The sequence below is a fragment of the Notothenia rossii genome (genome assembly GCF_949606895.1).
Source record: "Notothenia rossii genome assembly, chromosome: 10".
Classification (NCBI taxonomy): Eukaryota; Metazoa; Chordata; class Actinopteri; order Perciformes; family Nototheniidae; genus Notothenia; species Notothenia rossii.
In genome coordinates this window covers 13,795,729-13,864,634 of record NC_136908.1, presented here as the reverse complement: position 1 = coordinate 13,864,634, position 68,906 = coordinate 13,795,729, and the positions used below count along the sequence as shown (strand labels likewise).

General features: G+C 41.5%; 7 protein-coding genes across 17 annotated transcripts in view; 2 read left to right on the top strand and 5 right to left on the bottom strand.

Annotated features, from left to right (window-relative positions):
• otud6b (OTU deubiquitinase 6B) overlaps positions 1–6,610 on the bottom strand; it is a 7,989-nt gene extending 1,379 nt beyond the window's left edge. The window contains exons 1-5 of one of the 2 annotated variants that reach the window (XM_079655770.1): positions 6,349–6,610; positions 5,496–5,644; positions 5,137–5,289; positions 631–831; positions 370–490 (exon numbers count right to left, since the gene is read on the bottom strand). In XM_079655770.1, the coding sequence (XP_079511896.1) occupies positions 370–490; positions 631–831; positions 5,137–5,289; positions 5,496–5,644; positions 6,349–6,421 (697 nt within the window). In that variant the 5' untranslated portion in view covers positions 6,422–6,610. Of the gene's footprint in view, positions 1–369; positions 491–630; positions 832–5,136; positions 5,290–5,412; positions 5,445–5,495; positions 5,645–6,348 lie in introns of those variants that run through there. The other variant, XM_079655771.1, reaches the window with a different exon arrangement.
• Positions 6,611–8,742: 2,132 nt separating this feature from the next.
• LOC307021406 (ras-related protein Rab-5A-like) lies at positions 8,743–15,421 on the top strand. 4 transcript variants are annotated; one of them, XM_079653511.1, is made up of 6 exons: positions 8,743–8,881; positions 11,014–11,232; positions 11,633–11,784; positions 12,029–12,151; positions 12,805–12,898; positions 13,032–15,421. In XM_079653511.1, the coding sequence occupies exons 2-6, from the start codon at positions 11,067–11,069 to the stop codon at positions 13,142–13,144; spliced, it is 648 nt and encodes a 215-aa protein (XP_079509637.1). In that variant the 5' UTR covers positions 8,743–8,881; positions 11,014–11,066; the 3' UTR covers positions 13,145–15,421. The 4 variants fall into 4 exon arrangements, with proteins under 4 accessions (XP_079509637.1, XP_079509636.1, XP_079509635.1 ...); XM_079653510.1 differs by having other exon boundaries at positions 8,748–8,915; positions 11,011–11,232; XM_079653509.1 differs by having other exon boundaries at positions 8,749–8,915.
• Positions 15,422–15,811: 390 nt separating this feature from the next.
• On the top strand, positions 15,812–25,065 carry kat2b (K(lysine) acetyltransferase 2B). Its single transcript, XM_079653500.1, has 18 exons — positions 15,812–16,127; positions 17,009–17,135; positions 17,240–17,385; positions 17,484–17,570; positions 18,839–19,020; positions 19,108–19,299; positions 19,509–19,612; positions 19,727–19,852; positions 20,394–20,527; positions 20,846–21,054; positions 21,146–21,272; positions 21,359–21,469; positions 21,898–22,041; positions 22,139–22,253; positions 22,367–22,397; positions 22,490–22,553; positions 22,980–23,064; positions 23,555–25,065. Exons 1-18 carry the CDS (start codon positions 15,933–15,935, stop codon positions 23,746–23,748), a joined length of 2,373 nt encoding a protein of 790 aa, XP_079509626.1. The 5' UTR covers positions 15,812–15,932; the 3' UTR covers positions 23,749–25,065.
• A 385-nt stretch (positions 25,066–25,450) lies between these two features.
• On the bottom strand, positions 25,451–34,433 carry sgo1 (shugoshin 1). 7 transcript variants are annotated; one of them, XM_079653505.1, is made up of 10 exons: positions 34,214–34,433; positions 33,940–34,086; positions 33,609–33,808; positions 33,454–33,497; positions 33,292–33,356; positions 29,125–29,952; positions 28,051–28,137; positions 27,515–27,676; positions 27,129–27,315; positions 25,451–25,857 (listed from the first exon to the last, which is right to left on the bottom strand). In XM_079653505.1, exons 2-10 carry the CDS (start codon positions 34,082–34,084, stop codon positions 25,710–25,712), a joined length of 1,866 nt encoding a protein of 621 aa, XP_079509631.1. In that variant the 5' UTR covers positions 34,085–34,086; positions 34,214–34,433; the 3' UTR covers positions 25,451–25,709. The 7 variants fall into 7 exon arrangements, with proteins under 7 accessions (XP_079509631.1, XP_079509630.1, XP_079509627.1 ...); XM_079653504.1 differs by having other exon boundaries at positions 34,266–34,432; XM_079653501.1 differs by having other exon boundaries at positions 33,940–34,433.
• A 4,599-nt stretch (positions 34,434–39,032) lies between these two features.
• LOC307022670 (zinc finger protein 385D-like) lies at positions 39,033–52,458 on the bottom strand. Its single transcript, XM_079655518.1, has 8 exons — positions 52,323–52,458; positions 49,699–49,817; positions 44,209–44,313; positions 43,712–43,874; positions 41,950–42,189; positions 41,686–41,867; positions 40,171–40,272; positions 39,033–39,796 (listed from the first exon to the last, which is right to left on the bottom strand). The coding sequence occupies exons 1-8, from the start codon at positions 52,330–52,332 to the stop codon at positions 39,554–39,556; spliced, it is 1,164 nt and encodes a 387-aa protein (XP_079511644.1). The 5' UTR covers positions 52,333–52,458; the 3' UTR covers positions 39,033–39,553.
• A 6,151-nt stretch (positions 52,459–58,609) lies between these two features.
• LOC307021926 (ras-related protein Rab-25-like) lies at positions 58,610–60,956 on the bottom strand. The gene is made up of 5 exons (XM_079654459.1): positions 60,639–60,956; positions 59,909–60,104; positions 59,414–59,607; positions 59,188–59,268; positions 58,610–59,102 (listed from the first exon to the last, which is right to left on the bottom strand). The coding sequence occupies exons 1-5, from the start codon at positions 60,673–60,675 to the stop codon at positions 58,975–58,977; spliced, it is 636 nt and encodes a 211-aa protein (XP_079510585.1). The 5' UTR covers positions 60,676–60,956; the 3' UTR covers positions 58,610–58,974.
• A 681-nt stretch (positions 60,957–61,637) lies between these two features.
• Positions 61,638–68,612, bottom strand: LOC307021788 (ubiquilin-4-like). Its single transcript, XM_079654223.1, has 11 exons — positions 68,403–68,612; positions 66,685–66,836; positions 66,380–66,528; positions 66,041–66,303; positions 65,721–65,879; positions 65,339–65,561; positions 65,092–65,231; positions 64,456–64,539; positions 63,722–63,837; positions 63,258–63,636; positions 61,638–63,119 (listed from the first exon to the last, which is right to left on the bottom strand). Exons 1-11 carry the CDS (start codon positions 68,595–68,597, stop codon positions 62,967–62,969), a joined length of 2,013 nt encoding a protein of 670 aa, XP_079510349.1. The 5' UTR covers positions 68,598–68,612; the 3' UTR covers positions 61,638–62,966.
• Between the last annotated feature and the right edge of the window lie 294 nt (positions 68,613–68,906).

The window sequence follows — 68,906 nt, the reverse complement described above, 5'->3', positions numbered from 1 at the left end:
AAAAAAGTTGATAAACGCTGTAAGAAATGGGTCTGCAGAGAGAATTTCGCCGCGATCCCAACCACGGACGTAACGGCTCCACGGCTCGGTCCATTTCGTTCCGGGTACGGTTGACATCATGCGTACCCGGAAGAATCAAATGGACAATGACGTATCTCCAACGAGGCGTTTTGGGGAGGTATTTTCTGTGTTAGAGTTTTACTCGCTACAGGGTGTACTTTGAGGGTTTGTGACTCTGCAGACCGTTTACATGCATAAAAACCTTCATAACACACAAGGGGACGGGTAATAACCGGAAAAGCATGACATGGGACCTTTTAAAATACAAGAGATAGTTCCTGATTACTAATACAAAGATAAGAGTGTTACCTGTTGTGTACATGTCCCCCGTGTTGGAGTTGGTGAGGAAAGGCAGGAAGTCATCAGCATGGCCCCTCATGAACTCAGCAGTGCGAGACCGCAGTTCTTTCATACTCATGGTTATCTCAGGCTAAAATTAAACAGAACAAACTATGTACTTTGTGTATGAGCTTTGGTAATAACACATGCATAAACTTTTGTCAAAGTCACGTTTCTGATTAGGTATTCAAACTTCAGCCACAGCAGTAATATTCCTATAACAATGAGTACCTTTGTTCGCTGGGCCAGCTGATCCTCGATGGCACGGTACATGCAGTGGCCATCAGAGGAGATCTCCTTGATCTGAAGCTGTTTGGTGGCGAGTTTCTGAGCCAGCTTCAGCCCCTCCTGGTGCCTCACACCCTGCAGGTTCAGCACCTCGGCCTCTGCTATCCTGCTCTCTCTCTCCTTCTCCTGCGCTGCCTTCTTGTCCTGGAGGGGATCATTTTTAGATAAAATGCATTTAATTAGTACTCAAACATTTTTAATAGGAAAGCAAACAGACTGCTTAGAAAATGACCAATTATAAAGGAAATGCTTAGGAATAACGTGCTATATAACATTTGTTGACTATTCAAAGTGTTGTGTTTTGTGGATTTTAGTAATAAGGATGATGGATTGCAAGCCTGAGGATTTCTTCAACAGCACACTATGGCGCATGTCCACTACAGCGCGGAGCGCGGTTTTAGTGGCGCATTTCCAATACAGCGCAAAGCTCGCTTTAAGCCATTTTTGGTTGCGTTTCCACTTAGTGTAGTTCCGGCTAGCGGGTACTATTTCACAGTTTTTCTGGCCCCATAAAATTGAGGTTCTTTCCGGGCCAACAACCAGGCTGAGTCGGGCTGAGTATGCTAAACTAGAGAGAGAATCGCTGGCAAGGGGGCTACAACCAAATGAACATATTTGACCGTGATTTAAATTGTAATACACGTTTCAAAAATGATGCCGAAGTAACAACATACTGATACCGGTTAGTAAAAACCATGAATTAATGCTTTGACAAGTCTGCAGACAGACGGCAGGCAAAAAACCTTTTAAAATGCGTGTTTTCTAAAAGGAGATCGGCTAAGCTAACGCAGTATATGCTCAACCTCCGACCGTCCACACTCACAACAACGGCCTATACAGACATAAATAAACCAGCGACTGTGTTCGCCATGACACAGACAGTCTGTGGTTTGTACTTGTTAAACTTTTGTCTAGTTTCTGAACAGATATGAGGAGCTGTGAGCTTGAGTGCTAACAGCTAAAGGCTGATGTTGTTTGTCTGTGTTTCTCATTGAAGATTACGTCACGGCTCCGCCTACACTGCGTTACTATAGTTACTGCCCCAGCTACTAAACTGTAATGGAAACCCAGCATAAAGTGAGCCAGTCCCAACAAGGCCTAACTATACCATACTAAGCCGAGCGAGGCCCTGCAATGGAAATGTGCCATAAATGACAGTTAAAGGTCTGTAGACATTAGCAAACAACACTTAAAGAGCCTGTGACACGAGTTTCCCCCATCATCCAAACCCATCAATTTGAGTAAATATTGTCCCCTTGAAAACCGTTACTGAACTGATTTTGGATATTTGTACTTTGATAACCATTAATCTGCCCTTCAATGTTGACAATTTTCTAGATCTTCTCGGGGATTCTTCAAGTCCCGCCAAATTATGGGTGACGTCAATGCGGGCACAGCGCTCCAGCTGCACCGTTCAGGATCCCAGCATCTGCATGTAAACGCACGATGGGGCACACAGCAGCAAGCTCAGACAGCGATGCCAGTTTAATTTTGAACGTGTCTGAGAGCTCATATGAGGCTGAAGGATCGGTTTATTTTGTATCTGTTAGAAGTTTAGGAATTAGGTGCGTCAATATGGGCGATCATACGGTCATGTAGCCAGTGGTGGACTGGGACTAAAAATCAGCCCAGGACTCACGACCGGCCCACTTCGGTACCACTAGTAAATTGTCAACGGGGGGAGTGGGGGATGTGCGAGTGACTTATCCGACCGGCCCACTTCGGTACCGGCCCATCGGGATTCGTCCCGATGGCCAGTCCGCCACTGCACCCAGCCCGGCCCACGTAAACTGTCAACGGGGGGAGCCTCGCTGCGGGGAAACGGTGGACCTAGTGTCCCAATCGGAGTGGGAATAATAATAATAATAATAATAATAATAATAATAATAATAATCCGTGCATTTTATCCATTAATTTCCCCAACATTGTGGTAAAAAAAAACACACGTTTAATCCATGTTGGTGTACTACTACAACCAGTGGTGTAGTGGGGATGTTTTTACTGGGTGGACGGGGTGGTGGGTGGACGGGAGACAATATGGACGCGCTCGTGAACTGTCAACGGGGGGGGCTTGGGGACCTCTGTGTCGCCTGTCAGCGCAATTTACATGATGCCGTTTAGACAATATAATAATAAAGGGCGGTGCCGGCTGTCAGCGAACCGATCCGGCTTTTCTGCGCGACTATCACTCAAATGCGGGACATAGTCTCAATGTGTGGGACGCGGGACAAATAATAAAAATGCTGTGTGTGCAGTCCCGCACAGTGCGGGACACCTGGTCACCCTACAAACACAGTTCTGCCCCTCACACACACACGCTTCAAATCAAGTTGCATAAATGCTTGAGCTAAATTTTTATTATAATTACTGTGAAATCTGCCTATTATGTTTTCGTCATTAATACAACAAACACACACGTGCAACTGATAACACTGGCAATGATTTTAGATGTATTAGACTATTAAAAAAAGAAATCATGCTTCAAATAAGTGGGGGTACGGTGTACAACGCCCACTACACCACTGACTGCAACTACAAAAAACTAAGGTTTGTTTTCTCATCAGGAAATGCAGACCGGCTCAAACAAAAGATTTTTAAATCATCATCCTCACGATCATTTAATGTATCATATGTTCGCCGAATTGACATGAAAGCACTAATAAATGTAGTTTCATCCACTTGAGTTTACAACTACAAAAATAATCGATTTGTTTTTATATCACATCCGACGGGAGGAAATTCAGCAGCTCTCACCACGATCATTTATGTATGTTCGCCGAATTCACATGAAAGCACTGACAAATATGAATAAACTGTAGTCAACTTCATTAAAACCTTATTAACGTGCCTAAACTCAGTAATTCACCATTTCTACGCATGACAACACACTTTGTCCGTGTTTGGCTCTCTCGCCGCACAGTGAAGCGTTCCCGCATTGACGTCACTTCCGGCTTCCCCCAAAACCTCAAAATGAGTCGAAGGAATTTTCCCGCGATGTTCGAAATTATTGATATTTATCGGAACGGTATCGCTTTTTCTTTTTTAAACTGACGGTTCGAGATTACTAGTAGCCCACTATTTCATTGCACAACAGTTGTTGGGTTCGTGTCACAGGCTCTTTAACAATGTCTTAAAGTGCACCTATCATGCTATTGTTAGGCATATATTATGTGTCTCAGATATAAATATATAAAAACATGTGTATGATGTGTTTTTCTCAAAATACAAACAGATCATGCATTTTAGACATCCCTCATACCTAGGGTTGGGAACCGAAACTCGGTTCCAGATGAGAACCGATAAGAAAATGATGGGAACCGGGTACCCCTACAAAATACACAATTGTGGTTCTGCTTAACGGTAGACCCTGTATTCCACCGGGTCCGTCTGTGCCGCGGCGACCCGGTGGAATGGGGCGGACTGGCCATCTGTGTGTTCTGGAGAATCACAGAACGGCGGGTCGTCAGCGGGCTGTTGACGGCCGGCTCGGTTCGCTGACGGCCGCCACCGCCCTTAATCTTTTTAACGGCATCATGTAAGTTGCGCTGAGAGGCGACAGAGGTCCACAGGCTCCCCCCGCCCTCCCGTAGACAGTTCACGAGCTCAGTCACTTCATAACACCAAAGATGGATCGCGGTAAACGCTCTAAAGTGTGGCTCCACTACACTAAAAAATAAAAAGACAAGGCACAGTGTAATGCCTGTGGCAAGTTAATAGCTTGCCACAGGCATAGCTCAGTTAAAATAAAGCACAGGTATTGTGTAATACATTTGTATTGCATGTATTTTTTTAATTTGTAAAAATGTGAGTTAAAGCTTAAAAGAATAAAGATATTTTTGTTATCTTTTTGTTTCGTTTTACCTCTTTCTTTTATAATTTTGGAATCGAAACGGGGAATCGTTAGCTTGAAAAACATAAAGAGGAGGCGGAGCTAATGCCTGATCAGAATACTACCGGAGGTAAAGTTATATTCTGCTGTGATAAAGCGCCGTCCTGTTCTAAACCACATCAAGGATTATTTCTGGAACAGTATGGAGCTCAAATGCTTTTTCTCTTGCGGGTTTACCACAAGGTGAGTACCTTTTTTTATTTCCTGCTTTTTAAACACATGTGCTCTCCAGTACAGGTTAGCTCTGAGTGTTAGCAATGCTTGCTAATGTAAACAAATACCATATTACGTCCAAAACACGTCAGGCATTGTTTCTGATAGCAACTCTCTCTGGGTCCACCATCCGAAATTACGTCATATCGGCAGCAAATCTGTATCCGCTCGTTGGACCCCCCCGTTTTTAAAAGATGTGTGTACAGAGGAAAAGAGAAAGGGATTTATTTTCTGACGCTGCGAGTTCCCCGACACACCGGGGACACATATTTATGTATAAAAGACCTCAAGAAGTGCATTTGGCATGATAGGTCCCCTTTAAAACTTATATGGAACCTGTATCTTACCCTTCTCTTCTGGGCCTTTGTTAGACGTGGCTGTGTGGCCTCTTCTTCTTCTTCTTCTTCTTCTTCTGCTGCTGCTGCTGCTGCTGCTGCTGCTTCTGCTTCTTTTCCACCCTCCATCTTCATGGTCTCCACTCCATTTAACACGTCTTCCACCTTGTAAGATTGAGCAAGGAAAGCTTACTTTCCACATTGACGTTTATCTAATACCTATACTTCATGTGAGAATGAACAATGAGATACCAATAAAAAAAGATGTGTGTTCATATTTGCTTGTACCTTGGTGTCAATTGAAGATTTGAGTTGACTTAATTCCTGAGAGATACCAATAAAAAAAGATGTGTGTTCATATTTGCTTGTACCTTGGTGTCAATTGAAGATTTGAGTTGACTTAATTCCTCCTCATGTTTATTGTTCAGGTCAGCCTCTAATTTTGCAATCTCTTCAGTCATCTGTTTCCTCCTTTTCTTGTCATTTTTGGGGATGGCATTTTTCATGCTCTGGATTTTAGCTAAAATGAAAAACAAGAAAGATCAACAAATCAATAATACAGCGTGTGCACACTCAATGCAGAATAGATCTATTATGTGTTCCTGAATGTTGTTTGGAAAAGAGGGGGGGGGGATCAATTACATAGCTGGGACCCTCACAGATGGCATTAACCTGTCTCAATGTTGGTTTAGTAGTTAGAGGAAATTAAAACATATATCATAACATATATCTTAAAGCCATAAATCATATGTGACAGGAAACTGTTTCTCCACCTCTCTCTGAGTTAAAATAATTTAGCCTACATTCTACTCAAGCCATTCCCAAATGTGTTGTGTCAAAACTTCTATTTTGCCTTTAACAAAGTATTCAAATCTTGTTTTGACATCAGTGATGGAGTTTCAATGACTGTCATAAGAAGCTTGTAAGTTTCAGACTTCTGGGTTCTGTGCAAAACTCAGTTTTCTGTCTATTCACTGACAAAACACTAAACCTTCAATCACTGTGTGCCACTAGTTAAAAAGCAAAACGCACAAACAGACACACAAATACCTAAGAATAATAACACAGGCGTTACCATAGTTTTTTTTTATCTTGTGACAACATTTCTGACTACTCCATGGTTTGCTAGTATCTAGATCGTGCCAGACTCTCAGAACACAAACAACACATGAGGTGCACTGCAGACAAGCTGACAGTGAACTAAAGACACTTAATATTAACTACCTTGCATATCTTTCTTCTCCTTGCGGTGCTGCTTGGCCAGATGCTCCTCTGGTGTCTCCTCTATCTCCTCCATTGCTGATGCTGCTCAGACTGTTCAGGGCAAGCTATATGGAAATTAAAACTGTTCGATACAGTATTATGATGTTTGTGTCATAAAATAGGCCCCATTACTAACGCGATATATACATATATGCTCCACAATAAATGAAATGTGCTCATATGGCCTTAACCGGAAGAGACAAGGATTCAGGGCGGGGCTTATTTCTTCTTCTTTGAAATAAACTCCTTCTTTCTTTGCTACAGCGCCTCCTCTTAGCTTGTCATTACACTGCAGTCATCTCCCGTCATAGCAATAGTAGCCATGTATGTAATGGTGCCTACTGTATCTCTTTATTTAAATCATCATTAGCATTTGCATAAATATTTGTGTAACCAATGTGATGTGAGAGAACACATCCTGCATACAGTATGAGGGACCTGTATTTGGTCATTCTCTTTTTTTAGCTTATGCTTATACAGTTTTTACAAAAGTTTCGTTTCACTTCCCCCTTGTTGTCTTTGTTGCTCATACATCACATCACGCTTTCCTTCATTTTTTAATAACTATTTCCCAATCTTTGTTATGATCACCCCAATGAGTAGAAAAGGTAATTCAATAGGCTATATACAATTATGACCCTTGACCTCACAATAGCTTTTTTACACAGCTTTTCAAAATTTGATAATACACTATTTTAACACACACAATAACTCTATCAACTATTCATTAATGAACACGGTTTTATGAAACCTATACAGTGATACAATTTCAGGCTATTGCAAATAGCAAATAATGTGAGCTTTTGTGATAATTTTCTCCTCCAGTGTTTGAGCCACATGCTTAAAGGTCCCATGTCATGCTTTTCCGGTTATTACCCGTCCCCTTGTGTGTTATGAAGGTTTTATGCATGTAAACGGTCTGCAAAGTGACAAACCCTCAAAGTACACCCTGTAGCGAGTACAACTCTAACACAGAAAATACCTGTCTATGCTGCTCCAGAACGCCTCGTTGGAGATTTATCTTTTTCTTTTGTTTTCTTCCTGGGTACAGTGACATGCTCATACCCAAATAGACCCATTGGTCCAAATGGACCAATCCGTGGAGCCGTTACGTCAGAGGAGCCGTAACGTTAAGTCACACACACACACACACACACACACACACACACACACACACACACACACACACACACACACACACACATACACACACACACACACACACACACACACACACACACACACACACTCAATCTTTTCTCAGCTGCAGCTCCGCCGATTTCTCCTCCCTGAGACGACGGGACGCGGCGAGGTGAGTCTGTGTGTGAGCACACACACACAAACTCCCAGCCAGGCTGCGGGTGTCTGTGTGTGTGCTCGGGCTGGTTTCGGGCTGGGTTTCGCTGTGTCTCGCTGTCTCGCAGACGGCCACTGGTATGAGAAACCAATGTGAGTTTGGAAAATTGCACAATATAAATCTATTTTAGTATACCTCAACAATGGAATTATGATCAGTAGAAATGGCCATGACATGGGACCTTTAAATCTACTGTATGCTTATTACATTTGTAAATCTGCTCCTTTCAATCTTATCTTAAATTCATCTTTAGGCTAATCAAATGTGTCTGAAAACCAGTTTTGGTAACTGGGAACGTTTCTCAGAGGGTCTTTGTAGGTTTCATTAAAATAACCATCTGGCAACTTTCCCAAAATGTTTATTGCAAGAAATATAGCCAAACCTTTATGCATGCAACCTGTTTGCTAGGATGTTTCTGTTTTCTCAAACTATTTATTTTAATAGTTTTGCCTGTTCTTGTGAAATACTGGATACCTCTACCTCTCAAGGCCTTTGATGAGTGATTGCATCTGAAATATAAAAGTAATTCTCTTTTTGAACTGTTTGCAGCTCTGTGTGATAGGGTTAAAAAAAATTGAAAACAGGCCAAAAGGTAACTTCCTATAAGTTCAGTTTCATGGTTACTTTATTATTTAAAAAAAATAACAAACCTTAGTGTTATCTAAATTAATTACCAATCAAGTGAATATTTCAATAGTGTCTGTTACTAGAAGTTGCAGCACTATTCAAAGATTAAAATACTTTATTGTCATATCCACAGTAGCTACTGCTACAGTGTAGTTATGGCAATGAAAATCCATCGTCCCAGGCGCCTTCAACAATGCAACATAAATATATAAAATAATACAAAATATTGCTAAAAGAAACAGAATAGAAGAATAGAGCATAATAACTATTTATGTTATGTTATGTTGTGTTATGTTATGTTATGTTATGTTATGTTAAGCTGAAAACTCCTTCCTGGAGGGCAGCGTGCTCGTGCTGTGTGACGTGGCACGGGGGGCGGAAGAGCTTGTTTGTGTTTTGGTTCTGAGGGGAGTTGCGAGAAGAAAGAAAGGAGGAGACGTGACGGGATTGTTGAAACTGTTTTCTTGGTTCACAGTGTCCCGGGTTCCGTGTGTAAATACTGCATCAGTGGTATTTAAATTTAAAAACATCGTCTGGCTCTCAGGTAGAGTACTTGACATGAATCGGCAAGTTGTGGTTTCCAGCTGGCTGACTGGCTAACGCTCACGGGGGACTCACGTTAGCTTGTGCTACTGCCTGTAGCTAGTATCGGTGATGTTTGATAGCTAAGGGAATGCAGACATACAGGCCTTTTTATACGTCTTACTGGGTCCAGCTTTTCCTATTTGTTGTTGATATGTTGTCATTAGTAAGTGGCCAGTAATGTCTGGTATAGCAAGCTGAATGACAGGCTTACAGTTGACTTTGTGACAGCTAACAGCTAAATGGGTGTTATCAGGTCAGACAGTGGGTGGAATGCTAACAATGCTAACAAGCTAATGTCAATGTTTGTTAATTGGGGGTTGGCTACTCCCCATTAAATAACTTAGTCAGCCAATAAAACATTTCAGTTTCTTGTCGTTCATGACAATACAACGACTGGCCTGTTATGCAATCGTATTTTTGTATTTATTTGAAAGTTGACCCTGTCGTTTTAGGTGCTTTTCTGAAAGTGGCTGGGAGGCTAAAGTTGCTAGTCAGTTAAAGAGCTGTGTTAGGCTAAAAACAAGTACGCTAACTAGCTAGTGAACGAAAACGGATACATGACTACAGCTATTATAAGCAAGTGTGTTTACAGTCAACTAACGACGGTCACAAATGTCGAACATTGCAGTGCGCAGCGTTTGTTGACAGTCCCTGTCTTGAGTACACGCAGTTAGTTTTTCACCCAGGTGTGTCTTAGCATAATTGCTTTCTTCTTGCTTCATCACTTGTCAAATGTGTTTGGAAAACAAATAATAAATGCTTGATTTCATATCCTCTGAAGCGAAACTTAATAATAACGTTAATGGGCTTTCTGTCCTAGATCATGTTATTTTCAATGTATTGAGTTTTTTTTTGGTATGTTGACAAATTAATTTGACATGTGTGTGAACCACCTGTCACTATGTTGATATCAATTTAGCGTTGCCTCTGATTTTGCACCAAAACTTAAGGTTTAGCATAAACAGGCTTAAACTATGGCTTCAGACCTCACCATAGAGGCCGTGAACACCTCTCCAATATCATCAACAATGTCTAAGATGTGCTTTACAGAGGGGCTTTTTGGTAGATCCATTGTATGTTATTGCTTATTTATCTTTTACCTGGTTAAGGGAGTTAATGTGACGTGGACGGTTAAGTCATAATAGTGTTTTTTGCGGTCAGGGATAAGATTCCAGAGACAAATTCTCCCTGCAAACCAGATATAGACTGGGATTATGTTCTAACAACACCCATCTCTTGTTAAATGAGTCAGCAAGTTTAATCCTAAATAAGTTACTAAACTATTCATGAATGCTTGGCATGTATCCATACAGAGGTTCTTGCAGTCAAGACACTCAAGAAATGCGTGTGGGTGAAATCTTGTGAAAACTCGTGAAACTCCTCCGGTTCTTAACAAGGCTTCCTTTGCTTAATGTTCTCTTCGCCTTTTTTATAATTGCATTCATAAAGGCAAGGCATGCTTATGGGGTTGTCTGTCAGGTAGAACCAGACAGAACTATCCTAACTTTCTCCAATTAGGGATCATGCTGGCTGGTGTTTCTTATGATACTCAATACATAATACTAAATTAATATATTAGAAAAATATGAATTACGGACTAAACCAATAATCATCCAACTGATGTATAGTTATATGTTCCCAAATAAAGGCCTCCCTAATAATTAATTCCAATAGTTTAACCAGTCTATCTATTGATTTAACTCTAGTTTGTATGATTGTTGTCATTTACTTGTTTGGTTTGTTGCCCTTGATGTTCTTTTCTCACTATTGTTTCCTGCTTTTGGACAGTCTTGTTATTTTAAGTTCCATCACCTGCAACAGCAGAGGACTCAATGTTTTCGAGTGTTATGGTTGTCTGTCCATTTGTCCCTCCCATTTAATTGTTATCCCAATGCAATATCTCAGATGGGAATTAGAAATACGTGACCTGATCTTTCTAACATCTCACATAGAAGTGTTTAGCAGTACAATAAATGTTAGCAGTTTTGTTTATTTTGAGCCAAGTTCCACACATGTTCCTTACTCATTGATATCTCTTTTCTTGCATGTTGAAGTAGAAGTCCTCCTTGTGAGGTTTGGCACACAGGACAGCGGGGGATCTGACTTGGTCATGGCCAATCGGGGAGGAGCTACGAGACCCAACGGACCCAATGCAGGGAACAAGATCTGTCAGTTTAAGCTGGTGCTGTTGGGGGAGTCAGCCGTGGGGAAGTCCAGCTTAGTGCTCCGATTCGTTAAAGGGCAATTCCATGAATTCCAGGAGAGCACGATAGGAGGTCAGCTTCATATCAACACACTATGTCTCAATATCTGCTAGTCGGTTGTAACTCAATTATGTGAGATTGATGACAGTCTTTCATCTAGCTCATTTGGTGCTTTGCTATTGTAATGACAGCGCCTTAAAAAGAAACATTTTAAAAGTAAAAAAAAAACATAATTGTAGAAGTTAACTGTTTGTAAATTAGCGCTTGAATTAAGCCACAAGTGTCATCTATAGAAATACATTGCGGCAAAAGTGGAAAAAATTTAATATTTTGGTCTTGCAAAATGTACAATTCTTGTTTTCATATATTTATGAATTATATTGTTTCCATGGCGTTATAAAGTAGTGTTGTTCTGCTGTCAATATTGATTATCTAATGCTTATTCACCCCTTTGCTTATCCTTTTCTTTCAGCTGCCTTTCTCACCCAGACAGTGTGTCTAGATGACACAACGGTGAAGTTTGAAATCTGGGACACTGCCGGTCAGGAGCGTTACCACAGTTTGGCCCCCATGTATTACAGAGGAGCACAAGCCGCCATCGTGGTCTACGACATCACAAACGAGGCAAGTTGATTCCCCCCTGGATAAGTTCTTTACACAGTTTTCCAACATTGTACTCTCACTTAACGTTGGAGAGATGAGCATAATGCTGCCCTCGAGATTAAATGTCAGATTTCTTCTGGAGTATACATCAAGTTGAAGTGCGGTTGATTGCCAATGTGAAAATGTGATTTTTAATGGAAATATCTATTGAACTTACTGATCACATGAATGAAATGACAGATAACACAATATGTTCTATTTGTAGGAGTCCTTTGCACGGGCTAAGAACTGGGTGAAGGAGCTGCAAAGACAAGCCAGCCCTAACATAGTCATCGCTCTGTCAGGCAACAAGGCCGACCTGGCCACCAAGAGAGCTGTCGACTTCCAGGTCAGAGCAAACAAACAAACAAACAAACTGTGTTGTACAGTTGGCATTAGCTTTGAGTTTCTTGGAAATACTGAGGGGTGTACCATGAAGTGAAATTAGGGTTATAGTCGTACTTATGTTCAGATTTTCAGACTGAAAGCACCTTTGTCTAATCAACCCCATTTTAACATAGCGTTATTCTATTGTCAGTAGTCAATATATGGGTCAATACATTATATTTAAATGTTTTATATATAATAGCACAAGTACGGTTGATGCAATCTGTCTATGTTGTGCTATAGAAAAGGCAAATAATGCCCCTTTATTGGGAACGTGCACAGAGCCTGATGATCAAAGCCTCTGTTAACAGAGCAGATAATCACTGTTGTTGTTCCCAATGTCTCTGTATGGAGTCTCAAGCTCTCTCCAGCCAGATAAGGCTACTATACATTTTTGATAGTTTGTGGTACACCCCCCTAATCTCCTACTTCTCTAGATATCTATATTTTGTCTCAATTTTCTTTTATGTTATTGTAAGTCGCTTTGGATAAAAGCGTCAGCTAAATGTAATGTAATGTATCCAAGACCCACACAAGTGATTTATTCCATCTAATTGTTTTAATTGTTTTTAAAAACTTGCATGTGTACTCATGGTCTTTACACTATGTTGACAGGATGCCCAATCCTACGCAGATGACAACAGCTTACTTTTCATGGAGACGTCGGCCAAGACATCTATGAATGTGAACGAGATATTTATGGCTATTGGTGGGTAATTCTTGAAACGTATAGATTTTGATAAATAGATTATTTTGAGTTATAGAACATATACCACTGCACCCTGCAGATAAAAAGTTGCAGTTTATTTTGTTATTAAGTATAGTTTTGCTTTTCCCTTAAGCCAAGAGATTGCCGAAGAGTGAGCCCCAGGCTGCGGGGGCTAACAGTGGGCGGAGCCGGGTGGTGGACCTGACACCTGCGCCGCCGGCCAAGGCTCCGTGCTGCAGTACCTAACGTGAAGACCCCCGCCCTCCAACCACCTGTAGAGCAGTAACTAATGCGGCCGATGTCCTGAATGCCACCGCAGTTACTAATGCAATGTGGTGTACTCTTATCCCTCTTCCTGCAAAACAAGAAAATATACCCTGTGCCCCCCCTTTCTTTTTGCAGTAACGAACTCAATGCCATTACACTGATCTCTTCACACGGCCACGCCTCTTTTCCTCCATCACGGTTCCGCTGCTACCCGATTATGCCTCATAACCAATCTTTTTCTTCTTTTCCGCCATCCAGCTTGTTACATCTATCAATTATTATTGATAGATTAACGATAGCAGATATTAGAGATGTTAGTGCACCCCGCCTTCCATATCCTTTCTTCTCATTAAGAGGAAGTGGTTACTTCCCTATTATGGGATAGCTTAAGACTTTACTACTGCATTTCTTATTCTGGTCTTCTGTTTTTGTTCTTTTTGATAATCTTGTTACTTATTATTGTCAAAAGGATGGATGCACAAAACTACCTATATGGCCTAAAATAGAAACATTAAAACAATTAGTCTGCAGCAGCACAGAAATAAAGGTCCATCATAGAAGAGGAGGGTACTATCGTGATCTGAGAGAGAGGAAAGGCCTGTGTTTTCCAGGTCCTTTCCCCTACTTAACCTAAAGTAGCACTAGTGTATATTTCTCTAAAGCTCCATTCTGGGGCCATGCCTGCTTCTAGCTGTCCATAGTGGCATTGTGCAATGTTTCACAGTATTTACTCTGTGACTTGAGTGTCTGCAAGGACCAATGCAGCACAATAAAAAAAGAAAACCCTGCTCCACACAGCTTTCTCCACAACAAGGCGCAGGGGCCTTTGAGGTCACAATCTCCTGATGCAGTGTCCGTTGATACATCTTGTGCAGACCATCTCTTTGTGGTTATCCTCGGGTCTCTTGGTTTCTGCCTTGGATGGTTTTGTTTATGCAGATTACCTATTCTACTGTGTTAATGTTGTCGGACCGCTGCTAGGTTTGCACCTGTTAAAAGCAAAAGGTGATGGTAGAGGGTTGGGAGTTGCAATATCTAAGGCTGCTTCATAATCACCAGTTTGAATCATAAATATTAGCCATCTTCTCCTGTTTAGGAAATTCTTTAGAAACATTTGTGCGTCACAGTGTGTACAAACTAGGTCTGGGCTGGCTGGCAGATGACAGATTTCATCCATTGACTCACTCACACGTGCCCGTTTGTGTGTGTTTGTGTGAGGTTTGAACACATTTGCACATGAACACACACATTACGTTGACTTCCTCCCTCTGAACTGTGTCAGACATAAACATAACTGTACATAAACACACACACACTCTGTTACACCTGTCCCTCACCTGTGTTGAGCACACTTTTTTCCCCCCTGTCCCGACCCCACACTTGACATTGTTACATACAGCGACACATGCACACACGCACATATACATACATGTGGTCAATAACTCTTTTTCCAGGTCTTACTCATGCCTTGCACTAATGATGCTCATTACTATATCTTGTCATAATTACAGCCAGTGTGATATAAATATATATATAAAAATATAAATATATAAATAATATACTGTAAATAGGGTGTTGCAGTGTAGTCTACTTTTTTTCGATTTACCAGTGACAGGACTAATGCTTGCTAGGGAGAAAATCTATCTAAAAAACTGTACAGTTAGCAGAAAATAACAGCTAAAATCTGGGTTTAGAGTTTGGTTGCTGTTACTTTTTTCACACAAATGGTTAAATTATAATCAGTGGTGGTCTTTATAAATGTATTTAGTGTTATTGACAAAAAAGGAAATTGCATTTATTTAGATGTCTGTCTTGTACCCTTTTTCTCAAAAAAAAAAAAATAATATCCAAATATTTTGGTTTATATTTTTAACATTATCTCTCACAAATTCACTAATCTCGTTTTTAGTGGTATCAGGCTACTTGTCCACATTTCTCCCTGTAAGTAGATCTGAACTTCCAGAAACGCTGGTTGTAAAAGCTCCAGAGAAGGCAGAACTAATACAAAACAGTTTGATTAACCAACTGTCTGCCTTTTTAACATCTCAGTAGTCTTGTGAAGATATTGTAGGAAACGTGTAACAACTATCAGCTGGCACGATGGTCATTCATAAATAAATGAATTAAAACATAAGGATGTAAATTGTATGTTTTTTTTTCATTAACACTTAATTGCACCTGAGAACCTTTAAATGCAAGCATTTTACAGTACTGTTATGTAATGACCAAATAAATACTGAAATCAATTTGATCATTTATTATTGTCATCAGACTTTGTGTGTGTCGAACTCCCCCCCCCACCCCCAAAAGAAACACGTCATGTTAGTTATTTTATAGGTTATGACATACAGTTTAACTCTCATCATACCCTTATTCCCTCATTCCCTACCCATATAGGTCGTTTTAATGTTCTATTAATATAGGGTTTTTCTATTAATTTGACTACTTCCTGTATGCAAGCCTTGAATAAACACGGTTCACTAGTCACTGTGTGCACAGATAAGGTTCAGCATGGTAAGCCACATTTTTCCTATTAAGTTTGACCTTGAACATTTGCTACAAACGGGTGCATTTTGTGACCTATCCTCTGAATTGTAGTGAATTTGGCCTATCCCACTTGAGTCCCCTAGCGGAGGAAAATGGGCCTACAGTGAGAAATTAAAAAATAAGGATGAGCGCCATGTCTGATCCTCCGCTTGTGGAATAGAGAGGACGGCAGAGCGAATATAACCCGGGCCGGGGGTCCCGTCGGGGGTCCGTGTGAATCATGGCCGACAGCGCTGGGATTCAGCAAGGTTCGCCGGCCATCGGGGCGGCGGGCCTGGTCCCGGCCGCTCCGGGAGCCGGGGGGACGGAGGGCGCCGCTGGAGGATCCGCACGTATCGCCGTAAAGAAGGCGCAACTCCGCTCTTCACCTCGGCCGAAGAAACTGGAAAAACTCGGAGTTTATTCATCCTGCAAAGTAAGCGATAACTGCAGATGCCTGACTCGTAAATCACTGGTTTCATGGATTTATTCTTAATTAATCCTATTTCCTGGGTTTGGTTGCAATAGTTTACAAAATGCAAGCGCAGCAAAGGAAGCCATTGCCGCACTTCATTTTTTTCATTTTGCATGCACAGACCGATTATTGAAAGAGGGATATTAATAATATAGTTAATGAAAGCGTTATTTCTGCAGAACTCTTAAGCAGAGGCCTCTCAGGTGCAAGCTTTCCGCTGGATGTGTAATGTTACTATATTTCTGTCTAGGTGGGGGGTCGGTGAACGTAAACATTGGCTTGGCGCTGTTACTTGGGAGTAGCTGGCTGTGTGCAGAATGGCTGCATGATCCCACTGTTTGTGTTCGTGCACGGTCCGTGGCGTTACACGGGAAACGATACTGTGTCTCCGTGCCGTCTGTCAACGCACGGCGTTAAATAGACAGTATTTTATTGGTTTTATGCAGTAAATCATCCGCAGAGTGGGACGGGGTCTTTGTTTTGACAGGGTGACAGCTGCTGAAGGGGCGGAGTTTGTTTTTGTTTCAATGCGCATGCTCAGTGAGGCAGCTCCAGCTGACGCTGACAGGCCAAAGATGCTCTTAAATATATGTTAATGAAGCTTTGGCCCATTTATAAAAAAATATATATATAAGAAATTATAATTATAATTCGGCACTGACTAAAAAGCGGTTAAAGTGTGCGAGTGACTGAAATCAGCTACTCTACCTAAAGTGTTTTCTTAAAAGATCACTTCAACTTGCATCAACAGCAAGTATGAATTATGTGTTTCACAGATAAAAAGGTGGTTAATTAAATAAAGTAGGTTGGTCCTGATCTGTTCTCCTGATTGTTTTTCCTAGGCAGAGGGAGCCTGTAAGTGTAACGGCTGGAAGAGTCAGAACCCCCCTCCTACGCCCCCGCGAACTGACCAGCCGTCCAGCACAGTCAGCCTGCAGGAGCCTTGCCGGAGTTGTTCTCACACCTTGGGTATGTCAGCCAGTCTAGTAATTAAACATACAGCTGATATTGATACTATATTATAATCAGCTGTTTTGCCTATACCATTTTAAGGTTTATTATTTATTTCCTAGGTGACCATGTGACCCATCTAGAAAATGTTTCCGAGGAGGAAATGAACCGACTTCTAGGTATAGTCCTGGATGTGGAATACCTCTACACATGTGTTCACAAAGAGGAGGATGCTGACACTAAACAGGTCTACTTTTCCCTTTTCAAAGTAAGTGTCCGCTTTTACAATCCAAACATACAAAAACGTGGTTTTACAACCAGCATTGTTTACATGTTAACATCCCCCCTTTACTGCTTATGTTTCAGCTGTTGAGGAAATCAATCCTACAGATGGGAAAGCCAATGTTAGAAGCACAGGAGAGTCCTCCGTTTGAAAAACCTAGCATTGAACAGGTAATCAAGGGTTTATCCTGTAAATCAGTGGTCGCCAACCAGTCGATCGCGATCGACGAGTGTGGTGCGGGTAGATCGCGGACCGTTAAAAACAAAAGTAACAAAAGAAAGAAAAATTAAATTAAAATAATAATGTTTGAAAAATACGTTTTTAGATGTAAACCTATCATCCACCACTCCGTTAGCAGGTGCCACTTGATTGACGTATATTTGAGACACCTCAATAATATAATACATTAACCGTGCTTTACGTGAACCTCATCATGACACAAGAGACAACGGCAGGACTGTAATTTCCCGTGTTCACTGAACGCAACAGAGGCAAGACACCACACCAATCAGAGAGTTGCATGGAAATACACGTGTGCTTGTGTCATTCAAGCTCGGCTCTGTGTGTGTGTGGCAATAGCGCATTTAGTGTGATAGAGAGAGGGAGAGAGGGAGAGAGAGGGACCGGTGCTAGCGGGGACCGTGATGTTAGCATCTGGTTAGCTAGCTGCACCAACTAACTAACGGACATAAGGAGCTGTTTCCACAACAAGCTGGAGGAGAGTCCTCTCCTGTCAGACTGAGGGGCTCAGGTGAGCTAAAGGACTCTGAGTGTTTAGAACGGTTTTGTCACAAATTATTCAAAAGATTATTTCCGCGGCACACCTTCATATAATCATTATAGTTATACAAACAATAAGAGAATAAATGAAAAACAGGTATGAAATAGCCTACTATAAAGTATGTCAGTAAAACAAGAATACAGTTTAAAAGGGGAGTGATTTGTAAAATATCCATAAAGAAAAAGAAAATCTGTTTACAGTTCTGTTTCATATGGGTGCTGAGAGAGGTATCCATAGATCTCTTCATGTTGCTCTCAAAGTGCACCAGATTGATGCTTTCAACATCAATATTAAAAAAAAAATCTTCCCGGGGGAGCATTCCCCCGGACCCCCCTAGAGGAGGTGAGGACCCCCCTAGAGGAGGTGAGGTCCACCCCCCAATAGCACTTTACCCCTGTCTATATGCCGTGAGCTGATTATGGAGCCTTCATTGCAACAGTAATTCAGATGCAAATAGCTTATATAAAAGGCCTCAAATTGGAAGCATTGTCTGGGCCTTCTTTTTCACTCAATTCTGCAATAGGTAGATTTCGCCTTTCACCTAGGCCGAGGTCGGTGATCTTGGGCTTAAAAAGGTTACCACTGCTGTAAATCAACTGATATATATAACCTTCTTGTGTTTGCGTTCTTAATCAAGTATCTTCTCTTTCCAAATAGGGGGTGAATAACTTCGTCCAGTACAAATTCAGCCACCTGCCATCAAAGGAACGTCAAACGATAATGGAGCTGGCCAAGATGTTTCTCAACCAGATCAACTACTGGCAGCTGGAGACGCCGTCCCAGAGGCGGCAGAGGGTTCCAAATGATGACGCCGCGGGATACAAAGCCAACTACACCAGGTAGCAGCACTGCCAGACGTCCTGCCAGATTTCCTGTCAACATACACTTGTTTACAGCCAGTTATTTATGTGTTGTGCTCATTGTAGATGGCTCTGCTACTGCAACGTGCCTCAGTTCTGCGACAGTCTACCCCGGTACGAGACCACCCAGATCTTCGGACGGACGCTTGTGCGTTCGGTGTTCACTGTGATGAGAAAGCAGCTGCTGGAGCAGGCCAGACAGGAAAAGGACAAGCTGCCACCTGAGAAACGCACACTCATTCTCACACACTTTCCCAAGTAAGATAAACAAACATTTAGAAACTCTAAAATGCCAAAGACATATACCACAAACTTAATTATATATTCAGACTAACCAGCAGAAAAACTTACACTACACATGCACACATGTTTCCAGTATAAAGCTACACAGTTACCACTGTCATGTATGTATACATGCCCGGCAGCCTTTTTAATATAGTTGTTTTGTTTTGTTTTGTTTGGCTCAGGTTCCTTTCTATGCTGGAGGAGGAGGTGTACAGCCATAGCTCTCCAATCTGGACCCAAGACTTTTTGGCAGGAGCGTCAGGAGGGCTGATCCCTATCCACACAGGTAGCACACACACTCACAACAAAAACACTCTCCCTTTATGTTGGGAGTGTAAGAAACAACACTTAAGAATATGATCATAAAAATATGTTGTGACACTAGATGTCCTTTCTGTAGTTATCAGTGCGCCTCCTGTGGCCAGGCCGCTGTACTACAGCCCCAGCCCTGTGTCAGTGGACCCATCCACCTGCGGCAGCGTCAGTCCTGCCAGGAAAACCGCCTCCGTACTGGAGCCAAACCCAGGTATGACGGTCAAACCTGTTATTACTCATAAGGTTACAATTATTCCAAATTATTGCAAAACATCTGTGAGAAAACAGTGAGCACTAATGTTTTACATTTATTGTTATGACATATGCACCTGAGTCCTCTAGCTAAGAGAGATATTTATTGGCCATCTGACTAGAATTTTGATTTAAAATACAATGTCCCAAAAGTGCAGCAAACACATTTCCTCAAATACTTATTTAAATGTTGGCCTTTAAGCTGTATAAAGAAAGAGAAGTGAAAAACATCACAGAATTGCTCCTAGTATACTGAAAGTAAGAGATTAACTCAGGGTAAGCTCACCTTAAATGCGAGGCCACATCTTATCTGGATATAGATACACTACTTAATTGCTTAGACTGTATTTAAGAGACATGTAATTAGATAGACAACATAAGATAACACTTTATTCGTCTCAAGGGAAATGGCTTTTCAGCAGTTGCAATACAAAGTGAAACAAGTGCAAATATAGAAGTTTAACATAAGTACCTTCCTCTGCTTACATACTTTATCACAGTTGGAGAGAAACGTAAACCTTCAGAGCCTCTCCTCCACGAGGAAAACAAGCGCCCCAGGGTGGTGGGGGACATCCCCATGGAGCTCATCAATGAAGTCATGGCAACAATCACAGACCCTGCCGCTGTTCCAGAGGTAACAAATGAGCTTCAAAAATATCTTAACCATTAACAAGACCCGATAACTTTGCATTCCCCAAGTATGTTGCTGAACTTCATATACGTTCATTGAGAAAAGATATGTTCTTCAGTAGGCACGATAGGTAGAGATAGATAGATCTCTATGACATTTAACTGCTGGTCATGTTTAATACTGTCAATGATCCACTTGTGAGACCCAGGTCGTGTCACTAATAGTTTTATGAAGTAGTAAAGAGTGCTGCGTGTGTTTATCTTCACATTCGATGATAAGAACAAGGTAATCATAATATTTGATCCCTTCCTCCATGTGCAGACCAGTCTGCTGTCGGCTCACTCTGCACGCGATGAAGCTGCCCGTCACGAGGAGCGCAGGGGGGTGATCGAATTCCACGTTATCGGGAACTCCCTCAACCAGAAGCCCAATAAGAGGATCTTGATGTGGCTCGTCGGCCTCCAGAATGTGTTCTCTCACCAGCTGCCACGCATGCCCAAGGAGTACATCACACGGCTGGTGTTTGATCCGTGGGTGCCACCGTGCTTCATCACCACTCATCCCATTTCGAGATGAAGTGGAGGTACATTCTCACTGAAATTCATCCCTTTATTTTGACAGGAAGCACAAGACGCTCTCTCTCATCAAAGATGGCCGTGTGATCGGAGGGATCTGCTTCCGAATGTTTCCATCGCAGGGCTTTACGGAGATCGTCTTTTGTGCCGTGACCTCCAACGAACAGGTCAAGGTGAGAGCACTTCCTGTCTGTCAGCTCGGTGAACTCACTCTGTGTTCAGTTTGAACTCTTCCCTTTTTTGTCTGTGTTTTCTGAAGGGATATGGAACCCATTTAATGAACCACCTGAAGGAATATCACATAAAGCACGACATCCTCAACTTCCTGACGTATGCTGATGAGTACGCCATCGGCTATTTCAAGAAACAGGTAACATGTGATGTCCATTAAAGTGTAACATGCTTTAAATACAAATATAGTTTTAGTCAAAAGATGCAATATTCTCCCTCCCTCTTCCCTCCTGATTCTCTTCACCGTGCGTACATAAAAACCTTAACATGAGCTGCAAAAACAAACAAGAAAACATACAAATGATTTTACTGAACATATAATGAACTTTGCTTTTTTAGAATCTGCCTTTTTTTACTCTACTACTGTATTTCTAAAATTAATGAACTAGCACTTGGCAGCATTTTTACTGCTTTTCACTTACTTTTACTTTTAGGTCTTGAAAGTCTCGTAATGATTTTGTTTTTAATGAAATAGTTTAAATGAAAGCTTTTTATCAGGCTTATTTTTGTATTGGTATATTACAGTGTATGTACAGGTTAAAGAAACATAAATCTTCTCTCTCTCAGGGTTTCTCAAAGGATATCAAGGTTCCCAAGGCCAAATATGTGGGCTACATCAAAGACTATGAAGGAGCCACGCTCATGGGCTGTGAACTCAACCCCAGCATTCCCTACACAGAGTTTTCCGTCATCATCAAGAAGCAGAAGGAGGTGTGTGTTTTTACATTTAAAACTGTTTAAATGGCTACTTTTTTTTTCTTTTTTTCTCCTGCAATCATTATCGTTTCGCATTATTTGTCTCCATCAGATCATCAAGAAGCTGATAGAGAGGAAGCAGGCTCAGATCAGAAAGGTCTATCCGGGGCTTTCCTGTTTTAAGGAAGGAGTCCGGCAGATTCCCATCGAGAGCATTCCCGGCATTCGTATGTTATTTACAATATTGACTTTAGAGCATAGTTGATCTTTTTCAACACTATTATCTAATCTTTTTCAGTAGGATATTGGAGGTTGATTTGAGTTTCTTTTATATCAACAGGTGAAACTGGCTGGAAGCCTATAGGAAAAGGGTGAGTTTGTCTCTGCTGTACAAGATATTAACCGAGCAGAGTGCCTTAAACTTCAAAATGGAATGTTGTTGCTGTTTCTTATATGACTTTAGGAAGGAACTGAAGGACCCAGAACAATTGTACAGCACTCTGAAAACCATCCTCCAACATGTGAAGGTGAGCAACATGTAGCCTACACTCGCAGTGTCACTTTAAAAAAAGCATATATATTACCATACTTTAGTGTTTAAGAAAGAAAGAATCAGCTCAGCAGCTGTTTCTGTAAAGCAATCTCGAACATGTCCCTGTGTCTGGTTGGTCAGTGTTTACTTGTCTTCCACATCTGAGGCATCTCTCCAGCGTCATTGCAGTCGGGAATAACTGTGATGGCACTATAGTGACACCTACCTGTTTCATTTTAAATCAAAATCATAGAGCCTCATGGTAGCCCTGAACCGTTTCTGTACTGCATATTAAGCACATAGATACTTTCACTGTATTCATAGTGCCCATAGATTTGTTTTATAATAAATAAAGACACTCTTTACAACGTAAAAAAACAAAACACGCTTAATTCTTATCCGACTGTTCTTTATGTCTCAGAGTCACCCGAACGCCTGGCCTTTCATGGAGCCGGTGAAAAAAACCGAGGCACCTGGGTACTACCAAGTCATTCGCTTCCCCATGGGTATGAACACAGCATATATCATTGGAACACACTCGCTAATAGACTGACTTTATTCTTTACAGAAAAATGTAATCGTAGAAGAAAATACTAAGGGCTAAGACAGATGATGTTCAAGGACACATCAGCAGTTCAGATGCATGCTGGGATTGTAGGATGTGTGTTCTGGCTGACGGTCAGTCTCTAGAGGAAACTTAACATTTCATATTTTTATAGTATTCGTGCATCATCATTTTTTAGTCCATTTGAAAATCGTATGCACTATTCAACAGTTACACAGTGCATTTCATTGTAGAAAAGAAACTGATCTCCTGACAACACATTTAGCACACTATTGATTTCATTCATAGTTGCTGCCCAAGTGGTACTAGAGAAAATATAAAGTTTGTTATGTGTTTAAGAGCTATAGGTTTGGTAGCGTACATATTCAGCTTCTGACAGTCAACATTGAAAGTAGTATAAATGGTGGACTTCACTCTTTTTCTCCTCACAGATCTTAAGACAATGAGCGAGCGTCTGAAGAGCAGGTACTACATGACACGCAAGTTGTTCATGGCCGACATGCAGCGCATCTTCACCAACTGTCGTGAATACAACCCTCCAGAGAGCGAGTACTACAAGTGTGCCAACCTACTGGAGAAATTCTTCTACACCAAGATCAAAGAAGCAGGCCTCATCGAGAAGTAGAGGCGAGGAAAAGATAGGCTTTTCCTCGCCTTCACAGAACACAGACTATGAAGGGTTAAGGTTAGGTCATGGGTATTTGCATGGAGAAATTAAGAATAGGACTACTGATCTGGAGGGGTGACGTTTCAGAAACACATATCTTCATGTTAAAGGTGCGAATGGGTCTCGGATCAGCACTCTTCAAATGTACAATGCATGCTGGGCCGGATCCTGAATCAGTAGCTTTGACTGATATAAACACTGAAAGATAAGCCACGAGGGAAGGCCCTTTTTGAAGGCCTGCGGGACTGTTGCTGACATCAAGCAAGAGGAGAACTGTGTCTTCATATTTCATCACATCCCATGGAAAAACAGGGCAGAGGAAGGTGATACATATTGAACAGGGCAGAAAACTTCCGTTATTATTTCTGTCTTAGACGTTGGAAGGTAACGCAGGACGACAGCTGATTGGAGATTCACCGTACACCTTACTTCGTCGCCCTTCATCTCTTCTCTATTTTCTTTTTCATACTTTCACCCCCTGCCTTTTTGGGCGTCTGCCTCCTCCTCTCAGTTGACTCAGGTAGAGTTCTTAAGAGCAGCGACCACACCTACATTGTATTAAGTCATAACACAAGTGTTCCCTGTGAGGAAAGTGACTGAGACTTCAGGTTTGCCTGTCAGTTTTAACTTGGTTCTTGTGCAGAGCGTTATAAAGGTTTTTCTGTGTGCTGAGTTCATCCTGCCAAAAGAGGGATACATACTTTAAAAGTGTACAGAGTTCAACTATTTGAAAGCACTTATACCCACTGTATATTTTAAATGTGTATATATCATATATTTTCTGTTTCAGAACAAAAAAAAACAATCTTCTTTTCCCAATAAGCAGCTTAGGGCAGTTTGACTATCGAATTGCACTTTTATTTTTCCAAGTATTAGTTAACGTAAATAACAGCATTGTCTTTTCTTCAGAATTGGTTTTACATTTGAATTAACGCTGTTGACAAAGGACTAATTCAATGATCTAGTTTATTCTTATTTATGTTCTGTAATTTAAAAGAATTATGCTTAAGACAAGGTCTTAATTTATTCTCTCTTATTTTTTGTCATGCAGATGGAGATTAATAACTTTATACTTTGGAGATAAGTGAAAAGATTGTGCAATACTATGTAGTTTTGCTGTTTTGTAAAAAGGTGTTTGTACTTTTCAAACTTTAGGAAAAAAATACATTTTGTAAGATGTCTGGAAAAGAATGATTTCATGCTCTTTGTACGACTGGTTTTAATGACATAGTATTAGCCTATTTTATAGACTGAATAAAACAGAAGTGAGGCTAATTTAGTGTTTATAGTTTTTCAAAGCTCATCTCATTCACTAACTGTGTTTCTGCAACAATCCTGAAGTTCAATGTAAGACCTTTTTCATACCTCTTTCCACTGGATTCACATCAGGAACACATTTTAATGAAATACATGTTTAACAATGCTAAATGATCGCAGTGATGATGGTTTACAGCATAGATTAATAGTAATATAATAGTTAATTAAAAATACCGTATTATAGTTATCGTAACTTAATTTACAAGGTCATAGTTGTAAAAAAAATCAGTCATAAAATTCAGAAAAAAAGCACAGTTGTAAGTTAACTTAAAATGTCATAGCATAGTATGGACACATGCAAAGTTCATTTGACAGTATGTTATAAAATGCCTTAACACGGTCGTAGTATAATATGACTTTAATGAGGATGTTTTAATAAAAAACCACACAGAATTGAAGACAAATGGCAATTAGAATTTGAAAATCATTAAAAAAAAAGAAAAAAAAGCCATTAATACATTTAGCTAAAGATTAAAAAGAGAATTTAAAATACGTTTTGTTTTGCAGCAAAGTCAAGAAAATAACATCTGAAAATGATCAAAGTAAGTTCACATAAAGAAATAACCTTGAGTAAAAAAACAAATGATCACTAATTAAAGCTATTAATTCAACAAATGACCCATTGCACTTCTCAACTGGCCATTTTTCGAATTCCTTGATTTCGACACAGACGTCCTGCGAGACTTCTGCTTGAAAATAGGAGAGCGGAGGAACTGCAGGTCGGTGAACTTATCTCCGCGCCGAAGTTTCCTGTCAAGATGACAACGATACAGTTGAGCATCCATACAGTAAAATGTGAACATAAATGAATCAGTTATGCGCCTTTCACACCAACGCGTTTTCAGCTCCGGCTCGGAACTGGAAACTGAAAAGTCCTGTTCACACCGCAGCGGCGCCGCCTCTTAGCTCCGGAATCCGGTTCACTTCCAGCTCCAAAGAATTGTCGGTCTAGAGGCAAGAGCTTCGGAGCTAAGAGGCGGCGTCGCTTACGTCGAGGCGTGCAGGAAACTAAACCCACCTCCCCTGAACATGGGTCGACTGAAGAGTCTCGTCATGCCTGCCTACAAGCAGTCACGCTGAGCAAAGTGACTAGAAGGCAACCACACATTTATAAAAAGAAACACACTTTATAAAGTCAGGCACCACTAACCAGGCTTCGTGTGATTCTGTTTATTTGTACCTTACTTTGACCATCCGTTCACTGTTATTGATCATTGTGGAGAGAGGCAGACGTTTTGTATTATAGCAGCTATCGGATGGAATCAATACATGGGCTGCACAGGTTGTCGTGTCCGACTATCACAAGTAGAATCATAATGAAAGATGCGCCGGTGAAATGTGCCTGTAGAAAACGGTTTATGCCACAATAGGATAGCAATAGCAAGTAGTCAGTTTACCTTCGGTTGCTATGCTAACATCACCCATTTTATAACAGAGACACTTTAATAACAGCGTTGTGATGCCAAACAGCGTCAATTCAGATTGACACACATTCACTTAAGGGGAACTGGGGATATGTATCAGCTGCTTGTGTGACAGTCAGACAGTGAATACTTTAGAGAGGCCGCTCTAAAGTATTAGCTAACCCGGAGCTAACGGGAGAATAAACTCCAGTGGACGAGCAGCACTGCAGCGGTCGGTAAATGCCGCTGAAACACATTAATAAACAATGAACCACGGCACTCTGGAGAAAAGCATAAGCTTGGAGAAGTCGTTATTTTATTTAAAATCTGACTTCGTATGATTAAAAGCAACACGATCATCGACCCGACGCAGTCCCCCGTTGTTGTTGTTGTTGTTGTTGTTGTTGTTGTGAGCGCCGTTGGGGAGCAAATCAGTGATGTAAACGTCATGACGCAGCAGCGGCTGCACCAGTCGGGCTCTGGGCGGTGTGAACAGAGCGAGAGCAGAAAAGGGAAACCGGAGCTGAACCAGAAAAGCTCTAGCTCGGAGCTAGAAAGGGAAAAGCGCTGGTGTGAAAGCCGCATTAGAGAAAGGGAAGCATCCATATGTGAACTTACGTATTTCTGGTGGGTTCCTTGTAGTCCACGACGCTGGTGTAGCGCCTCTTGCGAGCAGGAACAGGAGTGGAACACAGGGCCTCGGAGTTCCTGGAGAACGAGCGATGGGCTGCAGGGGACATATTGGTCACATCACACAGACTCAAGCCCTGCCTTGCTGTCCTTACACCAAGCCCACCTGTGGAAACTGTGAAGTTAGACGTGATCCAGAAGCAAGAAAGGAAAAAGCTGAAGGTACTCATCATGTGCACACACCAGTGAAGAGATAAAGATAAAAGTACACAGAAGCCGATTCAACAAGAAGTGACAGTTGAGTGAAAATGTGATCTCAAGTGCCCATGTGATTAAGATTTAAATTCGCAAAGCAACTCAGTGAAAATACATACGCATCTTGCATGTCTGGAGGGTTTTGTGGGGTAAAAGAGGAACCCCTTCCCCGGAGGAATCTCCAAAACTGGACAGGACGCTGTTTATCCTCTTCATCTCCTCTTTAACCAGAGGGCTGACAGACGGCAAACAATCCTTCTCACTAACCCCTGGGAGAGGTTCTGAAAAATCAACACGAACAAAAACACACACAGGCATCTTTACTTCAGGAATGATGATCAGCAGCAACAGACACTCGAGCCATTCAACAACTGCTCAACCAATCCCCCAGATGTCTTTATTCTAGGTCTCAAGATATCATACAGTAGGGTCATTATGAGACAAAAGAAGAACATAACATCGTGCTACATATTTGGGCTGCACGAGAGCAAATACTAAAATACGCATACATTTGTTTTACTATGTGATGTCATGAGATGCATCGAGTTGCTGCCGAACAACATTCATTAATGTGACAGGAGTATGGCAGTGACTGAGCAGCACCTTGTTGATGAGCACTATAACAATAGGATACACAAAGCAGACATTTACTCACCACGGTTATTGTCCTGTCTTAAGATGGCTGGGTCAGGGCTGTTAGGAGCTTCTTCCATCTCAGGCTCTGCAGCCTCGTCTCTGAAAACTAAAAACACAAAACAATGAAATAAATGGTCAAATATAACAAGGGCTTAGCAATAACTCCCAAATGTTTTAACTCGATATAGCTAATTTCATATGTAACATTTATTTTAGTAATTCAATAAATAGGTTGTCCATGTGAAATAAGCATGTTGCAAAGGCTTCTTTGTCCTCCTGTGTGAATAAATACAAATGCAAGGAGTACGAAGAATTTTCTCTTGTAATTAAGAACTTTAGTGCAATTTAACTTGAGAGTGAAAACACTGACTATGTTTACATGCATGCACACAGAAACAAAGTAATCAAATTAAGATAATAGTCGGATTTAACTACACTAAGGTATTCCCATAAGCAGGATTATGGGTATAAGTACAAAGGAGTTGATCAATAAAGGAATGAATGAAGAAGATCTTGCACACACTGCTGTTTAACGGGTTGACCTTTACACATTATTCTCCACAATTATTATTCAGAGAAAACCTTGTCCTGAGCTGAATGAAATATTGTATTTTGGGGTGATGGAGCTCAAAGTTTGGATGAGCTTGCTGCCAGTTGTAGTTCAGTTGGTTGATATCTCAATATATTATTTCACCTCGAAGGGATTCCATTGAAAACCAATTCATTAATCGATCAAGTCCTGATTTGAACTTTTTAAAGAACCACAAAACTCGACACTTACCAGTAGGGCTGTTCGATTATGGCAAAAATCATAATCTCGATTATTTGGGTCAATAACTGATATCACGATTATTAAAAACGATTATCCATTTACTTTGAAAACAACAATTTATTGGAGAAAAAAGATGTGAACAGTACGTTTTTAACAGTTGATTACCCTGAACTTTAAGTATAATTCAACTGAAAAACCAATACAAAAAATAATAATAATAAGAAAATAATCGTTTTATTTCGATTACGTTGTTTTCGTAATCGTTGAAAGCCATAATGGTAATTGCGATTAAAATACGATTAATATAGCAGCCCTACTTACCAGGGATCTCCTGTTGCAAAGTGACGCTTTTCTTCCGCCTGGTGACTTCAGAGGCCCGCACTCTTCGAGTGGTAATCTTTTTGGACTTGTCAGGTGAAGGCTCTCTCCGTCTGGTCTTCTCAGGGACATAAAGGCTGTCCTCTGATTCAGAAGATGACGAAGAAGAGCTGGACTCATCCTGTTTGGAAACAACAGGTAGAGCTTCAGTTTGTGGAGTCTCCTCCCTGACAGGCGTGGACGGCTGGTTGTCCTCGGCCTTGGCCTTGAACGGTGTGACATGAACCGCCTCTTCACAGTCGAAGTCAAATGTGTCGTTAAATCCCAGAGAGGTGTTGAGCTTATTCTCTTGTGACAGAGGTCCTGTTTTGGCCCTTGTTGCTGAGCGGTCCCGACTCTTGGAGCGAGTTCTGGGTTTGTCCCAAGGTTTCTTTAAGGGGACCCGGTCTGCTTTGCGGCCTCTCTCTGGTTTCTGTGCAGCAGGTTCTGGTTTTGTGGAGGGCGTCTGCTGAGCTCTTTTTCTGCTTCGACCCTGCTGGTTGTTTTCCTTTGGTGGGACAGGTTCAGGAGTAGAATGCTGAAACTCCACAGTGTCAACGGGGTCCGCTAAATCTGGCTCTGGTTCGTGCTGTGGCTGATTTGTATTTTCAACATCACTGCGAATTGGACTTGCAATCAAAGTATCCAAGCCTGCGATGTGGGACAAGTTTTGTTGCACACGCTCAGACCTCCTCCTTCTTGATCTATCCGCATGGCCTCGCCTCACAACAACCGTAGATGGCAAGGTAACCTGCCTTTCAGATTGTGCATTCCTTTCAGAGGGCTGAGGGTCTACGAAGAAAAGGACACAATCAACAATATCATTACTAGGGATGTCAAGATCTGATTTTGGAGCTATAGCTATCAGTGTCATAATGAGCACAAGTACTTTTTAAATAAATAGTAAACTAGGTGATCTGAAGAACAACCAATATGTCAACGTGTTTTTTTGCCTGCGGATAACACTCATGGCAGAATGCTTCCATAAATTAATGAACAAAATGGTATAAAAGAACTCAACTGACAATAAGTTAACAATTATGGCTAATCCTTACCATTGTTATTATATTAAAGCATCAGAGTAGGCTAGTAATAGTAGTATTTAGTAGAAGTAGTGTGTATATACAGTGAGGAAAAAAAGTATTTAGTCAGCCACCAATTGTGCAACTTCTACCACTTAAAAAGATGAGAGGCCTGTAATTTTCATCCTAGGTATACCTCAACTATGAGAGACAAAATGAGAAAAAAAAAAATCCCGAAAATCACATTGTCTGATTTTTAAATAATTTATTTGCAAATGATGGTGGAAAATAAGTATTGGGTCAATAACATAAGTTCATCTCAATACTTTGTTATATACCCTTTTTGGCAATGACAGAGGTCAAACGTTTTCTGTAAGTCTTCACAAGGTTTTCACACACTGTTGCTGGTATTTTGGCCCATTCCTCCATGCAGATCTCCTCTAGAGCAGTGATGTTTTGAGGCTGTCGCTGGGCAACACAGACTTTCAACTCCCTCCAAAGATTTTCTATGGGGTTGAGATCTGGAGACTGGCTAGGCCACTCCAGGACCTTGAAATGCTTCTTACGAAGCCACTCCTTCGTTGCCCGGGCGGTGTGTTTGGGATCATTGTCATGCTGAAAGACCCAGCCACGTTTCATCTTCAATGCCCTTGCTGATGGAAGGAGGTTGTCACTCAAAATCTCACGATACATGGCCCCATTCATTCTTTCCTTTACACGGATCAGTCGTCCTGGTCCCTTTGCCCCAAAGCATGATGTTTCCACCCCCATGTTTCACAGTAGGTATGGTGTTCTTTGGATGGAACACAGCATTCTTTCTCCTCCAAACACGTCTAGTTGAGTTTTTACCAAAAAGTTCTATTTTGGTTTCATCTGACCATATGACATTCTCCCAATCCTCTTCTGGATCATCTAAATGCTCTCTAGCAAACTTCAGACGGGCCTGGACATGTACTGGCTTAAGCAGGGGGACACGTCTGGCACTGCAGGATTTGAGTCCCTGGCGGCGTAGTGTGTTACTGATGGTAGCCTTTGTTACTTTGGTCCCAGCTCTCTGCAGGTCATTGACTAGGTCCCCCCGTGTCGTTCTGGGATTTTTGCTCACCGTTCTTGTGATCACTTTGACCCCACGGGCTGAGATCTTGCGTGGAGCCCCAGATCGAGGGAGATTATCAGTGGTCTTGTATGTCTTCCATTTTCTAATAATTGCTCCCAGTTGATTTCTTCACACCAAGCTGCTTACCTATTGCAGATTCAGTCTTCCCAGCCTGGTGCAGGTCTACAATTTTGTTTCTGGTGTCCTTTGACAGCTCTTTCGTCTTGGCCATAATGGAGTTTGGAGTGTGACTATTTGAGGTTGTGGACAGGTGTCTTTTATATAGGGATGCACCGAATATTCGGCCCCCGAAAATTATCGGCCGAAAATGGTTAAAAAGCTTACGTTGGTAAGCTAACGTGTTGTTGTGATGACGTAATCAAAACGCGGCGACAAGCACGGCGCGCGACCATGCTCGCGGCTGGCTCACAGCCAACATGTCTGCCGCTTGGAGATATTTAAAAATATCAGAGAAAGAGGCGCGGATTGCGATTTGTAAAACGTATTCAGCTGACATTTCTCGAGGGGGTGTAACTGCAAAGACTTTCACCACTTCGGGATTACTCCACCACTTGAAATCAAAACACCCGGACAAATATGCGGAGTAAGATCAAATCACAAGCACTGACAGCGAGAGACTGTTCGGCGCTGCCTCTCATGTGCTTGATGAGAAGAGGAACAGACTTATGGCTGATAAAGCAGAGAAGCTAATGTTCATTAAAAAGAACCTCCCACTTTTCCTTAATAAGTAGACAAGGCTGGCTTATCATAAGCTTATCTAGTTCTACATGTCTACTCTATACCCACTTTCCTGAACAATTTTCATTGTGAGTTATAATTCACCATCTCAGGTTATCATTAGGGGGAAATGAAAGCAGCACAGTGTTCAATATATTGTACTTTCGGTATCTAAATGATACAATGTTGTTTACATTGCTCATGAGGACAGACCACCTTATTTGCAGATTCTTGAAATTGTAATTTAATTTGTAATTGATTAATAATAATAATAGATTTAATTTGTTAGCGCTTTTACAGGTGCTCAAAGACGCTTGATTGTGGATTTTGTATCCAGTTTTCACTTTATGTATCTTTATACAATGTTTACTACTTTGCTTATGAGGACAGACAGCCTTATTTACAGATTCTTGAAATTCAATTGTAATTTCATTTGTAAATAGTTACATTCATGTGGATTTATCCAGTTTGCACATTTGTATGCATGCACTTATAGGTGCATTTGTTGTTGTTGAAGGCCTGGCTGTTACAGTCTTTATTTACACTATTTTGTTGTAGGCCTACTGGCCTAGATGTTTATGCAGTTTTAAAGCACCTTGGCTTTGTTCTGAATGCACTTTGTTGTAGTTATCCTACAGAGAAAAGAAAATGCACTTGACTTGGAATTAATGTACTGTATGCGTTCAAAAGTGCTGAATAAATGTTTTATGGACCCATAATAGTGATTATTATTTAAGTTAAGTTTTGCCATAATCATTTATTTTTCCATAATCAGGCAGCTGAACAACATTGGTAAAAAATGTAAACATTATATATATATATATATATATATATATATATATATATATATATATATATATATATTTCTATTAATCAATTTCGGCCTTTCGGCCAACTGTTTCCTATTTTCGGTATCGGTTTCGGCCAAGAATTTCCCATTCGGTGCACCCCTACTTTTATACTGATAACGAGTTCAAACAGGTGCCATTAATACAGTTAACAAGTGGAGGACAGAGGAGGCTCTTAAAGAAGAAGTTACAAGTCTGTGAGAGCCAGAAATCTTGTTTGTTTGTAGGTGACCAAATACTTATTTTACCGAGGAATTTACCAATTAATTCATTAAAACTCCTACAATGTGATTTCCTGGATTCTTTCCCCCCATTCTGTCTCTCATAGTTGAGGTATACCTAGGATGAAAATGACGGGCCTCATCTTTTTAAGTGGGAGAACTTGCACAATTGGTGGCTGACTAAAGACTTTTTTGCCCCACTGTACCTGTATAAATTGGTGAGGCTTTAAACACACTGGGCTTTTCAAGGTTCTGGCTGCTCCGCTTTCTCCTGTAAAACAAGAGGTAAAATATCTCGATCATTCATAAAACTCAGGATAAAATACAGTTTTGTCAAATAATTTGTGTTTAAAAAAAAAAAAAGGTACCCTGGTGAATCCACAGGGTACTTGGGTTCAGCAACGGTTGAATTCTAAATCAATGAGAATGAAATTATATTTTATATATTTTTTATTATATTTATCATCAAGCATTACAACAATTATAATAAAGGAAAAGTTTATCAACAAGCGTCTAGGTGTACCTCTGAAGCTGCAGCGTCCTGTTCTTTGAGCTTCCTCTTGAGCAGAATGAGGTGAAGGAACAGGGCCTGTCGCTCCCTCTTCAGCTGCAGGATCATTACATTAGCATGACCCAGCTTTTCCTTTTCAGCTTGCAGAGCTACTGCCAGCATCTTGTTGTTCTGCTGGACCCCGAGCAGGAGGGTGCTGGCAGATTGAACCACTAGAAGAAAACATTGGATGGATGTTGTATACTTCACCAGCTGTGTCAACATATTTAGGCTATCTGCAACTATGTACCACATTTATCACAAATGTGATTGCTGACATTCAATATAAGCCTTGTTTCTGTACCACTGTTTGTGTTGATTTTTTTTAACCTTCCTCTGTTGGGAGCTGAGGCACTCTCCAGCCGTTTGTTTCTCTTTTCCTTCATCTTCTCCTTAATGTCCTCCAGACTCTGCTGAAAGGACTTCTTCTGGGCCCGTTCTTTCGCCATGGCTTGGGATTTTTGATGAGTTAAAAATGTATTTACTTTATCAAACATATCAACATCGTAGCGCAGTGATATTATGCACCAAAACAAACGACTAGGCTAACATGCTAGCTACGTTAGCTCGACATTTACCGTTCACGTTATCCAACAAGCCGTCTGCAGTGTACCGTAAAGTTGGACTTACCAGCACGAGTATATCACCAGGCGGTTTGTGAACGTTAACTATAGCTTCAAAAAATGTGTAAGGTATAAATAAAACAGTTATTCCATTTTAAAACAGCGTTGCTTGCATCGTCACGACGCGAGTTGACGTTCGAATTTTGAGTCGGGGCTGTTGATTGGTCACAATTTGAGAGAACGTCACTTCCGTCATATGAAACTACTGTTCACAAGGTGGCGCCAATGGATAGCAACCGTTATTATTCTCCATCCATGATAGCAACACTTGATGTACATGTCCTTGACGAGGAGCTGTAACTGATTTGGTATTCATTATTCGTCTGCATATTTTGATAATTTGTGACCAAACAGTAACGTCAGACCACAACACAGCAGCACAACGAATACCTAGTATAATTATTGCCGTCTTAATCGGCCTCTTTTCGCATTTTTGCCTGTATGTCTGCTTGTATTGTGGGAGGCAAACAAAGCAAACCACTGGGAAAATCTAGGCATAGTACAAATCTAAAAAAGAAAATTAGATTAGCCCTCATCAAGGGTCAGGTTCATTCAGCCAAGGAAAAATGACTAATTGGGTATTTATAATTGACTGGTGAAGATAAGAGCTGGTGCCGTGCTCTAAAGTGCTTTGCTGCACGTGGATAGAGAGCTGATAACTGTTAATCTAAAAGCCCTATGACGAGTTATATTCCTTGAGGGTTTTCTGAAACTCGTGTGGCCCTTTCAAAATTAGATTGCATACTTCGAGCTCAGAAAGCAAGTAAATTATTAGATGAATGTAACTTATTATTTTTGAGCTATGTTTGGCCAATATGCTATAGCCTATACAGTCTGGTCTTGAAAATACTCCAGGGTAAGGCTTCTATGTTGTTGTTGTTGTTGTTTTTGTTGTCCCCCATTGTGCATAGTGCTTACAAGTAGCCTATAGATATTTCTTCACACAACATTTTCCTAAAGCTCTTTATTTCAATGCCATGAGTACTTAAGTACCCATACCCTAAATGTTCTATAAATATTGGAATGTAATGTAAACCATACCTCTTCATGATCTCATTTACTTTCCAAAGTCAAACAGGCATCTCTTATTTGGCAGGGTGCTGGGAAGAAACTCCCACCTTCCCTGCAAACCACTTCAGCTAATGTAACATCCATTAGGACCTTCTGTCAGTGATGATCCAAGAAAGTGTCCATGACGGCCAACTGAATGGCATATTAAGGCTACAGGATGGGGCTTGGTAAAGCTTGGGTGTTGTCAGTCTCACCCTGAAAACAAATTACTTCAGCAGGGCGCCTCAGCTGTGAAACATGGCCTGAACTTTCAGGATCCATAAGCCCGACTTCTTGATTTAGCTGACTTTTCTCAAATGTTTGATGCTTTATATGTTCTCAATGTTTTTTTTTTTCCAAAGCAAGTATGTAGCTTTGTAGCTTTGTAGCCTTCAAGCTTTATTACAAACTATAATAATGTAATGTTATAGACTTATTTAACTTGCAGCTGACATCATGCTTTTTAAAAGTCTTGTAGGTGTGAGGTACAAGTGTTCTGTTACCAAGTGGGCTACAGACCTGTAATGACTCACTGTTTGAATAATAAGATCACTTCTATTTGTGTAAAAGGTGTGTTTTTCTGTCTCAAATGCAAATGTTGCAGCTGTTCCCTCAAAGCAGGGAAATATTCAGTGATTGTTCGGTCCCTCTGTATTAAAAAGAGGAGAAAAGAAAGAGGAGGGAGATAAATATAAAGACAGACAGCTGGAGGGGCTCCACAGGTGTTAGCTCAGCTTGCTTTAATGGACAAATCCATCACACAGTTGTTTTATGCCACCCCTTACTATCCACGTGTCAGACGCCAGGAGAGAAACATATTATCACAGGTATGGCAAAAGGACAGAATAAGAGCGACTAATTGAAATGAAAATAAAAAGAGCAATGTCAAAATAGGGCACACGTGGATACAAAGAACAGATGCCGGCGACCATCAGCACAGATGAATACTTTGCTTTTTGAATCTATTTATCTGAAGCGATGCACTGATATAAGAGATAACAAACTGATCTCTGTCCAGTCACTTCTCTAGCTCACTCATCACTAGCCAGATGGTCTGACTGGCCAATGAAAAGATCATCTGCTTTTCTACCAGATGAAAAGAATTAGCTCTAATCTGTGCACTCGCTTTAGCTGTGGCCAAAAATATACAGCCCTACTTTTTAATATGGAAAATGTGAGTATGGTGCCATAATAAAAAATGTATGATAATGAAGTTATAACACAGGTTGATTAGTCAACCCCTAAAAGCAACCCGTAAGACAGAAGCAGCTCAGGAGGTCAGATATGTCTTGTTTAATCAAACTTCATGGGAAACTGTAGGGCAGAAAACCAGGTAGCCAGCGACCTTTTTAGCATGTTTTTTATTGTTTCATTCATAGAGGTCACACACGTCAATGAAAAATGTCAAGGATAACAGGATAAAGTTATCCCCTTTATGATCTGTGATGCAAGATAGCAAAGATGCAAGAGTCATGTTCCTCGTGTTAGGGTAGCTGTTCTTCTCATTTGCAAGTCGGAGACAAAAAGCCTTTTCGAACCCACATCATAACACAATTCATCTAAATAAGAAAGACGATATTCAGAGGGGAAAAAGTGCATTTCAGTATTGTAGAGGACCCTAATATGGCAATTTTTCCTTCTATGGGTATAAGCAATGTCAGACTGCATTGCCAACAAACTGTAGCTTTAACCGCAACATCCCTTTGAAACCCAACAACAGCAGCACTGAGCCCCAGACACACAATCAGCTCTCTGTGGGGTGCAGCTTGGTCATTATGCCTTGCAGCCTGCTGTTGAAAACCCTGCTGAGCCATTTGCTTCACAGCCTACATCCCCTCAGTTTACTGATCTGTTGCTCCATGCCATACCACAGGAAAGCCTCCCTGGGACTTAACAAATCCTCTCTGCTGCTGTAAGAACAACTATGGCTAAGGAAGGAACTTGAAATGACTGGTTTGTTAAAAGTTTAACTCTGGACAACTGTTAAAGACATATGGTGCTTGTGCCACAGCTCCCCACTGCCCACTCATATTTTGTCTACTCACTAAAGCCAGAGAAACACAGCTACCAAGGGCAGCTTTTACAGGTATTTTAGTGTAGAAGTACCAACCTAAGCTGTGTCCCTCAACTTAACTTTGTTCTCCTATGTTTAGAGTATAATAATGGCATTTTGGTGATGTATTTGAGCTGACTGAATAAACTTAATTGATAATACACTCATATGAATGCCAACAATGTTCTTGCTAATGGAGTTCAAGTTTTATTTTCCAGATGATATTCAGAGAGAGATTTTTTTTTTCCAACAGTCATCTAAGAGTATCTGATTGCACTTATCCATGACCACCTTTGTTTTATTATATACAGAAGTCAAAATGCTGCATTCCCGCGCCAAAAGCTCATTACGTTCTTTTTCTCTGTGACCTGCCCTCACATGGCATGCAAAGGCCTATGTTTTACCTTTGTACTCTCTCCAGGTATCCGAGAATAAAAAATTCCCCGGATGCCAAGTCAGGCTTTGTGTTGCTGACATATGTTTATGTGTGCATGCCTGCCACGAATTGGCTAGAGGAGTGAGAGACGAAAAGGCGACGGAGAGAGTGACTGTGAACGTCAAGTGAGATAACGAAAGAAAGATGACAAAAAGTGAGAGAGAAAAGGCAGTGAAGGAAGGTGAGAGAATGAGGGAAGGAGGAAAGAGGACAGAGAAGGTCTGGATTCTGACAGACTGCAGAGAAAAGAGCATCCCACACACAGATGTTCACAATCCTCACCCCAGAAAATGAATAGTGATGACAATGACTGCTGTGACAACTAGGATTATCAGGAGCCGTGATTGATTCGAATATATTTATCTGAATTGGCCTGTGGAACTATTTTCTTTGGAGCGCCTGCTGGAGACAGAAGAAAAGAAAATCTCACTAATTACTCCACTTTAGTGTCAGTTGGCTGATGAAAGACTAAAACAAAAACATAGTCTGAGAGGTCGTAGAAAGTTGAAGAAGCAGCGATCGATCACTCGGCACCTTGTCCTGATTAAGTAAGTTGAGACTTGAACCTTGGAGAAAGGTTAAAATAACCATCATTCACTTAACACCAGCTTAGGAGTCTCATCAGTTGAAACTGTTTCAACGAGAACATGATCTCTGTACAATGCCCAAAAAGCAGCAGTACACATTCTTTTGAACCACTTATGAATTTGAAAAACATCGCTAGAGGCTGCAGAGTAGCAAACATCATCAGGTAGACAAAGACAATAAAGTCAGGCTGAACATTCCAGCTTTGATTTATCTCAGAGAATGAAGCTGGAGGGGATAAAGTGCAAAGATTTATCTGTACTCTTATACACTCTTCAAAGTCCTCTGAAGCCAAGTATATGGTCAAGGGATGTGCCCTTTTCATTTAGTTTTTTAGGGAAATACCTGAATAAAGACCAAGAATAGACTTTTGTGTACTGCTAAGTGGTTAAGAGGATAAAATGGGCTTTAGTCTGTGTCTGAATGCAGAGAGTTATTGTTTCGGCTGAGGTGATGGCAGTGATGGCTGAACACGTACGCAAAATCTGTAAATACAGACTTTAGTTACAGCATAGCATCTCATTCAAAAGAACCAAGATGTATTACTATATAAAATGCTTACATTGAAAGGTCTTTGCACTTATTTATTGAATAAAAAAGGCTGTTATGGAGAATTACATTTGTAATAAATACTTTTCTGGAATCAAACATGAATATCCACAACTGAGTTTTATTGGAAAAAAATAACCATATTCAGTCAACTATGCTGTCATTGCCATTCACACTCTGCACACAAACACACGTTTATAGACATCATTAAAGTTTACCATAAACACCTTTCTTACGCTGAATCAAAATGTCCATTTTAAAAGGGCTTTTTTTAATAGATTTTTTATTGATTGTCATGTAATTATCAGCATCTTAAAATATGTGAATTGCAGGAGGATGAAGCAGTAGCGCAACAAACTTCTATGATGGCTATATCTGTGCTTGCACTCACACATATTCACACACACTCACATCAGACAGCACTATGTCTTTCGCTGCTTTTGTATTAACTTTATCCCAGTCCACTTTATGGTTTGGGCTGAGCAAATAATGTTCAGTCCTGGTCCTTAACACCCACAGTAGCTGTTGTTTGTAGAGCACAGTATCTCTGTTTTATATCACATCTCGTTCAGGTCTCACGTCTGCTTTTAGCTGCAGTTCAGGGCTGATTGAGACGTCGGGGTCAGTATGGGGAGAACAGCAGCGCTGTGTGTGTTGAACAGATGGGTCCAGGGGCCGGGTGCATCAGCGCCTGAGGGAGGGGCTGACTCTGAAGCAGGGCGGGGCTTGAGTTTGTGGCAGGACGGAGATGGAATGGGGGCAGCACTGCCATGGCGGCAGCAGTGGCAACGGAGAGTTGACGTTGTAAGAGACAGGAGGCCAAAGGTTTGGTCAGGTCTTGGTTCTTACACAGAGCGAGATGAATCTGAGGGGGGAAACACAGACAGACAAGCTGCAATCAAGGTTGTTTTTTTTCTTTCTAAAGGAAATTGAGCAGGAAACCAGAGAAGGACAAGGAGATAAAGTCTTAGCAACTCCTTGGCCAGTAGAGGTCTGGGCTGTCCCAGTTACTGCCAAACAATCTTTCCATTAATTTGCGCTTCTATCTAACATAATCTGCCTTTTTCTCCCAAGACAATGTCATTCGGTTGCAACATTTCAGACATAAGAACCAGAGACCTGAGGATTGGCCTCATTTGAAGTAGGGAGTGGAGCTTCTTGGAAGAGGAGTCAACTAGTGCACACAAACACAACGCGGACGGCTGAAAGCATATGAATCAACGGCAGCTGGGTACTCACTGCTTGGAAACTCTGGTGACGCTGGGTGGGAGTATAAGGGCTGAACTTAGGCTTGGCTGGTTTACCTGCTGCTCTATCCTTGTGTCTCCTACTGCTGATGTGCTGGAATGAAGGAGAGAAACAGGCAGATAAAAACCAGGCACACTCAGGCAAAAGCATTAAGAAAAGAAAAAAACATATTTGCCGTTGTCTGGCAATTTGAATAATCAGGGAAGAGGAAATTATAGAAAGCCTAATCAAAGTTTGAAAATGTTTGGCAACATGTCTGTATTTTACTGGCTCAAAATGTGAGATTAGAAATATTCATGAGGGGGCGTCTTTCTGATTTGATTGACAGGCACAAACAGATGGCTACGGCCACGCAATCAGCGGTGAACTGCTAAATATGCATGAGCACCTGGCCAAAGTTTACTTTCACACAGTCAGACCCACACTGTGCATTCCCATCACGAACAGAGATGCTAACATCACATTCAGATGCTCGCTGAAAGAGCCTGAGTATCTTTGTGCTCATTATCACTAGAGATCTGTGATTTTATCTCACCTGCAGCGACAGGTTTGAGATGTTGACACTGTGAATTGGAATAAAATATGCAGAGTACTGAATTGACTTGTTGTAATGTGCGATGGGTTAAGTGATATAGAATCTGTTGCCGCCTTTGAGGGATTCAACTGTGTGGCAGATCTGTGCGACAGCTTACCTTTTCATAGCTTTACCTTCCTAAGAGGAATTAGGCAGTGAAAAATGTGAAGTGACACTATCTCACCCGCCCAGTGGTAACTCTGCTAGTGCAATAACCCGACTACACTTTGTCTTTCTACTTTTAATTCATTCACAATTTCATATACTTTAGGAGGCAAAACACTAAAAAAAAACCTATAGATATATAAAGTAGCAATGTAATACTTTATATATCTACCCCAATACATTTTTAGGCAAATGTTGTACATTTTGTACTCCACTACATGTATCTGACCATTATAGCTACTGTTTGGATTTGACATTTAAAGACAAATGGTGACACATTGATGAAGATTAAACAAATGGATCCAGATATTATGGGTTCTGACCTTTTGAGAAAAAGCAATGTGTACGTGGCAACTTTTGTCAAGTTTCATATGCCTGTTAGGTGTTTTCAGTTCCCCTCTGAACTTCTCACATGTTTTGCCAACCAAAGATTAGATGGAAGTCCAAGAAATAAATATAAATGTGCGCAGCAGAATTGAGTTCTTATTTCCTGCCTCTTTAATCATCTCCCGGCAACTCAAATGTACTGTATGTTGTGTTGGCACTGAGTTGAAAAGTATGAATGAAGTGAGCGGGACCTCACTAATCCAGTTTTGTCAATGCAATATATAGCCGGGTATGATAATAAAAAGAATGTCTGACATTTGGAGTTTCCCATCCAATATCTCACCTGATGCCTTAACTGCTGTCTGTAATGGACTGTGTTCGTTTTTACCAGTAAAAAGACCCCTCTGAGCTTTGTTATTGACAATACATCAGCAGCTGACCTGTTTGAGCTGCGTCTCTGAGTTAACGTGCACATCGCAGATCTCACAGTGAAACGTTTTGTTCTGGAGTCCCGTTGACACCTCAGGCAGCACGACCAACTTGGTTTTGATCCCCGTCCTCGGGAAAGACTTGATGGCCCCATGCCCGCTTCTTGCCTCCAGCATTGTTTTGTGCTTAGTGCCTGAGCAGATATAAAGTCACGTCAATACAGCATCAAACATAGTACGAGCAGGCTAAGCTTGACTACGGCTGCAGTTTCTCACCATTGTTGTGGGCCTGCAGTTGCGAGGCAGAGTTCACTGCCACCTTGCAGAGGGGGCAGTAGAGAAGACGTATGGATTTATCTTCTTCTGTTTCCACGTCCATCTCTCCGTCTCTTTGTGTCTCTTTCTCTGGTGTTGCAAGTCCGGGCAACAGGGAGGGGTCAGAAGGCGGAACCTCAGTTTCAGCTGGGGCACGGCTCGACTGTGCCATCTCTGAGGTAGGGTTTGGGGGTGAGGGTTCTGAAATAACAAAAAAAAAGATACATAAAGATATTAATAAGACAGTGTAAGAAGTGTGAGAAACAACAAGAACAACCTCTGCCAGCCAGTACATTTGCACACCACATCCATGTCTGTCAAAGATTTCATCACTGTGTGAAACGCTCATTGATTGATCAATTCTTGAGTTGTGGCCAAAAACCTGTTTAAACACAAAAATCGAATCAGTTAATCTTTGTGTCGGAGTGGATGTTGTGCCAAATTTGAAGAAACAGACCCGACAGACAGCCAGAAAACCCAATGCCTCAGGTATAAACTATGGCATAAAAATGTGGTAATAAAGAAGAGAACGAGAATGAAAAAAAACCAGGTGGAGCACGAGAAAGTCTGATGATTCAAACTTGAACGTTTTTTTGTATTTTTACTGCTTACAATAAGAAGCAGCAATTTCATGCCATACTCAGAGAAAGAGATAAAACCTCACCAGGCTACAGGTGATTATGGGCTCTATCGACCTCTCTAATCGCACTAATAATCAATGTTTTCCCCAAGGATCTGCCTGCCAGCACTTAAACTCACAGTTTTGTATAGGAATGATTTGGCTTGATTATCTTTTGTGAGACTGACTTGTTAGAATCCCTGGAGGAATGCGTGCTGATTTAAGGATTCAGTCTTTGCTAATAACAATGATTAGCTCTGCCTCCCCGAGTGGGTGTCTGTTTGTTACCATTGACTCCCCCACTTGAAGAGCCTGTTTGCTGGAGTATTCTTCAAAAAGCTCTCATGCCTTCTCATCCACCTCCCTGAAACTAAATCCAAACTGGAAATGATCACTCATTCTCTCACTCTTCAAATACACTCTCACATGGGTAATGTCAAGAACAATTCTTCAGTCGTTTTGCTTTTCAGCTTGCAGCAAAATGTATTATTTTCCTTCTGCAACGCCCATACACACATGCAAGACTATCACATCAGAACTGGCACACAGAGACATGTTGCTTCGACACACCTCCACACATAATATCAACACAATCCTGGCACACATGTCCTCACATGCACTATAGAGTTCCCACTCAATATGTGAGAATATTGAATGTGTTTTTTCGATCTCTGGAGGCAATTCAAGAGGTCAGTAAATGTAGATATGAAAAAGCAGCACGGGATAATGCTCAACCCTTAATCTGTTCACTGTGGTACTAAAAGCAGCAGGGGGTTTATCACATCAGAGAATTAAAGTCGTGACTGGAAAGAGGAGGTTTGAGCTTCACATCCCCACATCTGAGGCTGTCATACATTTGATTCCTACACACACACACACACACACACACACACACACACACACACACACACACACACACACACACACACACACACACACACACACACACACACACACACACACACACACACACACACACACACACACACACACACACACACACACACACACACACACACACACACACACACACACACACACACACACACACACACACACACACACACACACACACACACACAGGAGAAGCATGTAGACACACACCTCCTGATGTTGTTTCAGAGCTGGAGGGCTGCGAGCAGGTTGATGGGAGAAATTGCAATGTGGTTTCCGTGGCGACTGGTTCGGAGGTCCTGATCTTTGAATCGGGGGCGTCCATCATTTTCAGCCTTTTAGCGTGCTTGGTGCCAACATAATGAGAAGACGCCTGCGTTTGTGCACAGCAACAACAGCAAAACAAGAAGGTGTAAAGTCATTGCAGATATTGTTTTAGCTATGAGAACATTACAGTAGATCAAGCACAAAGTAGAAGCTGTTATAACTTCTTGATTGACAGGTGTTTTATATCAGTTTTTGTTGTATTAGAAACAGGAGTGGTGATTGCAAAGGTCAAACAAGTGAGAGGTGTTCATCTCCCCCCAGGTTTTACCTAAGGCAGGCTTAGTAAGTGTTCAACTGTCATGTAAGGGTGTGTGTGAGAAATAAAATTACCCTGGAAGAAAAACAATCAAAGTTAGTGTTTCCCACACGACAACGCCCACCTCAGAGTTAAACAGATGACACACTCCACAGGGACTGGGCTTCCTCTTCAGCGGCGATGTTAGGCCGAAGCCAGGGCCAATCAGAACTTTATGGACGTGATCCATCTGAAACAAAGGAGAGCGTGACTTCAGGGTCATGCAAGACTTATTAGGTGGTGAAATAGACCACTTGAGGTGTTAATGACATGCTGTCTGCAAGTTAGTCTACTCCCTTTCGAGAGAAACACAGATTTACAATATTTCAGGTTAGAGGTGGGAGTTGTAAGAAGGAGCTGAATGAGGGAGTAGCTTGTCTAGCACCCAGTCACGCATGAACACAACAGAGTGTGTAAATGACGTGCCCTGCACTGAGGCTCCACCTTGACTCACCTAAACAGGTTTAAAGTGACTGTGAAACACCTGTTTATGGGAAAGGTGGCAGTCAGAGACTCGTAGTTTACTCCATTGTGCAGAACATGAGGCTGTGATCAGCGTGTATTTAGCTTGGATTCAAAGAATATCCAATTTATTTGAATACATGAAAAACCATAAACCTGTCAAACCACCATTGCAACATTTTCCAAACTCCATTCAAACCATTCTTTCATTGGTCAGAACCACTTTATCTTTGCTCACTTATTACCTACCTACTACTACTTTCAAAACTAAATGCAGCATAACTGAGTAGACCACAGAGCATGAGCAGCAAAATAGTCAAAGGCTCAAGGTTCTGATGATTGTACTTTCCACACAAAAATATGTCCAACGTGACCACCCTGAATCCCAGCTGACCACGGCCTTTGCTCTCTATGATGGAAGAAACTATAAACATTTTAAAGGCACCTTTCAAACCTACAGGGGGTGAGTGCTTCAGGCTGGAAACCAAAGCCTCACCCAGATATTTTCCAACAAAATACTCAGATCCTGCCGATGGTCTTTCTGCACTGTAAGAAATGAATGAGGTTTATAAATATCCCTTGCAAGGTGTTGTTCACTTTTAAAAGAATGCATGTCAAAGTTCACATAAATCCTATAGTTTTAAAATCATGTGTTGTGTAATCCTGTAACAAGAACACACACAAATCAACTAACTTGAAAATAATGGACTTTTCACCCCAGACTAGGTTTCAGTATGAGAGTAAACAGGAAGTAAACCTCTGTGTGTGTGTGTGTGTGTGTGTGTGTGTGTGTGTGTGTGTGTGTGTGTGTGTGTGTGTGTGTGTGTGTGTGTGTTCATTTCCTTTGATCATCACTCTGCTACACAGGAATGCATCTCTGCAGTCACTGCTCTCTTATCTCTCGCTCTGCTTCCCTGCAGCTTTGTGTCTATGTAAAACTCTAGTAACACACTCATAACAAACACATACATTTATCTTGGGTATCCTTATATTGACAATACACTCCATGAAATCCTAAAAATAAAGAAATAAGTAACTAGATGACCATGACATGGAAGTATACAATGTTGCACATGAAAAACCACAAGGCCACATTAATGTTATGAGAGTGTAGTTTATTCTGAATTAAACTGAACATTATAACATCAGTGAAAGTGTCCCTCCCTCCTCAGCCCGTAAGGCTCCTTCCTGTAGCACCATCTGACCTCCACCACACATTCCTCACTTCACCCCTCCATCTGCTCCCCTCTAAACTCTCTGCTGCTCCCTCTCGTCTCCGTTTGATCAAAGTCACCTTCCTGCCTCCCAGAGGACTCACTCTCTTACCCTTCACTCCCACTCCGCGCTCTGGGGTGGAGTTGCACCTGTGGCAAAGTCATTTCTCCCTTCTTACTCATCGCCTCTTTTTTCTTTCTTCTGTACACACACTACATCACCTGACTTCATCCAAACTGTCAGTCTCCGTTCTCTGTATTCCCTCTCTGCTTGATGTGACATCAAAAGCAATATAAGCAGTACATTCAGTGGATGATATAAATAAAGAAATGAACCACATCCTAGGTGCTCGATCCATGGAGCAAGTGGACCTGATGCATCCCCACTGAATTTTATACAAAAAACGACATGCTTATATTTATAAAACGTATATCAATGATCATTTTACTATTTTCAGCAACTGACTGAAAACAAATAACACAGATATGTGGATCACCCTCGTTTCAGTGGAAACATTTTAAACAGGGTCCTGACTATTTATAAAGGTAAGAAACATGCCCTTTATCTTTGCTGCATAAAAAAAGAAACATATAGGAAAATATAGACTAGCAAAAGTTAAATGAACCTGCTTGGCCCTCTTGTCACCAGCCAAACTTTAGCAAAATTAGCTAAAAGTAGGATTTTACTCTCGCAAGAATGCCGGATTTGCAAATCAAGGTTAGATAACTTTGTAGCAAACCTACTTAAAGGCGACCTATCATGCAAAATGCAATTTTGTACGTCTTTTATACATGAATATGTGTCCCTGGTGTTCCAGGGAACTCACCAAGTGTCAGAAAACACAACCCTCTCTATTTTCCTCCATACCCAAATCTCTTAAAAAGGGGCTGCAACGGATCTGATACAGACTGATCCAGATTTGAACACTTCTGTGACGTCACAGAAGTGGCGCTACGGCTATTGGGCCAACTCCACCAATCAGCAGGAGACAGCCACGGACATTGCCGTTCGAAAGCGCTGGAGACGCTGTAGTACATATGCCAGGCCTGTAGATGGTGCTGTTCTCACAGAATCAGCCCATGCAAAGACAGTGTTAAATTGAGCGAAATGAGGAATCGCTAAAATGCATGATCTGTTTGGTATTTTGAAAAATAAAAAGTATAAATATGCCTTATATAGGTATGGTCCTACACTATATTATTCAAATATAGCATGATAGGTAAACTTTAATGTTATTCGTCTTGATTTGAATGTGGAGATAGGACATTCTGGAAGGAGTAGACTCAAATGTTATTAAGATTAATCTTGCTTTTAATATTTTGTTTTTCCATGTTCATTTTATAATTTGGAATTTAGCAGAGAGTTACACCAAAGACGTTAGGAGGTGTAGAAAGAAATGCAGGAAATGCTTCTATTTAGGGGAGAACTCCCATCTCCCCCAGCAGTTATGTATCTTTCTGACTTGGTTGTCCTGTTCTTACCAGAGCTTCAGTATTAATCAGGTGGTGGCGCGTCACACCAGCTCAGCTCCATGGACTGAGTTATTGCTGCAACATATGGTCGAGTGAAGTAAAGCAGACTTTTACCTGGAGCACAGTCAAGAGCCTCAACATTTAAAATGATGAATGTTCCTGGATTTACATTGTGTACAGCATGACGTCAAACCCTGATAAAATGGCAGGCTGCTGATGATGAACGAGCTGCTGCTTTTCCTTCTTTGTTATTTAAATTATTTGCTTGGAAACAAAAGCACTTATTTGTTTCCAATTCTGTCAAACTATAAGCCAACTAGCCAGTCCCAGTTTGGATCACTGGCTCACGACAAACATCCACACACACATGCATGCAATCCTGTAACCACGACAACCCATGTGGGCACTTAACAAATGCAGCATTTAACAGAGGGCGACACACACACAACACACATGTAAAAACACACATGTCAGGAGAAAGGCAGGCAGCCAGAGTCCAGCTGTGTGCCCACTTACTGACAGGCTCAAACCAGAGCAGGGAGAAGGGTCCCTTTACATTATTCTAAGCTTACCAGTACGCCGAATAAACCACATTAAGCTTCTTTATGTTGGTTTCCGTGAAACAATATTCAAATCTAAATAATGAAACTGAGGAAAATGTCAATGGTGTACTTTAATAAACACATTGGAGCAGAAATAATTAGCAAATTGATGGATTGAGATGACATTTATGAGGACCTGAATATTGGCATCAATCACATCGCTTTCTCCCTTCAAAAACATATTGCCATGTAAAATAAAAGAACAATTCAGTGTGTCTTGGATCATTTTTGAAGGACATTTTCATTTTAACATGTTTTTAGGTCAACATTCCTCACATGCAATGAGCCCTTCAAAATATCAATAAATCAAAAACAACACTGCTTGTCTTTGTCCTATATAATGTCCAAGTAAATATGTTATATATTGTTATAAATATGTTATGTTGTGGTTTTGGCTGATTGACATTAAATACAATATTATTTGGGCTGTGGGAATTCATTGAAGATATTCATTTTCACTACTTTCTAATGAACCAATCTGTCAAGAAAATAAGTCAGCAGAATAAAGGTTGCAGCCCTCTGTAAAGGAGACACGCTGTATATTTAAACATTGCACTTTATGTCAGTCATAGACACAGCCAATACGTTTCCAACTTATGTTAAAAGCAACCATTTATATTCCAAGCATTGTAAATGCTAGCCACTGTTTTTTAGAATTTTGTCTTGAAATGCAGAGATGGAGAGGAGGTGGAAATGGAACAAAGTGAAAGAAAGGGGAGTCATAAATTGCTGAGGGAGGTTATGAGTCAGCGGTTAGATTGTCGTGTGAGACCTTTTAAGAAATTGGGCACCTGGGTAGGCTTTTTCTGATTTTAGAAGAAGGTATAACATGCAGACATTTTAAATTGTGCAGAAAGTGGGAAAGAGGATGGTCAGAGATGGTGAGAGGTTGAAACTCTGAAGTGCTGAAGGGAAGAGGGTGATAGAGCAAGAGAAACGCAAGAAAGTGAAAGGATGCGAAGGCAGGAGAGAGAGGACAAAAGGAGGGGACTCAAACCTCCTTAGGTGGCAGAAAGGCTTTTTGACAAAGGAGAGAATAGATTAACAGCAAACTAGAAGCCTCACATACCACAAAATCCTCTCTTCTTTTATACACTCAATTTGTCTTTCTAATATCTATCTTGTCAACATCAGAGCCACAAAAAGTCAATTTTGCTTCAGTATTTGGCTAGACTCAGTGAAGGGCCTATGAGTCACAGCAACATCAAGTCAAGTTTAGGTTTTGTAATAGGTTTGGTATTAGCGAGGTGTGAGGACAAAAACACACATCATGTTTTCTTGGCTGCATGTTCTTGCAACAAATAGAGGTGCGAGATTTAATTTGGTATTGTTAGTAAATCTGATTACTTATACACCATTGATTCAGAGCTGGAATATTATTTAATGCATTATACAGCCAGGAGTACATGGAGTCATAAAGCAGTATCTCAATTTTAACGTCAGCCCACCCTCTCTTCAGGAGCTTGAACTTTGGTTTTGTTTCTCTTCTCTTTCACCCTTCACAAACACCGGGACAGACATCTTCAAGATACGCTGTGTGAGGAACATCAAGCAATCCACTCCCTCCCCCCTCCCCGAGTTGTGTGGAAATGTCACAGCTCTCTGCATCAGAGGTGATATATTTGGAAAGGTGTAGGCAGCTGGCTCATGCATCTGTGTGTTGAAAAATACAGACTGTGCCGTGAAATAAACTGAACCACTTGCAGCAGAAATCAGCATCATGAAGTGAACAATTTGTTTTTATTAGATTTTTCATCTTTTTAAAGGCACAGTTTGTGAGAGTGTTGTTGCCGTGACAACTGCGGTTACTGACAGTATACTCACGTCGGTGAATCGAGGCAGCAGGTGGAAGGGGAAGAGGGGCTTCGGGTCCGGGGAGGGGTGTGGCGTCCTGCCCAGCGTGGGGCGGGCCAGCGGCAGCAGGGCGCTGTGACACACACTACCTGGGGGAGGGGACATATACAAAGATGAAGGTGATGAAAACGAGATGAAGACAATCTTCGCTTTGAGATTATGTGCTCAGAAACTTGTCTGATTGTATTGTTTGTTGATTGGCAGAACAAAGTGTTTCCCTCACTTTTTTCCTCTCTTATTGTCTTTGCAATTAAACTTTGTGTAAAGCTTGTTGTCTATTTGTCAGTCTTTATATGTGGAAGGACAGTTAACCAAGCGGAACCTCATTAACAGTTGAATGTTAATGTAATTTTGCATTTATTTAGTTAATTTTTCTCAGAGAATGTGCATATTAACATAGAAAACAATGAAAATATGCCAGAAATGTCCAGGCGCCGGCTATAGGAGAAAGATCTAAGTCTCAGATCTACTCATTTGGCCGAATGTGCCTTTACTCTCACACGCACGCACGCACACACACACACACACACACACACACACACACACACACACACACACACACACACACACACACACACACACACACACACACACACACACACACACACACACACACACACACACACACACACACACACACACACACACACACACACACACACACACACACACACACACATTCACACACTTGCGGTAAAGAGGCCATTACTGAAAGTGCCATGTGATAAGCTTCTTGTTTGTGCTTCTAAGTCCTTATTATGGCTTTGTTTTCTCGTTTGAGCATGAACTTTGAGCTTGATTACAGTTTGATACAGGACCAGCCCGCATGTGCAATCATAATAATCAAAATCAGGACACACACCCATCCGCTCTGCCATTAGCCTGATTGCTGTTAACAAGCTCAAATCATAAGTGAATGTGTGCGCGGGCACGTCACGCTGTAAGTGTTTGCTTTTGCATTTGCACGGGAAGATGTGTAGTTCTGGGGGAGGCCGACAGGGGCCCCTGTAACACTGATCTTTTACGGCCCTGCAGCCCCTCTCCAAACAAAAAAATATGATAAAACAATTTTGGAAAGTGTTGCAGCAAAGAATGTGTTGTAACTTGGTTCGAAAATAACAGTAATGTTTGGCTTCTTTATATTATAATAAAAATAAAACTGTAAGTCATTTACTTAATGTACGTTACTAAAACAAACACAAATGGTATTTAATGTTTTTTTGTGGGCAATGATGACTTTATACTGAATAAAAAAAATGAACACTGTCTTTGTATCTTTTGTCCAACAGTAATGTGCCCCTCTCATAAAACAGCTGGTCCGAGCGCGGCCCCCCCAGTAAGACTGGTCTAGAACCGCCACTGCAAGGGAACGTCTTTTCAGTAAGGGCGGGGGCTGCCCTCGTGTATCACAATGCAGTTTATAATTGTCAACTTTACACGGGAATACTATTACAATACGTTTGGCCAAAACCGCAAAGAATGATTTAAAATATAAACGTAAAGCTTTATACTGCTTTGGTTTCCACCCACTGTTTGGTTCAGCATGTTATGAATGATGCTTTATGTTTCAGAAACAAAAGGTGTCAATCCTCTCTGTCCTTAAAATCAGCAGCTGTCAGGACCTTTTCTATGTAGACCCTTTAAACTGCACTGTGCAGATCGCAGGTGCTCCTGCTTGGCTTCATCTGGGCCAAACACTGTTGGTCCTTTCGTAACCAGACGCGCTTTTACGCAGTTGTGGCTTCGCTGGATACAGGGGTGGAATCCTAAATAATACTTTATCATATTTAAAATAAGGGGTGGGACAATAACTCTCACTACTTTCAACCACGCAGGACTCCAAGTCCGACTTTTTTGGCATGTGGAGAGTTTTCCTTAAAGTAAAATGTTTGTAGGCCTATTTGAATATTGTATCGTAGCATTCATGATATTTTGTTGCCATCCCGATTATCCATGCACTGCCAGTGCCAGTACAAATGTTGCACGTTTTTGTTTTGTCGAATTAGTTTAAAACGTTTCCTTCAGTTAATAAGACTGTTTGAAGTTACATTCTTAATGTTTAGTCACAATCTGAAGGAATGTGTTGCCTCCTTAAAACCGATAATGATCAACGAACACATTATGATTTTAAAAACCACTACTTAAAAGTGCGATCGGTCATTATTAAATATTCTTGCCAGAACTTTTAATATTAAAAAGCAAGGTCTTACTTTGTTCCTGCACAACTTATTTCCTATAATCACATCATACATGTATATTAGGCATTCAACAAACATGCATGTAACATAATAATTCATATCAAGCTTTCCTGCTATTATATGTAAATGCTGTCTCACTAGTTTTGAAGAACTGTCTCTATACTGTTGTTATTTATCATGAGGATTATTGAGCACACTAAAACGCTTCATGGCACAAACCTAGACCATAATGTTGTCTTTTAAATCTGTATTGAGTAAACTGCACGATCACTGTGTGCTCCGCTGTGCAGGTGACTGACTTCACAAAGCTCACATCCATCTCAATATAGCAACAAGTGACTCCGCTGCGTTATATTAACCAACAACTCTTGAGAGGAAAACGCATCGTTTACGTACCAAAATACATGGCGGCAACAGGTGAAATCCGACAGTTGACTCAGTGTAAGATAAAAGTATTTCTCATCTCCAGGCAGAGATGAAGCTGTGTGTCTTCTCCTCCAAAGTCTGTCTCCCCTCTCTATCTCTCTCCTGCGGCGCCTATTCTGCTCCTTCCCATCTAGATTCCCTCCTCCTCCTTACTACCCGCCCACTCCTTTTCTTCCTCCTCCTCCTCCTCCTCCTCCTCCTCCTCCTCCTCCTCCTCCTCCTCCTCATCTCTTCACGATTCGTGTACAAGTCGGCTCCTGTATCTATGTCTCCCAGAAATCTGTTTTTAATTCCGTAAACAGACGGAAATGACCTTAATGAGTTTGCAGTAGGCTACCACCCTGGATGAGAGCAACCTTCAATACCAACAGAGCACACTTGGGTTTCATTCACACTCAATATAACACCACATAAAAGTAAAACAGGGTGTATATTCTTTAACAGCTTATGCAGTTTATTTCAGGTAATATCAAAAACAAACCTGCATGCTTGGAAGAATGAGGGGAAATCCTTTCTGGGTGATCCTGTTTGCAGACTTCCCTCCGGGGCGGCTGGAAGGAGCTCCCTGCTCTTCTTTTTCTTCAGTAAATGTTTCCCAATCCTTGCTTTCCTCTCTGGCCTGTGATATTTTTAGATGCTTCTCGGAGCTTTCACTGGCTAGAGAAACTACACAAGATACATAACAACAGCTAAAACCATCACAGGCTGTCACGCTTTTATACAGGCTTATGCATATATGCATGCACTCACACGGCAAAGGACTCTGCGTGTATATATTACATCCATAGTCTGGAGATCATCCGCATGCTCCTACAGACTCATATATATACACACACACACACACACACACACACACACACACACACACACACACACACACACACACACACACACACACACACACACACACACACACACAACCACACACACACACACACACACACACACACACACACACACACACACACACACACACACACACACACACACACACACACACACACACACACACACACACACACACACACACACACACACAGAGAGTTAAGATTTGTATCTCTTGGTGGTGACCTTAACTCAACTTTCTTGTCCCCCTAAGCCCAGACATGTCTCCCCCTACTCCCCCCCCCCCCCCCCCCTGGTGTACAACAACATGTGTTTTCCCACAATCCAACTCCAGTGAGATTTAGCTCTGGAAGTCTGTCAACTCAACAACTGTTCTCCTAAAAATGCACACACACACACACACACACACACACACACACACACACACACACACACACACACACACACACACACACACACACACACACACACACACACACACACACACACACACACACACACACACACACACACACGAACTCTGTGTTCTTGAGCCAAGGAAGCATTTGATTGCACATTTCTGATTCAAAAGTGGAGCCCTCACTGCATGGACCTACACAACAAAAAACATAAAATGGAATGATAAGTTTGCTCTACAGAAAGGCTCCACTCGTTGAAATGATTCAGCGGAACAAAAAGTGAAGTATCTGTAAAAACTACCATGGTGTCTTCACGCTGGCTTAAACCTGTCATCTGGTTGCACCTCCATCCACAAGCCACATGGAATAAAAGCTTAGCAGGAGAAAAATACACACATGGAAATATCGACTCATAAAGTCAATTTAACGCCCATTTTGTCACTTACTGTATTGCCAGACGTTTTGTGTTCTTCTGAGAAAGAGCAGAACACATTTTAGCGGCTGGGTGGTATCCTCAGATTTCTCCCACCTCTAGAAGGAGAGGCTGAAAAGTTTGGAAGATCAGTGTTTTATATTTTAATTACTGTCTGTGTGTATCCATTTTGGACAGAATTTTCTGGGTTAATTGTCGGTCAGTGATGCTTCAAAGGTCAAGTGTCATGGCTGTGGATAAAAGACTTCATTAAGCTTAAGTGATTGAAATAATTGACATTCACTGACTAAAACCCCATCTGTGTCCTCTCCAGATGTCATCACTTAAATATACACTCAGTGGAACGCTCACCTGCCACACTGGAGATAATGTTAATGACATGCATTGTTTGCGTCTCAGGTTTCAGGAGGCTAAAAGCAGCAGTCAAATAATAGTTCACTGCATCCATTTACACCTGCAATCGTTTAGCATCACATACTCGCAAACAAACACTGTGGCTGTCATGGCAACTGAGGTATATAATATTATGTGGAGTCCTGTTTGTTTGCTGTATGCCGGAAAGTTATCTTGTGACAGCTGAATCTTGAATACGGACACCTAAGCACAAAAAGCTTTGTTATGAAATTAAAGGATTTAGGATTAAAGGACGTTAATTGGCAGGTGGTGATACGCACGCACACGCACATGCACACACACACACACACACACACACACACACACACACACACACACACACACACACACACACACACACACACACACACACACACACACACACACATACACACACAGGAAGGCACACAGCTATGGAAACAGTTTTTGATTTGATGTCAAGCTGGGCTGAGACTACAGTCTTAGAGCACAAAGTGATAAACACATTCTTAAAATTTTCTCTGCAATCTCCTCCAGGCAACAATCATCCACCTCTCACCTCTGACCTCTGACCTCTTACCTCACACCTCTCTCTCTCTCTCTCTCTCTCTCTCTCTCTCTCTCTCTCTCTCTCTCTCTCTCTCTCTCTCTCTCTCTCTCTCTCTCTCTCTCTCTCTCTCTCTCTCTCTCACCACCCATTAGTTCACCTCACCCTTTGATTGGTCGCCATAACAACATAACCATGGTAATCAGCGTGCATTTACTTGGTTTTCTATTAGTGTGATGATATCAGTTGACAGATATTTAAAAAGCGTGTGCTCTCTGCTGACATGCACTGACAGACGCAGGCATGCAGGCTGTCACACACTCTTGTGTTTTAACTTTTGTTCTTTTGTTTGCGCGCACATTATGCAGGCATGCGCACACACACACTCAACTATACACCCACACATCAGATAATACGACACAATGGTAACAAATCTGGCTGTCAGTTATACAGAGATATGTTCAACACCTCTGTATTTTAACATGATCTTATTACTAAATGATATACTGAATCCGAGCTATCCAATAAACCCGCCGTATGTCCACATTTGGTGATAGGATGATGGGTGAAGAAATATTCCTACGTCATAGAATCAAATCTGCTTAATTTAGCAGAAAAAATACTTCTAACTCCAAAAAAGGCTTGATTATATGTTGACATTTTGTCTCAAGACAGAAATGATATGCAAAAAAACGCCCACAAAATACACCTTTATGTTTGTGTGGGATAATTTGTTGGGAGATTTATTTAAATTCACAAATAGAAAAACAGGTAAATAAAAGGCTCAATGTGGATATTTTATGAAATGTTGTGTAAATGTTAATGGAAGTGTGTGGGGCTTCTGGTAATCCAAAACAGTTTTACAGAACACAAAACATGATTTCTTCTCGGTGGTCATACAAATTGACATCATGGAAATACATGTTTTTATCAAGACAGAAATAGATTTGCGAAATCACCTTTTTGTCAGTTTGTCTGTGGTATTCTGTGTTTGAGAGATTGAGTTGAATGCACAAATAGAAAAACAGGCAACTAAGGCAAGGGCATGCGTGTTTTTTTGTATATTGCGTATATGCGAATGGAAGATTGGTGGGGCCTCTGGTAATCAAACATGTCAACAAACAGATGCAGGAGGCAGAACAGCAGGAAAAGAGCTCCGGAAAGCCTGACACCATGTCGGAAAAAAATAGGAATCTGGGAGATCAGCAGTGGGAGAGGGGAAGAGAAAAAGCAAGGCAGAAGAAGTGATGGATGGAAAGTATGGTTTTTTTTCTAGAAAAGATCCATGTTTCATGAGGTCGAAGGTCATACGAACTAAAAGGGCACAATAATATTCATGCAGATGTGCAGCTGCAACTGTAAATAGCAGAAGGACAAGATTCCACAAAGTGCTGGTGGAAAAGGTCTCGTAGACGGGAGATAAACAGCTTCATGCTGGGGTCAGAGATGCAATACCACTCATCACTTTAGAATATTATACGAGTCCTGCTTTCAGACGCACCTTTCTTACAGGCTACACATTTCAAATAGCATGTGGGTAATAGCCTCCACATGCAAGTGCTAAAACCGATTCTTTCCAACCACTGCAAGAGCTTTAAGACAAGGTCACAGACCCAGGAGGAATTTGGAAGAATCTGTAATGGGATGGAAGAAAAATCTAACTATCCTCGTCTTAAGAAAGAAAAAAGAAGAGCTTGTAAGTTTTTTTAATTTAATGTTTTTTTTAATAAATATAACCCTTACCTCCAGGCTCGGGACAGATATCATGACCAGGCTTTCAACCTGCTCCGTCCGCTTGGATTATTACTCCAGATGCTTTTACTCAGCCCATAAAAATAACCTCATTCACAGGAAATAATTAAACATTTACCGCCCGGTGCTGAGCCGTCCCTATCATATTTTCAGGAGAGAAACTTAATAAAAGCATTTGTGGTCATTTCACCGAAGCAAAATTATCTCTGGCAGAGAAGACTTGCTTGGGGACACACGCACACTTGCACACTTGCACCCACCCACCCACCCACCCACCCACACACACACACACCACACACACACACACACACACACACACACACACACACACACACACACACACACACACACACACACACACACACACACACACACACACACACACACACACACACACACACGCACACACACACACGCACACGCACACACAATAAAGACTCCTTATGCACATCTGTGAGCCAGAGATAGAGCACTATCTATCCAGAATGTCATTAACTACCACTGCTGTAGATTTATATTCTCTCAGTCATGCCATATGAGCCCGTCCAATTACATCCATAGTCTGGAGATCATCCGCATGCTCCTAAACACTCATATATATACACACGCAGACACACACACACACACACACACACACACACAACCACACACACACACACACACACACACACACACACACACACACACACACACACACACACACACACACACACACACACACACACACACACACACACACACACACACACACACACACACACACACACACACACACACACACACACACACACACACACACACACACACACACACTAGCTTGTCAAATAGGCATCAGAGGCAGGTGCCATGGCGACAACCCTGCAGGGCATCATGAGCTTAATATCCTGATCATTAATGGAATAAACCGGGGATTAGATGATGCTGTGAGTCGGACTGGAGTTAATAAAGAGCGGACAAATGCATAACACTGAACTGATGCTTTTAATTTAACATGCAACATCAGCACTGCCATCTGCAGGAGAGACACACACCTGCAACTCATTTAGATAAGCAGTGCCACCTTTTTATATGTTTACCCCTAATATGAATCTACTTTTAACCGTCAACAATATATGTCTACTAGATGTATGACTTTTCATCAATGAGTGATTTGTTTCTCCTTTGACCCTTTCACCTGAATTCTTTTTAGGTTTTTTAGATGTAAAATTGCATTTCAACAAGAACAAAAAAGATTGTGTTAATAACTACCTCAGTTACATCATTTCACGACTCTTTCGGGGGTCCCGATCAGCAGGTTGAGAACCACTGCTCTAAACTGACTATGTGATATATATTCTGCTTGTTCATGTAATCACACTACATATCTTATCAACTACTAGGTAGTAGTACACTAGGTACCATGTTAAGTCATACTCCTGAACAACAAAGGAGGAAAAAAAAAAAAAAATCCACAAAACTATTATGTCATCTGCAGTGGCTGGTCCACATTTGAAATACAACACATAACATGAAATATTATGCATTTGTATAGATTCAACCACCTAACAGAATATCAGTTTGTCAGACCACCTCCAACATTAAACTTTGCTTACATCCCAATGTGTTGATAATATCATCCCAAGAATACACTGTAATATATACAATAGTGTAAATGGGTTAATTTACAAAGCCTGTGCCAATATTTTGACAACATATATACTATATTTGGATGATAAAACTTCTTAACCCTTATTTAAGTAACAATTTGAAGGACGTTCACCGGTAACAGAGTTGTTTGACATTGGGGAATCACAACTTGTATTAAAGTAAAGCTTCTGAGTTTGTCTTTATCTCACATCAGCCCTCTCTCCTATTCCCTCATCTAGTTAAGTGTCTAATATCTTTGTGCGGTAATTACATGCAGACAGAATAACATAAATAATTTATTCCAAGGGATTCCCAGTGCATTTCTTCATAAAAGCAAAACAACTTTACAAAGCCTCTTTAAAAAACGTGTTAATAAGAAACAATCGAACAGCTATCTGTAGTAAAACGTGCCACCACAAGTATAAATCGTATGTATAAAATAAAGACGTTATCAATATTTGCTTATCTTAATATTTCGTTTTTAGTTACATTCTTTAGAGTTTCTATATTTAAGAGATGTGTACACTGACAGCGGTGTCAAGTAGGTACCTCACTCTTCAAATGGGCTGTGAATGATGTCGAGCTTTAGCTTCAAAGGCAGTCGAGCGTTTTGTGGGTTCATGGTGGTCAGATCTTAACAGCAGTCTGTTAGGAGCTCTTGCAGCAGCCTCTGCGCTCCTCCTGCCCGTCCCCGGAGAGTCCGATGGGGCTGGACAGGGTGACGGCACTGATGGAGCCACGGGTCACCTCCCTGCTGGCCACCTTCTTATGGATGGCTGGAAAAAAGGAAAGGAAGACAGCAGGTTTGCATCAGTAGGTCGTTCAAAGAGGATGTCCTATAGACAGAGGGACTGAACACACCTGTGAGGACTTCATTGAAAGCATGTTCGACGTTAGTGGAGTCCAAGGCTGACGTCTCCATGTACATGAGACCTCTCTTCTCTGGGTTGTTCCAAGGGGGGAGGAAATCAAAAATCACAATAAACAAACACTGTCGTTTCCAAGGAGCAGTGTTACCACAACTGAGATTTAAACACATTTCATTTTCAAAGGAAACCTTTCATAAAATCCTCATCATATAACAGACCTGCAAAGTCTTTGGCCTCCTCTGAGGGCACCGTCCTGAGGTTCTCCAGGTCTCTCTTGTTCCCAACCAGCATGACCACGATGTGAGGGTCCGCATGGTCCAACAGCTCTTTCAACCATCGATCTGCGCTCTCGTAGGTCAGGTGCTTGCTAATGTCGTAAACCAACAGAGCTCCAACTGCTCCCCTGTAATACCTGAGTCCACCAGGTGAGAGAACACGAGTTAGATTTAATTATTCAAACTGGAAGCTCTCTGCTTATTGCAAAATGTGTGACTGATAATTGTATGCAGTGTTACTTAAACTGACAACGATGTGTGCTCCAAATGTGAGAATGGTATCTTCCTTTATAGTGTCTTTATTACTTGTATATACGTGAGTGTGTGTTTGTGTGTGTGTGTGTGTGTGTGTGTGTGTGTGTGTGTGTGTGTGTGTGTGTGTGTGTGTGTGTGTGTGTGTGTGTGTGTGTGTGTGTGTGTGTGTGTGTGTGAACCCACGCTGAGGTGATGGCCCTGTAGCGCTCCAGCCCGGCTGTGTCCCAGATTTGGGCTTTGATGGTGTAGTTCTCCAGCTGAACGGTCCGCGTGCTGAACTCCACGCCGATGGTGGTGCGACTTTCGTGATTAAACTCATTCTTAGTGAAGCGAGAAAGAAGGTTGCTCTTTCCTACGCCAGACTCTCCTATTAAAACCACTGAAACAAGCACGTACAGGAGAAGATGAAAATCAGTCATTAGTAATACTCACGCTGATTAACACGTGAGCTTTTTTAACTAGTTTTATGGCACACAGAGTTCAAAAATAGAACTGTTCATTGGTCAAAACTATAACTTTCTGGGACAAATCAGATTAACTTGATCGTGTCTAATACTTGCCGTCACCCTCACGATACATCAAACCCTGTGACATCCCATACATGTGGCACCTCAGTGGCTGACTTTGGAATGAATGGAATAAAAAATCCTTGGTCGTTTAAATATTATACAAACCAAATAACAGCTTCCCGGTGGAGCAGGAAATGTCAGATGCTTGTTCAGTAGGTCAAAGGTCAAATTGTTTAAAGCCAAAAAGACAGTGAGACATCACCTCCACAGAATATAGAGCAGGAAGTTACAAAGGAGGGTTGTACCTGACATCTTGCCAGCTTCTGTTAGTACAGAAGTAACACACACTATTTCACTTTAACCTCTTCTTAAACAATCACAACTCAAAAAAAAACACGACTCACCTTTGAAGACGAAATTGTACGACTCATCAGTCCCCATGTTGCATTTAGTAGCTTTCCTCTTTCACCTAGCAACTATCCTGAAGCCACTTGCAATATTTTTGAAGAGTTTGAGAAAACAAAGAGAGAAAGAAAAACAAATGATCTCCGGTTTCCTCTTCTTCCAATGTGAAAAGCAAGAGAGAGAAAAGGTGAAAATGAAGAAAAAGAGAAGAGGTTTAGCTGCTTCCACCGCTTCCTCCTTTATCTGTGGATAGGGGCAGCTTCAGATTGAGGACAGGCATGCAAGAGTCCTGTCGCCTGCCGATCCCTCATCAGCTGACACCCGAGGGAGCGCTGGGGGAGGAGAGCAGGTGGAACAGGTAGAACCACTGGTAGCCAGTTATTAGGCACAGACCTCACCCATTCTGTCATTTGTAACACAATAAACCTGACCGACAGGTGGATCGGTGTAGACGACGCCATTTTGCCAATCATTTGAACTTAGGCTGAAAACGTTGGTAATATTTAACGAAAACTAAGTAAATATTAATTCACTAGTTTAGTTATGACTTGAAACCTAGGAAAGTTTAGGCTCTTATGTAGAAATTATTTCACATTTGAGTTTAACGCTATTATTATTATAATGAATAATTATTAATAATTAATTAATTTGTATTAATAATAATAATAATAATTATTATTATTAAACAACATTTGTAGGCAAATAAGCTATTTAAATAAAACTGACAACGTTTTCTATAAATTGAGGGTTAAATATAAGGTGCTTTCTATTGGCATGTAAAATAAAGTGTCACCCAAACAACCTGTGCCTAAACTACCTTTCAATATGGCCCAACAGATATCTCAGTGTAGAACATTTTCATATCAAACAACAAACAGAAGCAGATCATAAATGTAATGACTTTATATGAACTTCAAGAGCAGGACATTTGAATGAAAAGCTACACACTCCTATCTACACCGTCACAAGGCTATAATCACCTGACACAGGGCGTAGACCGATTTTGACCATGTTTTATTCTTTTTTAGTACAGTACTGTTAAAAGTTAGTTTCAACATGTTCAATTGTGAGATGGATTTTTTTTTTTTTCAAGCTGAGGTCAACAAACAAAGCAAAGCTATAGAAGCAGTTGCCAAGGTTACCACAACTACAATGCTGACATTTTCAAAAAGGAAGAAAAAAATAAAGACAACCTATAACTTGATTTTAGAAATGTATGGTGCCACCATACCATACATGTTTTTAAAGCCTTTCCATTCATTTACTTTTTACTCAATTGATTTCAATGTTTATTTTTCTGCGAGACAAATCACAATTATCTCTCGGTACTAACTGCACCCCAAAAAAAGAGAAAATATAATTAAAAAAAGAAGAATCAGATTAAAAAGAACGTTGGTTTCATTCATATTCATCCTAACAGCGTCCTCCGGAGCTGCTACAGAGTGATATTTTGTTATGGTTACGGTCCTGGATGATCATGTGTGAGATTTATTAGGGGCATCTAATTGACCCGCTGAAGGGGAAGTGTCATTTGCCAACAATGCTCTTATAGGGCAGGGGGGGACAGAAGGCACAGCAGCGGTGCCTCAGAAGGAAAAGACACCCGTGAGTGGGCACTTTATTTTTGGAATGACAAATTACAAGTTTAGGGAAGTGTGGAGGCCTTAATTTTCTTAAGCGCTTGCAATAAATAGTGAAAGTCATCGGGCAAAAACAGCTATTTATGAAGAATCTCGAGAGCGGGGAAAGAGGGAGGAATGGGTTTGAACGTCTGTATGGACAAGATATCTTCCTGTTCTTGTTCATGATTTCCGTCTCTATACCAGAAAAAATGTTCACGAACTGATTAGCTAGATAAATGCTAACAAACTGCAACACAATGGCCGTGTGTGAAACAGAGCCAACAGCCAATCACATCACATGGGTTTAATCTGTATTATGCAAATGTTTGTCTGCAACACTCGACTCCAGTTTAATGGGAAGAAGACAATGAATGAAGAAATGCTTGGGAGTCCCTTTTCAGGAGAGGTTTTCGCTCCTTTTCTCTGCACCAGAACACCCCTCAAGGTGAGATTGGTTCAGTCCAGCTCTACAGCAGCACTCTGGGACAGAGATCTGGTTGGACGACGCCAAAAAGAATAGGGACTAGGGAAATAATCTGAGAACAGATGTAGAATGAGGGTCTGACAGATCCTGCCCAAGTTTCTTCTGCAAAGTTTGGGACAATACACTTAAATTTCTCTTGGTTCTCTGTAGATGCTGGGTGTGTTTATGATTTAGGTATGTTTGAATGCACATGTCTGTGGATCAGTATGTACTGTATGTCTTTACGAGGGCTGTGAGCCCAGCAGTCTCTCGATAGCGGCGTTGATGTCTCCTCCAGTAGCGATGAGGGCCTGCAGGTTGGCCTCGGGGTTGATGAAGCCCATGGAGCTCAGCTGATCCAGCTGGGACTGGAACCGCACTTCGGGGGTCTGGGGCTGCAGAGGGGACCGAAATGGAATAAAAAAATGATGATTACATTACATTTAGCTGAGGCTTTTGTCCAAAGCGATTACAATTAGTCATTCATACAAAATTGAAGGATGTAACATCAGTGCATGTGTGTGTGGTTGTACCGTTGCACTTCCTCCTAGTCCTCCTCCTAGTCCTCCTCCTAGTCCTCCTCCTAGTCCTCCTCCTAGTCCTCCTCCTCCTCCTCCACCAGCAAACATCTGGAGCATCTGTTGCATCAACTGCTGCTGGGCGGCGTTTGTTCCTGCACCGCTGGGTGAGGAGGCGGGGTTATCTGTTGGCAGGCCCCCACCTGTGGGTATGCCAGGAATCCCACCAGGCATCATACCAGGCATCATACCAGGCATCATGCCAGGCATCATACCAGGCATCATACCAGGCATCATACCAGGCATCCCACCGGGAACGCCACCGGGAACACCACCGGGAACGCCACCAGGAACACCACCAGGACCACCACCAGGAAGTCCACCTGTCATCAAACTACACCAAATCAAAAAGCAGAGGAGTTGAGAGAAACTAAATCATCCACATAAAGCACCATGTTTTAGGAGCGAGTGATCCGTACCTGGGCATGAGGCCAGGAGCTTCTGTCTGCAGCGTCTGTAGACCCTGCTGGATCTGCATCAGAGCCTGCATGGCCCGGGGGTTGGTCATCACTCCCATGGCTTCTGGGTTCTGCATCTGCAGACAGAGACAGTAACAATCAGTTCACGAGTTGATCAACTGAGAATGAATGGCCAACTATATTATAATAATATTATTTTGTATGTAAATATGGCAGAAAGTTACGTGTTGAGCCTATTAAATATTGAGATTCCCTGCTTGTATTTTATTAATAAACTGAACATCTTTGTGTTTGGGACTGACAAGACAAAATATTTGAATACATCACCTTGGACTTTTAGAAACTGGAATGAACAATTTTCACTATTTTCTGACATTTTAAAGACCAAACAATGGATTGATATAATAATCTGCCAATGAATGGAACCACGAAAAAAATGTGATAGCTGCAGCCCTAGAATAAACCAACCAATCACTGGATGTGCAGTTATAATAAGGAACATTTTGACATCGAGTTTATAAGAAAAGGACTTGTGGTTCATCAAAAAATCTTAAAAATGCCAAAAATGAATGGCAACTATACTGTGTACCGTACTTCAGACAGAAATGTTCAGCATGTGTAGATAAGCATCTGTGTTAAGTCTCACAATACTGGAATCAAAGCTTGTTACAGTGTCACTGTTTGTGTTTTTAAGGAAAAGGGGACTGGGTTATTGACTGAAGTGTGTGTGGTACCTGCTGCAGGAAGATGGGTAACTGAGATCTAAACTGGTCCTGCAGCTGTGGGTTTCCAGCAAACAACGGGTTATTCATCAACACCTGGTACAGAGAGGGAAAGAAAGAGAACCAAGTTTATGCATCATTCAACATCTGGCCACGCTTCTCACTCACTAAAGTAAAAATCAAATGATATACTGTTTGGTTTAGCACTTTCTTGCTGGCAGAATGTTCAATCAGAGAAATAAAAGCTCTGGAGTCTCCCTGTGAGTTTCTTTTCCGTACAGTCTGCATTGTTTGTTAAAACCAAGTTAATAAGGGCTGCGTTGGTTTTGCTTTGTAATATTTGCTGCAAATGCAGATGGAGATGACCAGACATCCCTTCTGTTGAGTAAGTCACTAAATAGCTGGGCTCACTGGTCGAATGCACAACAGGCTTAGCCAGATCCTTTTATTTACAATTCCTTACCAACTGCAGAGTTTAACCTAATTAATCGATTCCCTATGTGGTATGCAATGTGAATAACAAAGAGGTTTAACACAATCTAAATAACCGGGAGTTGCACTGTAATGTGACGTGTGCCTGTTTTCTGCACTCTGGGTTTTGTATGTATAGTTTTTGTGTTTGCTTGTTCACATCTTAGTGTTGCATACCTGGGAGGCCAACTCTGGGTTTTGAGAGAGCGACTGCATCATACTGCGCATGTAGGGAGCCGAGAGCATGTTCTGCATCAGCTGAGGGTTTTCCGAGATCTGCTGCATTAGACTCTGCATGCCCGGGCTGTTGAACATCCCTGAAACGCACAGGAACATACATGTGTTTGTTTGTGCGTATGTGTACACAGGTCATTTAATGAATGACTCGAAAACAAGGTGTATTGAGAATCTGCTCTGTTCCTACCATTGCCCAGGCTGCCAGCGTTGATGCCCAGAGGGTTGGACACACTGGGATTGGTGCCCCCAGGGGTGCTAGTGCTTCCTGTGGTGGCCCCTCCACCCTCAGAAGGGTTAGAAGAATTTTGAGGCCCCCATGGATTAGGCAGGGGCTCCCGGTTCTCTGTCCGTGATGGCTGGGCACCAGACTCAGAGTTCCCACCTAGAGCTGAGAATGGATTGTTGCCAAACTATAGAAAAAGAGATATGACACCAAAAGTGGACATTTAGTAATTCACGCAACAATGGCAAGTTAAACCAGACAAAGGTTATACTGTGGAATGTGTGGAACCATTAGCCTATAAGGATAGACAAAGGAAATAGATCAGCGGATAATCACTCCCAGGTACCTGTTCCCTGGCAGCGCTAAACATGGGTTCCTGGATGTCCGTGTACATCCTCCGCAACGCATTGTAACCCCCTGGGATGCTCTCCAAGTTGCTCAGAGCCCGGTCCTGGTTTCGCATCATTTCTTGCATCATGGCTGGGTTCCTGGCTAGCTCCATGGTCTGATGGCGAGAGACGATGAGAGGGGGGAAAGTCAAGTAAACGTTAATTCTAAACCAAGATAGTAAAATCCCGAATATACAGATCCAACAGTAGGAACCCACTGTAGTTGTGCCCGTGTTCACTATCGAAGTGCTATTCAGCCCATATTCAAATACTTTACCTGTCTCATGAGCTCCGGGTTGTTGAGCATGTGGGAGATCTCAGGGTTGCGTTCCATCAGCGTTTGCATCTGAGGGTTGGCCATGATCATCTGTCTCATCAGGTCTGGGTTGGACATCATGTTCTGTACCAACGGGTTCTCCATGATCTGAGACAGCATCTCTGGGTTGGACATGAGCTGCCTCTGCATCTGCTGCTGCAGCTCCATGAAGTTAGCCGAGCCCATGCCCATTCCAGACAGACCGGCCAGGTCACCAAAGCCAGCTGAGGAAGGTCGGATGGTTAATAACTAATTCATGGAGATAATATTGTCTGTTTCAATGTAAATAGTTACACTCACTCAGTATGTTGGGCGTCTGTGTGTTTGGTGCGTCAGTGCCAGTAGAGCCTGCTGAGGAGGAGGGGTTGATACCCGGACTAGAGGTGGAGGAATTGCCTGCCTGAGTGGAGGTCGAGCTAGAGGCCGAGGTGCTACCGCCATCTCCTGCCCTAGAAAGAGAATTTCAAGGCGTATGGCAAGATTAGTACTCAGTTAAATAAAGTGCAGTTCACTTAATTTCACACCAAGATGGTATTATATGTTGAACATTATTACAACAAATCGATGGTCAAACCAGCATGCTTTGTACAATAATGGAGCCTTACTTCTGTGCCGTCTTTATGACCAGGTGAACTGTCAGGCCATCCTTGATGCCGTGCTGGCTGAGGCTGTCGCCATCCTTCAAGATCTTCCCTGCAAAAATCAGAACCAACTGGTCCTGTTTGGCTTTGAACCGCCTTGAGATCTCTTCTTTAAACTAAAAGACAGCATGAAATGAAGAGAGATTAGATCAAATGGGACAAAAAAAGCAAGGTGGGAAAGAAACAGGAAATTAAAAAAGGATAATATCAAGAATAATATGGTTACACCTCGGTATGGCTGTTAGAAACTTTTTCTGTTCTGTTGCAACCTCCAGGCCTTAAATGCCAGTTTCCAAGAAAGACCTTTGTACTTATCCTATTAGCAGCAGTTTAAACACGCCACAACTCTGCCAATTCACGATTACTCTTTGGCTACTGTGTAAAGTGTCATTTGTACAGAAATTAGTCTTATCCAATACAAAGCTGCTTTCCTATGACAAGTTTTTTTCAACAGTAAATAAGGGCGAGCATATCTTATCACAGCATCCCAGTCAGTTTTATATTGTGCTGATGGGGCCACACACTCAAATGTTGGCATTCACAAATGATCTGATATGTTAAAGGTGAAATAACAGCTACAAGATCAAGAGAAACTGAAACAAAGCTGATGAATCGCGCAAATAGTGTAATTACTTTTTTTAATAGTCGATGCTGTTTTGGAAATCCTTCATTTTCTTTTCTCCCTGAGTATAGTTTCATTGATAACGTGTGTTTTTAAAAGCAGATGACCTTAATTATTGTTTTGTGTTCACCCTGGCAGACTAGCAACCACTGTGTGGTAGATGATGAGGATTTATGTAAAAAATGAAGAACAAAGAATGCTGTTATTCACCTAATTCCTCAGCTTTAACTATTTCAAAGCACTTACAAATTATATAAATTATGTGTCACACAAAATTCAAAATCTTACTATCATCCAATGTAAAGCCACATATAGATAAGGATGACAACACACACTTGGAAGTGAGGGATCCAAGTCCAATGGTTGAACATGAAACACACACAACCAGATAAAAGAGGCTACTTAAGACCACACTGTAATTACAATAACTTGTCTATACGGAAAACAAAGCTAAAGAAACCAGTGTGGCTGCATGGGTCGCCTTATGGTTTCACTGTAACACGTCGCCAAGCCAACAGTAGCTCTGAGAGTAGGTTTATTCCCTGGAAAGCCGAATGACTCAGTGGCAGCAGTGAGAATGTTCTAGACTAGAGTGATAGCAATCCTTAGCTAACCCTAAGCTGTTGAGCTAAAATGGGAGATGAAAGCAATTCATCACACCATTTATCCAAAATTACTTCCATGGTTTTATCAGGCCATCGTGGCTTCAGTACAGCCCGTCAGCTGACACTTGTTTGGCTACAGTTAGCTAACGTAGACTTAGCTAGCAAGCTGAGTTAGCGAACTAGCTAACTGTTAACAGTTAGCTCGTTAGCCGGTTAGCCATTTCCTTTATGAACGTGGCTATACCTCTCATATCGGATGTCAACGGCGTTTATAAGACCACACAGTTGTTCACCAAAGCAGTAGTACTTTCATCACACACAAACACCTTGCTTTCACACACTATCAGTTAGCCGGTAAGAGTGACGATAATTGCTAACAGGGCTAGCTAGCTTCCTAGCTGAAGTTGTGGGCATGACGTTAGAGCAGGCAGCTTCCCACCTGCGAAAGGACTTACCTGAGTGACAGAAGCATCTTCTGCGATGGCGATTTCTTCTTTGTCTTTAGGTGTTTTCACTGTGACCTTAATAATAGTTCCCTCTGCTTCTTCAGGTTTATTATTGTTGTTATTTCCAGGATCTGCGGCGCCTTGGTCAGCCATCTTTACTCCGCCGATGGAACAGCTCGGGTCTGGCGTCAGCTTCCGGGTCATAAGAGGTCAAACCTTTTTCCAGAAAGAAGCTTATGAAGTTCCCCCTGTTCATCCATGATGTCCTTTGGCTCATCTAAATCCCAAGATTGGAAATAAGTTTCTCCCTTGAATTGTGCGTTGTTGATGCAGGATTAATTACAGTTTGATAAAGAAGTGGCCTGTTAGATCAGGGGGTCCCAACCTTTTTTCCCAAGAGCCCCCCCAAATGACTCCTGTTGGAAGTTGCTCCCCCCCACACACACACACACACAAGGGGGGGACGCAACAGCGGTAATTAAAGTTTAAAAGTCTCAAAAATGCTACAACTAC

Coding starts and splice junctions, on each gene's coding strand:
- LOC307021406 (XM_079653511.1), top strand. CDS start 11,067: ATGGCCAATCGGGGAGGAGCTACGAGACCCAACGGACCCAATGCAGGG. Junction 11,233..11,632: donor CCAGGAGAGCACGATAGGAG/GTCAGCTTCATA, acceptor CTTTTCTTTCAG/CTGCCTTTCTCACCCAGACA. Junction 11,785..12,028: donor TCTACGACATCACAAACGAG/GCAAGTTGATTC, acceptor TTCTATTTGTAG/GAGTCCTTTGCACGGGCTAA.
- kat2b (XM_079653500.1), top strand. CDS start 15,933: ATGGCCGACAGCGCTGGGATTCAGCAAGGTTCGCCGGCCATCGGGGCG. Junction 21,055..21,145: donor ACACGGCTGGTGTTTGATCC/GTGGGTGCCACC, acceptor TTATTTTGACAG/GAAGCACAAGACGCTCTCTC. Junction 21,273..21,358: donor CCTCCAACGAACAGGTCAAG/GTGAGAGCACTT, acceptor TGTTTTCTGAAG/GGATATGGAACCCATTTAAT.
- sgo1 (XM_079653501.1), bottom strand. CDS start 34,132: ATGTTTGATAAAGTAAATACATTTTTAACTCATCAAAAATCCCAAGCC. Junction 27,677..28,050: donor AAGACAGGACAATAACCGTG/GTGAGTAAATGT, acceptor TTGATTTTTCAG/AACCTCTCCCAGGGGTTAGT. Junction 27,316..27,514: donor CCTCCAGACATGCAAGATGC/GTATGTATTTTC, acceptor CTAACTTCACAG/TTTCCACAGGTGGGCTTGGT.
- LOC307022670 (XM_079655518.1), bottom strand. Junction 44,314..49,698: donor TGCTGCCTCGATTCACCGAC/GTGAGTATACTG, acceptor CCTTTGTTTCAG/ATGGATCACGTCCATAAAGT. Junction 39,797..40,170: donor GTCACCAGAGTTTCCAAGCA/GTGAGTACCCAG, acceptor TTCCCCCCTCAG/ATTCATCTCGCTCTGTGTAA.
- LOC307021926 (XM_079654459.1), bottom strand. CDS start 60,675: ATGGGGACTGATGAGTCGTACAATTTCGTCTTCAAAG. Junction 59,608..59,908: donor TACAGGGCCATCACCTCAGC/GTGGGTTCACAC, acceptor TGGTGGACTCAG/GTATTACAGGGGAGCAGTTG. Junction 59,103..59,187: donor TTTCAATGAAGTCCTCACAG/GTGTGTTCAGTC, acceptor CCTTTTTTCCAG/CCATCCATAAGAAGGTGGCC.
- LOC307021788 (XM_079654223.1), bottom strand. CDS start 68,597: ATGACCCGGAAGCTGACGCCAGACCCGAGCTGTTCCATCGGCGGAGTA. Junction 66,837..68,402: donor AAGATGCTTCTGTCACTCAG/GTAAGTCCTTTC, acceptor GCTGTCTTTTAG/TTTAAAGAAGAGATCTCAAG. Junction 63,120..63,257: donor GACTAGGAGGAAGTGCAACG/GTACAACCACAC, acceptor TCCCCTCTGCAG/CCCCAGACCCCCGAAGTGCG.